Raw genomic sequence first — 72,089 nt, 5'->3', positions numbered from 1 at the left:
CAATGCCCAACGTTTTAACCTGTCATGATTTAATTTTGAAGACATAAGAAATTGTAATGCACGATGATCACTGTATACTTTTACGTGCTTACCAGAAAGAAAGAAACGGAATTTGTTAAATGCCCAAACGATAGCTAAAGCTTCTAATTCAGTAACGGAATAATTTTTTTCAGATTTTGTTAGCACTCGGCTAGCAAAAGCAATGGTTTTCTGAATGGTAGTGCCATTTTCTATGGCTTCTTGAAATAAATGGGCACCAAGACCGACTTTAGAAGAATCCGTGCTAAGGCAGAAATCTTGTGACAGATCTGGATGAGCTAAGATTGGCGCGTGAAGTAACGCTTCTTTCAAAGAATTGAATTCCAACTGTGCTTGTTCGTCCCAGTTCCAAATAGTATTTTTTCCAGTGAGAGAACAAAGTTTTGGTGTAACAAGAATTTGCATATTCAGAAAACGACGGTAAAAATTTACGAGACCTAGAAAACTGCGGACTTGTCTTTTTGTGGATGGCACTGGAATGGCTCTGATTGCTTCTAACTTTTCAGGATCCGGCTGAATCCCTTCAGAAGAAATAATATGTCCCAAAAACTTCACCTTTGTCCTACCGAATTCAGACTTTTCCAAGTTAACTGTAATTCCAGATTCTGCAAAAATACGTAACAAACTGTTGAGGATGCGATTATGTTGTTCCCATGAAGCTTCTGCTATCAGAATATCGTCCACATATAAGGTGATGTGACGTTTTAAGAACTCAGGTAATATGGAATTTAACCCACGAATGAATGCTGCCGAAGAAATGTTCAAACCAAAAGGAGGTTTCCGAAACTGATAACAAACGCCGAAACAAAGGAAAGCTGTGTATTTTCTACATTCTGGATGAAGTTCGATCTGATAAAAGCTGGATCTGAGATCAATGGAAGACAACACTTTTACACCATTAAAATTTTGAAGAAGTTCTTCTAACGTTTGCGGCCTGTCTGTTTCAGGAATAATGATCGTATTGATTTGTCTCGAATCTAAGACAAGCCTGATCGATCCATTTTTCTTCTCAACAACATGTAATGGATTGTTGTATGAGCTTACTGCAGGCTCAATAATGCCCTCATTAAGCATAGATTGTATTTCTGTTCTAACACGGTCCCTATAATGCGCCGGAATTACGTATGGTCTAACACAAAATTTAGTATGCTCACGAACACGAAATTGGTATTGAAATCCCTTGATTGTTCCTGTTTTATGAGTAAAAACTGTGGAATGTGCTTGTAAAATCTCAAAAAGGTCCTGCCTATCAGTGTCATTACAATTCTCAATTGTTTGAATTTTATTCTGAATTAACTTATTAGTGTCAAATGCGCCGTCGATATCATCCCTGTCAGTACTTGCAGAGTGATTGTTAGTGTCTAGTTCCGTAGAAAAGTCCAAACTGTTGTCTAACAGAAGGTAAAGCCGATTAATTTCCTCGTCATGGTTTGAGAGCCAATCTTCAAATTTCAAAGCTATTGACTTACCTTCTTTCTCTAAACTTATTTCAGCATCGTGAAAGTTTAAGATTGCTTTGTATTCATTCAAAAAGTCTACTCCCAATATAATTTCCGTCGACAATAATGGAACAATGAGAAAGTTCATAGAGAAGCTGTGGCTTTGACAAAAGAATTCTAAATTGGTTTGTTGGCGTACATCTACACTTTTTCCAAAGATTGCACCTTGTAATTTAATCTTACGTAACAGAAGTGTGGGGCAATCGTTCGATTTGTTGCATTTGCTAAAGGCTGTTTCATTGATTACTGAAATGGGACTGCCAGAGTCAAGTACTGCCGTAAATTTTACGTCATTTACAGTAATGTGAATCACAGGATATGCAATGTTGTTATGTTTTACGTCGTTTTCCTGGAGTAAGATGTCCCTAATGTCTTCCATTTTTACGTAATTACTAGCTACGGCAGCTGCGTCGTTAGTGTCATAAGAACGTTTTGTGGCTGCCAGTGGTGTGAGTCATTGCCTATTGTCTCTTTGTTGGCGCGCGTCGTTATTGGGATTTGGAGACCTAACTTCTACAAATTCACCTCCTCGAGAGGGCCCTGCTCTGTTTGAATCCCGCCAGTTCTGATGCAATTCAGGTCCGTCGTTACGATCACATCGTCTGTCGTCATGTCGGTAGTTCCTGTAGTTTCTTTCTTGTCGGTTAAGTGGTGGAGAAAATCTCCCTGAATCGTAACTGCGCGCTGAACTGTTGCGTCTGAAGTTATTCTGTCTCCCTTGATAATAATTATTTTGGTTCCCATATTGTCTGTTTCTCTGATTGTCTCTGTGATAGTCGCTACTGCGGAGAGGTGATCTTTCCCTGTAATTATTACTACTTTGCCAACGGTTGTCGTACGGGTGGTGTCTATTTTGGTCACGATTTGCGTTGTAAGAATAGACCAGTCGTGTCCGGTTATTGTTTCTGTCGTCACGGAATTGTGACGGATGTGACCTGTAATTGTTGTGTCCTTGTTTTCGCGTTCCGCGATTATCAGTGTCAATTTCTAGTTCTTGTAACAGTCCCTGAAAAGCTTCAATGTCGTCTTTGCAACGTCCTGCTAAAATAATATGCCGTAAATGTTCAGGTAATTTGATTAAGCAAATGCGGATGAGTTCTGAGGGGCTGTATGGGTTTGAAAGATATTGATTCTTATGCAACATGTCTTCAAAATATTTGACAAGACTGGAAAATTCTGATTGTTCAAAGTGTTTCATCATCATGATGCTATGTTTTACACGGTCTTGTGTGGCTTGAGACCAATATGCTGAGAGGAAGGCATGGTAAAATTCTCCTTCACTGTGGCAGTCGTGAATGACCGATCGCATTCTTACAGCTGGTTCATTCTCTAAGTAGCCACACATAAATTCTAATCTGTGCTCTAATGACCAGTTGGGAGGAAAACAATGAGAGAATTGATGGAGCCATGCTTGTGGATGAATGTCGTTGCCAGAATTCTTAAATGTTTTGAATTTACGTGTAGTAATGAACAGCTTATAGTCAAAATCATCATGTCGGCGAGTCGCATATCGGTCATTGTTAGGTTGTGTCGGCCGTTCCATCTCAAAATTCGGTGCACATTGCCAATTTCTTTCATAACTTCCGAAATGCCCTGTGTTATTATTTTGCGGCTTTTCCGTGTTTCTAAGTCCCTCTTCCCGTGTTGGAGCGCCAGTGTCCTCTGAAATACGTAATTCTTGTATTACCTGTGTCAGCTGATCTTGTACTTCCCGGATTTCTCTTTGGTGTTGTGTATTAATTTGATTCTGATTTTGTTTGAATTTTCTTATTTGTTCATACTCTTCTGTGTCAGTGAAGGCTACGGGTCTTGTGTCATTCAGATCATCATCTACCTTTGTAGATAAGTTAGTGACCTGATCCGAAAGTTCGGCTACTTTCTCCGATAGTGTCCTTATTTCTTCAGTGTGTTTTTCTGAACCAAGTTTCAGAGTATCTACTGTGTCCTTAAAGTTTTCCTGAGTTTTTGCAAGTTGCGTAACCGAATCGGTAGATGCAACTGAGTCAAATTTAGCTTGCAAGGTCTCATGATTTTCATGAACAATAATTTGCAGTTCTTTTATGGCTGCTTCGTGATTCTGTAATGCATTTTCATGCCGCGAAAAAATAGGTTGAAAATGCTCACAAATTTGTGTTTTTACGTCATTACAGACTTTTTGACATTTCGATTCAATGTTATGTAACTCAGTAGTTAAATCTTCGCGTGTTTGTTCAAGTGTGGTGTGAAGATTTTGCTCCATTGCGTCTAACTGTGTTTGTCTCTGGTGTTGTTCCATTGTGTCTAACTTTTTAAGATTTTGTTCCACTGTGTCTAACTTTTTAAGATTTTCTCCCATTTGTCTCTGATTTTGTTCCATTTGTTGCATTAACTGCAATAATAATGTATTAGTGTCTGGAATCTGTTTCTCTACACTTTTCGGCAGTGCATTTGCACCGGCAACATTCACATTTTGACAAGCAGAAAATGTGTCTTGACTTATTTGAGAAAACGGTGATGACCCAAAACCTGAATCTACAGTATTTGCGAAATTGTGTCCTGTCATTTCGGATTCCTGAGGCGAGCTGTTCCCGACCGATCGATCGATAATGCTTCCCTGTTCACTACCTGTTTCACTGTCTACACCACTGTTTGCAGCCCGCTCCATTTCCCTATGCACAATTACCAAATTACTACTTTGAATGTCTGTTACTTCATTACACAGTGGTGCTGCTAAGCTACGCTCGTCGTCACTATTATTTCTCAGTTTACTTTGGAGCCTAGTGCTACGTTTTTCACACACCATTATTGTCACAATATTTCACACGATAACACAGAAAAACACAATTTGAAGATCAAAAATAAGAGAACACATTAACATAGCACTGAATATAATATCTAGTTAATTGCAGCTGCGAAATACTTGGTGCAAATCTACATGCATGCCACAACTGTTTTACTGTACAACAATGAAAAACTACAACTACAAAGGAAATTCTCTCTATAATTACGTGCTAGCAATAAACAATAGCTACACTAATTACACAAACTACAAGAAAAAAATCAGAAGATTCCAGTGAGGTATCCTGGCAGGGTCGCCATATGAAACATCCCCTTAGAAAAATTTATACATGACTGTGCTTAAACTGACACTCAATGTTTTTAGCGCAACGCAATCTGACTATCAAAGATCCCTGCAAAGGAATGGCCCTGAGTAACATTAAACTATACCTTTCACAAATCACTTACCTCACAAAAATCTTCGCTGCTCAAGCTACTGCAATACAGCGAGCGCCACTACTGCCAGCTAAATAAAAGATTCAAACTATGGAAGGCACTAACTACTGATAGGGATAGTTAGCAAATGAAAGATATTAGTAGAGAACAAACAATATATTTACCTTGATATCATCGTATATAAATATAGCAGTTCATGACAAATTACAAATCTCCGCCATCTCTCTCCCCACATCCACCACTGCTGGCGGCTCACCTCCAACTGCACAACGCTACGCGCTGTTCACGTCCAGCTGCCTAACACTACAATGGCGAGAATTACAACAATGCAAAGCAGCCACAGACTGCACACAGCACAGCCAGTGATTTTCATATTGAGCGCTACGTAACGTTGCCAATAAGAAAACATAAACAGCATACTTACATAGAGAAAACATAAACAGCCTACTTACAACACTTATGGTGCCATTGACGCCGTCGGGCAAATCGTTTATGTACAGTGAAAACATTATACGTCCTTCAACAACTTCTCGAAGCACAAGTGGCGTTACATTCGTTTCTGTTGAATGTTCGTCGAACAGTATAGCTTATTGGGTTCCATTAGTCAAAATGTTCATCGAGCCAATCGAGTACCTACTAAGATCTTCCATGCGATTTAATCTTTGTTAGTCGTCGACGATGTACACTGGTGTCCAAAATTAAATCAACAAAGGAAATTTTGCAATGCTGCGTTTATTTCGCCACAAAACGGTATAAACAGGTGATAGTAAAGTAGAAAAAATGTAAAGAATACAGAACATAAACATCTCCAACATGCATAACGGTATACAAAAATTTTCTTCACTTTTTTACCAAATTAACGGATTTGCCCAAACATTCTGACAACTGGTTAATGTGCTCAGTATAGGGTGAGACCACCTCTGGCACCAATACAGACTTGACAACGACGGGACATGCTTTGAATGATGTCGTCAATCTCATGTTGAGGCAATAACGCCCATTCTTCCTGCAGAGCTGCTCACAAGTCTTGGGTAATGGTTGGTTAATGCCAACGTGAAGAAACCCGTCTCCTTAGTGCATCTCAAACATGCTCTATAGAATTCAAATCGGGAGAGCGAGCAGGCCACGCCATGCTTGCAATCTCTTCCGTTTCCAAAAACCATCAGCCACCCGTGCTCTATGAGGTCGAGCATTATCGTCCAACAAAACGATGTCTGGGCTCACAGCACCTCGCAACAACCGCGCATGAGATTCCAAGATCTCGTCACGATACCTGACAGCAGTTAAACCTTGCCGATTCACCCACACAATTTCGTGAATAGGGGTTCGAGTGGTAAACATAAGCCGTTGCCACACTATTTGGGATCCTCCTCGATATCGGTCCCTTTCCGCAATGTTTGGGTCCCGAAATTGTTTCCCGGGTGCCCTCCAGAAACGAATCCATCGAGAATCACTCTCCAGACAAAATCGGGTCTCATCTGCGAAAAGAACATTTCACACCTTTCGACCGTCCAGATGGCTTGCTGGCTCCACTCTAGACGTTCCCTTCTGTGAAGACACGCCAGAGGTAAACAGACAGCAGGTCTCAAACAATAAAGGCCTGTCTGCTGAACCCTTCTAAACGCCGTTTGCCTCGATACAACACGTCCAGTGAATGCTGCTAGTTAACATGCCAGTTGCAGTGCAGTACTAAGGCCGTACCGTCGTGCCCTTTCAGCCAAATAACGGTCCACTCTTTCTGATGTCACACGTGATAGGCTCTGTGCTGGTCTCTAGGATACAGTTTCGGTCTCTATAAACTGTCGCCTCATCCGAGAAACAACAGAACGATTCTCATTAAGCCACCGGGCCACATCAGTCTGCGTCTCACCTGCTTCCATTCTTCCTACGACCTTCCACAGCGGAGAGTCTGTGGGCGTCTTCTCCGTGCCATACTTCACCCTCTGTGACTGTATACACAGCGATTGTGGAAGTGGGACTACCCTGCAAACACTACCCCGCTTGGTAGGTGCCCTGACGTCATTGCTGGCGTGGTTGTCCGTTGACTGGAATGCCATCCTCCGTGCAGAACACGGTCGTGAAGACATCTGTTGACAGTTTGTATGATAATCTTGTGAATCAGATACAGGACGGGAAAATAGCAGTTTGTTGCTTCAATTTTGGACACCAGTGTAGAACAATTTGAAAGGCCTTCTGGAAATGTAGGAAGACAGAACCTGTCTTTTCACCTTGTAAGCTGCCCCTTCCCTTATAAATCCTGAACATATGTGAAAATGTGCGCATGAACTTGTCTTGTTTGCAAACGCCCGCTTATAAGATGAAAGTTTCGAAAACTTTTTATTAAGCGATATCCGGCTATAATTTTAAGAATAAATTCACAAGAGAAAATCTTAGCTTGCGCAATGGTGTGATCTATGGGCATAAATGATCTTTTAAACGACATATAACGATTATATTTTCTATTAGCAAACTCCTGATCCGACTCTAAATGAGTCAAGACGGAAACATGTGCAATGAGCATCCCTACCTCGGATTATTATTTTAACGCTTTCCCACACAATCCTGAAATTATATCATACAAGGATAAACAATGAATGGAACAGGATGTGTCGTCGGCTGCTACGAAGGTCTCGACGAAACTTACTTTGAAAAATCTGAAACATCGTATAGAGTAGCTAGCAAGCAATCGTGCTGTCGAAAAAGTAAGTACTGACAGCGAGAGAATTCGTATGAATAAACACATTTCCTGAAGGTAACCGCTCATGGCAGAATCTCTAGTAGCGTAATTGCAAACCGCACAAACGCATGGTAAGATTCCTAGTATCATTAAGTTTCAATTACCAACTTAACAAATGGCTCTAAGCACTATGGGACTTAACATCTGAAGTCATCAGTCCCCTAGACTTAGAACTACTTAAACCTAACTAACCTAAAGACATCACACACATCCAGGCCCGAGGCAGGATTCGAACCTGAAACCGTAGCAGCAGCGCGGTTCCGGACTGAAGCGCCAAGAACCGCTCTTCCACAGCGGCCGGCTATCAACTTAACAGAGGAAATGTAAATAAATTCAGAGACATCGTGTTCAAATCCATGATTATTTCACCTCATAATGCAACTCATACTACAAGGAACTACACAGTTAATTATACAGGAATCACGTGGTATTCTATGTCACCACATAGAAAGGAATTTACCCACAAATTGTTCAAGAATTGTATGAAAGTTTCCAAAACGGTTGGATGAATACGAATGTGATATGTTTAGTTCTCCTACGATTATTACACTACTGGACATTAAAATTGCTACACCACGAAGATGACGTGCTACAGACGCGAAATTTAACCGACAGGAACAAGATGCTGTGATATGATAATGATTAGGTTTTCAGAGCATTCACACGAGGTCGGCGCCGGTGGCGACATCTACAACGTCCTGACATGAGGAAAGTTTCCAACCACTTTCTCATACACAAACAGCAGTAACCGGCGTTGCCTGGTGAAACGTTGTTGTGATGCCTCGTGTAAGGAGGAGAAATGCGTACCATCACGTTTCCGACTTTGATAAAGGTCGGATTGCAGCCTACCGCGATTGCGTTTTATCGTATCGTGACATTGCTGCTCGCGTTGATCGAGATCCAATGACTGTTAGCAGAATATGAAATCAGTAGGTTCAGGAGGGTAATACGGAACGCCGTGCTGGATCCCAACGACCTCGTATCACTAGCAGTCGAGATGACATCCATCTTATTCGCACGGCTGTAACGAATTGTGCAGCCACATCCCGATCCCTGAGTCAACAGATGGGGACGTTTGCAAGACAACAACCATCTGCACGAACAGTTCGACAACGTTTGCAGCAGCATGGACTATGAGCTCGGAGACCATGGCTGCAGTTATCCTTGACGCTGCATCACAGACAGGAGCGCCTGTGATAGTGTACCCAACGACGAATCTGGGTGTACGAATGGATAAACGTCATTTTTTCGAATGAATCCAGGCTCTGTTTACAAAACATGATGGTCACATCCGTGTTTGGCGACATCACGGTGAACGCACATTGGAAGCGTGTATTCGTCATCGCCATGCTGGCGTATCACCCGGCGTGATGGTATGGTGTGCCATTGGTTACACGTCTCGGTCACCTCTTGTTCGCTTTGACGGCACTTTGAACAGTGGATGTTACATTTCAGATGTTTTATGACCCGTGGCTCTACCCTTCATTCGATCCCTGAGAAATCCTACATTTCAGCAGGATAATGCACGACCGCATGTTCCTGGTCCGGTACGGGACTTTCTGGATACAGAAAATGTTCGACTGCTGCCCTGGCCAGCACATTCTCGAGATCTCTCACCAATTGAAAACGTTTTGTCAATGGTGGCCGAGCAACTGGCTCGTCACAATACGCCAGTCACTACTCTTGATGAACTGTGGTATCGTGTTGAAGCTGCATGGGCAGCTGTACCTGTACACGCCATCCAAGCTCTGTTTGACTGAATGCCCAGGCGTATCAAGGCCGTTATTACGGCCAGAGGTGGTTGTTCTGGATACTGATTTCTCAGGATCTATGCACCCAAATTGCGTGAAAATGTAATCACATATAAGTTCTAGTATAATATATTTGTCCAATGAATACCCGTTTATCATCTGGATTTCTTCTTGGTGTAGGAATTTTAATGGCCAGTAGTGTATATATTATTAAGAAACCATTTTCTGTCTCACGTGCATCGCGGCTACGTAATAGCTCAGATCCTATCAATCGCAATGGCTCATCACATACCTGCAATCGTCGCAATGAATCAATACGCTAAGCTCCGCAGCACAATGCTGAATCTCAGTTGCAGAAAGCAGTTTCATGTCAAGTTTGCACATCTGTCTTTTCGACTAAAAACGTGTCAGCATAGGACTGTACACAGGAGGACCTCGCCTCCAGTGACGAACAGGAAACACAACCAAGCAAGTCTCTCTGTCTCATCCACTTCTCTTTGTCCCATTCGAACTCAGTCCAAGCGTTACTGGCATAGGGCTCCCCCTTGCCAGAGACCCTGCTCATCAAAAAACACCGCATAGACCACCCCTCATGGCTGAGACGTAAGACTGTCCTCACAACAGATATCGATTACTAGGCACAGAATATGTTAGCAGTGTGCTCTTGAATTACACAGGGTGAACCAGCATTCGACCGAGAAAGTTACAGACGTTGTTCGGGGATACGTATTTCGGTATAAGCGACGCACGGTCTATGGCGGCTCGTTACATAATTATTGCTTTTCGTTTCTTTTCTTGTTACAATTAGCTTTGTGTCTGTACTGCACTGAAAGTACACTGAGGTGACGAAAGCCACGGGATAACTCGTAATGTTGTGTCGGACCTACTTTTGCCCGGCGCAATGCAGCAGCTTGACGCGACATGGATTCAACAAGTCGCTGGAAGGACTCTGCAGAAATATTGAGCCGCTTGCCTCTACAGCCGCTCATAATTGCAAAAGTGTTGCACGAACTGATCTCTTGATGACGCCCCACGAATGTTCGATGGTATTCGTCGGGAAATGTGGGTGGCCAAATGATTCGCTCGAACTGTCCAAAATATTTTGCAAACCAATCGCGAACAATTGAAGCCTGTGACGGTACAAAGCCCCGTTATAGATGAATATTTCTAGTATGCAAGGATTGCTTTGTGGAGAGCGAGCGCGGTACATGGTGCGTGATTCGCGGATGTTCGTGGCGCGCCCGCGCGAGATTTGCAACGGTCGGTGGGACGCCTCCGTCGCCACGTGGCCCGCAGCTTGGGGCATTGTTTGGTTTTTCGCGCATTACGCGAAAACTATGAAACTTACGGTGAAACGCGATGCGGCAGTGGCTTGAGGCCAGCAATATGCACCTTCTGAAAGATCGATCTTTATTTCAAGTCGCGAGACGCAAAATCTATAGTAACCTCAAAATCGGTTAATATCACGAATACTGAAAGACTAATAAAAATAGTAAATAACTTACAGGAATGAGCGAGCACTAACTAAAAACGTTTCGTCATAGCGGGTCGAGTGCCGTAGTCATATGTTAAGATTAATAGATAATTAAGCCCGTAAAGAGCAATAAACAAAGATTGAGGGAAAATTGTTTATAAAATTCAATAGAAAATTCATGACGTAAAGATCTGCACTATATAATATTTTGGGTGGTATGACACGTATTTTTATCTAGTTATACTATACACTTAACTTGCGATAGTTTTCCTTGTTTGCATATTATTATCAACATTTACCGCCCATAATTAATTAATTACTATAGATATGAAGATTTTGAGCAGTGCAATGTGTAGATCGCTGTAGATTACGTCTAAAAACGCTGCTATATGCAGTTCTATGTTAAAACTTTGCAGCACAGATGTAAATAAACAAATTTGCGCTAAGTGCCAAAAGTTTGCAAAAACTAAAACTTGATTTACGGGCGATAGAATAATCCTAGAAATTAATGTAAAATAGTAAATGACATGTACTTTTAGCGCGGTTCCGATGGTGTACCGATTTCTGTCGAGGGATGTATGTATAAAAATTTGTAACCTTAACTGGTGACATTGGTACTTGCATAACCAGAGGGTGGACATCCGAGCCTATATAAGCGAGTGGCCATCAAGGCCAGGGGTCAGTCATTGGCCAGTCGTTTTGGAGAGTGGGTGGCCCATGTGCTCGTTTGAGAATTCTTTTTCGCGCCGATTTATTTCGACAAAGAGTATTGTTTAAGAGTGCAAGTGTGCAAGCATATATTTGGTGAACTGGAAGTGCAAAGATTATTTGTGTGTGTAAGTGAACATGTGGCGAACTGTGATTTCGCGCCAAAACTGTAAGAACAAAGAGGACAGTGGGATTTGTGGTTCTGTTCGAACTGATTGAGTAATTTTCGTTTACAGCAGCCTACGTTACTGCTATCGAGGGCTCGGAGTCAAATTATTATTAAAGTAAAACAGTAAACCGTCTCACCAGTGCTAATTTCATTGTGTGAAAGAAAAGGATAATGCCAATAAATAGTGATTGAACTGTGTCGTGAAAAACTGATTTTAGTATAATAATCGCCTAATTCTTGTTCCCTAGCATAAACTGTATTTATTTCTGAGTGAATAATTAATTCAAAAACTATAACAAATGCGCGGGTGTGGAATGGTACTAATGTACCAAATGTGGAAATCATCCCCTGAGACTTACGTGCGAGTAAAAATTTGCAATAACATTTTTAGCCAACATTTGTATATGCACATTCGTGTGAACACTTCAACTGCACCTCTTTATTTACCGCTCCGTCGCAGGCCCGGTGACATGATATAGTTGTTTGGGGACGTGAAGTCCATGAATGTGTGCAAATGGTCTCCAAGTAGCCGAACATAACCATGTCCAGTTAATGATCTGTTGGGCTGGACCAGAGGACCCAGTCCGTTCCATGCAAATACAGCCCACACCATTATGGAGCGACCACCAGCTTCCTCAGTGCCTTGTTGACAACTAGGGTCCATGGTTTCATGGTGCCTGTACCACACTCGAAACCTACCATCAGCTCTTGCCAACTGAAATCGGGTCTCATCGGTCCAGGTCACGGTTTTCCAGTCGTCTAGGCTCCAACTCGTCACAAGCACAGCAGAGGCGCTGCGGCGGCGTCGTACTGTTAGCAAAGACACCCGCGGCGGTCGCCTGCTACCATAATCCATTAATGTCAAATTTCGTACGACCTGATCTCTTGATTACGCCCCGTGAATGTTCGATGAGATTCGTCAATACCAGATGCTTTTAATAGTTTCCACAATGAAACATTGTCTCAAAATATGGTATATAACCCAAAGAGATTCTGGTCGTATGTAAAGTACACCAGTAGAAATAAATAAATAAATAGTCAATAGCGTCACTGCGCGATAGCGATGGAAATGTTACCGATGATGGTGCCACAAAAGTGGAGTTACTAAATACAGTTTTCCGTCATTCCCTCACGAAAGAAGACGAAGTAAATATTCCAGAATTCGAAACCAGAACAGCTGTTAGCATGAGTGACATAAAAATAGATACCTTAGGTGTTGCGAAACAACACAAATCACTTAAGAAAGGCAAGTCTTCCTGTCCAGTTGGTATACCAATCACGTTCCTTTCAGAGTATGCAGGCACAATAGCGCCTTTCTTAGTAATCATATATAACCGCTCACTTGACGAATGGTTTTTTCCTAAAGACTGGAAAGTAGCATAGGTCACACCAATTTTCAAGATAGGAAATAGGAGTAACCCATTGAATTACAGACCCATACCACTGACCTCAATTTGCAGTAGGATTTTGGAGCACATACTGTACACGAACGTTACGAATCACCTTGAAGAAAATTGATTATTGATACATAACCAACACGGATACAGAAAATATCGCTATTGTGCAACACAGCTAGCTCTCTATTCCCATGAAGTAATGAGCGCTGACGACAAGGGATCTCAGATCAATTGTATATTCCAAGATTTAGAGAAGGCTTTTGATACCGTTCCTCACAAGCAACTATTTATCAAATTGCGTGCATATGGAGCATCGTCTCAGTTGTGTGACTGGATTCGTGATTTCCTCTCAGAGAGGTCACAGTTCGTAATGATAGAGGGTAAATCATCGAGTAGAACAGAAGTGGTATGTGGCGTTCCGCAAGGTAGTGTCATAGGGCCTCTGCTGTTCCTGATTTACATTAATGATCTAGATGATAATCTGAGCAGCCCCCTTAGACTGTTTGCAGATGACGCTGTAATTTACCATCTAGTAAAATCATCAGACGATCAATTCCAATTACAGAATGATCTAGAGAGAATTTCTGCATGCTGCGAAAACTGGCAATTGGCACTAAACAAATAAAAGTGCGAGGCCATCCACATGGGTACTAAAAGAAATCTGATAAATTTTGGGTATACGAAAAATCGCACAAATCTAAGGGCTGTCAATTCGACTAAATAGCTAGGAATTAAAATTACGAGCAACTTAAATTGCAAAGACCACATAGATAATATTTTGGGGAAGGCGAAACAAAGACTGCGCTTTGGTGGCAGAACACTTAGAAGATGCGACAATCCTAGTAGAGAGACAGCCTACATTACACTTGTCCGTCCTCTTCTGGAATATTGCTGCGCGGTATGGTATCCTTACCAGGTAGGATTGACGGAGGACATCGAAAAAGTGCAAAGAAGGGCAGCTCGTTTCGTGTTATCGCGCAATAGGGGTGAAAATGTCACAGATATGATACGTGAGATGGGGTGCAGTCACTGAATCAAAGGCGGTTTTCTTTGCGGCGAGATCTATTTACGAATGCGAAAATATTTTGTTGACACCCACCTGCGTAGGGAGAAATGATCAACATAATAAAATAAGAGAGATCAGAGCTCGAACGGAAAGATTTAGGCGTTCCTTTTTCCCACGCGCCATTCGAGAGTGGAATGCTAGAGAAGTAGTATGAAAATGGGTCGATGAAACCTCTGCCAGCCACTTAAGTGTGAATTGCAGAGTAAGCATGTAGATGTACATGTTCATCGCACTGTCGGAACGGATACGTTCACAGAACGTCCCACATTAATTTCTGCGGTTATTTCAAGCAGTGTTGCTTGTCTGTTAGCACTAACAACTCAACTCAAAATCCGCCGCTCTTTGTCGTTAAGTAATGGCCGTCGGCAACTGCGTTGTACGTGGTCAGAGGTGATTCTTGAAACTTGGTGCTCTCGGCACACCGTTTACACTGTGAAACTCGAAATACTGAATCCCCTAACGAGTTCCGAAACGGAAGTCGCATCGGTCTGGCGCCAGCTACCATTCCGCGTCCAAAGTATTAATTCCCGTCATGCGGTCGTAATCACATCGGAAATCTTTTCACACGAATTACCTGAGTACAGATGATAGCAGGTCCGCCAATGCACTGCCCTTTGTACTACCACCAACAGTATAGGTGCAATCAAATCCCGCGACTTTCATCACTCAGCGTAATGCACAACAATGCCAATGTTGACCTATACGCTGTGTGTCCATTAGCTCGCGGTACCTACTGTCGACAACAGTAATGCCCTCTAGCTCGTTGGCGTCAAGTTTGCGTTCAGTATTACTTGATCCTACCTAGCGTTTCGTTTTCCGGCGGTGTTAGTTGCGCGTTAACAGTGATACGCAGCAGTACTATGGATAGATTTACTGATGAGCTGGCCCATATGCACCTCACGTATGGGTTCACTAAATGCAATTGGAAGACCACCACAACGACACTATTCTGAACTGTTCTCCCGCTGACAGCAGCCACATCGCAGTAATGTAGCATTTGTCTGAGGGTTCTGCATTACCTTCTGTTGTGTGTTTTGGTTATTGTGTATTACAGGCTCCTTCACATTTGTCAAGGTATTTTCACAGAAATAAGTGTGACTGCGGTAACAAACCGAATAAATCATAATCACATTATTACAACGTAAATGAGTCAATGGAGACCGTGGGTCCCGTACATCGAAATACTCAGAACTTATCCCTGAACAACCTCTGAAAGCTGGTGAGTGGAATTCTGGTTTACCCTGTAGAACGCGAAAAACAGTAAGCTGACATTGTGACAAACAGCCTTCAACCTATATCTTAAATTTTCAAGATGTCGTGTATAAATAAGGAAAGCTGTGTTTCAAACGAGTGTTTTCTTCTGAATCCGTGCTTATTATCTGAGAGAAGCTAACTTTTCTCCATGAACGCCACAGTGTTTGATCACTCGTCATCAGCGATCTCGTTCAGATTTATAGAATACGTCTACACAGGGCTTGACCAGAAATGAAAGTGACAGAAGTGAGCGCTCCAGATGGCCGAGCGTTCGGTGTTTTTGGTGTGTGTCGTCATTAACTCGCTTTCCCGTAGCGCTCTCGAAGGAAGAGGGAAGAACAACTGTTGATAAACCTCCGCATGAGGTCGAATCTGTAATATTGACGTTCACAGTCTTTTCGTGAGACATACGGCGAAGGAAGAAATGTATTGCCTGACAGCTGTAGCAACACGTGCTCTCGTAATTTTAACAATAAAGCATACCGTGACACATAGCTTTATAAAGTTCCCTTCTTATTAATACAACAGTTATTTTCAAGACTTCTCTGCCATTTCCCATGCAACGTCTTTCCTAACGAGAGTAAATCAAAAGACAGAGAGTAGCAGAAAGGATAGTTCCCAGATTTTATCCATAACGCTGACATTTGTCAGACTACTTAATGATACTATTAGGAAACGACCATGTGTTTAAATCTTTCGACACTGTGGGCATAACATGCTTTAAAATCCTAACATGAATTTTTTTCAGAAGAATGGAACAGTGGTAGGGGCTAACTTTTGGACAGATATGTTACTGTTCCAGGACGATATAGGAAAACGACTGGCAATATTGTCACTGCGACTGATCTTCGAATGTAGTTTGTAGGAAGGTAAACAAACTTTTTATAGCTTTTGTAGATTGAGAGAAAGGTTAAGACACTCTTATAAATTTTGAAGGCAGCAGGCCTAAAATATAGACAGCGAAACGTTATTTACAGCGTGTACGGATACCAACTGCAGTTATAAGTGTCGAAAGACATGGGAGCAAGCAGTAATTTAGAAAAGAGTGAAGCAGGGATTGTAATCACCTACGTAGCATAAGGATTGTTAATCACAATAAAACATTTCATTTGTATTTCACCGGTTTCAGTTTGTTTAAGCATTTACTTGAGAGAAATAAATTTAATTGCAAACTCAAAGACATAATGAAGCAAACCTAAGCGTTGTTGCCTACTGCAGCTAAATATATCTATGTAATTCAGTAAAAACTCTGATAAAATGAACTTTGCAAACATTAATACTTAAAAAGTATTATCAATATTCATAGCATTTATTAAGTTAACTTGATGGTGAAGCCCAATATTTAATATTTTAATTAAATTCCACATAATGGCCGCCTTTGCGCCGTTACGAGATACCAGATGGGCAATCTTCTACAAAATTCACTTTAAATAATTACTTTCACTTAAATATCTCCACAGTGAGAGAAAGGCTTTGAATAAGATCAGGATAAATTACTTTTTACCATACATTGTAACAGAAAGTACGTACATCAAACATTTAGTGCCTCCGAACAGCTAAACGACTTAATTCTTCAGCAGCAGAAACAGAAGTAAGAATAGAACTTTGAACCAAGTCTTTTAACACTAGTGAGATAGGATTTCCATGGTTACAAAGAATAGACATTCTTTGATACGAAATTCATATTTATTAACATTTTAACACAAAAATACCATATTATTGAGTTGTATGTTTCATTATTTTCTGTCATATTATCTACGGTTTTTATCGATAGAAATAGCTTCACTTTTGTACTCTCTTTACATTTCACATTCACACGACTGGTATAGGTCTAGTTTAATTTTTAGTGTTATCCAGGAGACGTCACAGGACGTAGCCTGTCTCCGATGTTTTTCAACACGCATATCGATTGGAGGGCAGCATGGAGGATAAAAATCGTAGAGGGAGACCAAGAGATGAATACACTAAGCAGATTCAGAAGGATGTAGGCTGCGGTAGGTACTGGGAGATGAAGAAACTTGCACAGGGTAGAGTAGAATGGAGAGCTGCATCAAACCAGTCTCAGGACTAAAGACCACAACAACATCGAGTGAGAAGCGAAGGATACTATAGCGATAGTAGGAAAGCTATTTAAAGTTCAAAAAGAAGAAGTAAAAACCCTAAGGTTTGCTGATAAAATTGTAATTCTGTCAGAAGCGGAAAGGGACCTGGACGTTCTGTTCAAGGGAACTGGTAGTATTTTAAAAACAGACTGCAAGGTGAACACTAACAAAATAATTGAATGAACAATAAATAAATCAGGTGAGAACGAGATTTACAGTGCTGGCCATTAACATCGTAACATCATGGAGGCGGCATGAAACAATGGACTGACTTGAACTGTGCTAAAGGCTGGGTATGCAAATGATAATCATTTCAGCGCATAGACGTAGAAATTGTGCCATCTACGTTCTGTATATAAGGAAAGATTACGCAGGTAAGAAGCAGAAACGTATACCATCACCTGACGAAATTCGAAAGCCTCAGGATCGCCACTTATCCACACTGCGTTTTATCGCTCCGCGATAGTACTGATCGCATTTGTCTAGAATCCACGACTGACATGTGAACATGGAGCTGATGGGTTCAGCAGAGACATACTCAACGCCATGTAGAACTCCAAAGGCCCCACGCGGCTAACGCCATTGCGGTTAGCCATGCCGTTACCTCCGATATATTAGTGTGCTTACACACTTACGTATTTCCAGCCTAAGCTATTACAGATAAGAAGACTTCATAGAAATAGAATACACATTAAAGTGATGTGATCCGTATTCAAATAATTTTATTTGTCTGTAGTTACACTGTAAGCTAAAAAAAATGTTGTTGTTGTTGTTGTGGTCTTCAGTCCTGAGACTGGTTTGATGCAGCTCTCCATGCTACCGTATCCTGTGCAAGCTTCTTCACCTCCCAGTGCCTACTGCAACCTAGATCTTTCTGAATCTGCTTAGTGTATTCATCTCTTGGTCTCCCTCTACTATTTTTACCCTCCACGCTGCCCTCCAATACTAAATTGGTGATCCCTTGATGCCTCAGAACATGTCCTACCAACCGATCCCTCCTTCTAGTCAAGTTGTACCACAAACTCCTCTTCTCCCCAATTATATTATATACCTCCTCATTAGTCATATTATCTACCGATTTAATCTTTGGCATTCTTCTGTAGCACCACATTTCGAAACCTTCTATTCTCTTCTTGTCCAAACTATTTGTCGTCCATGTTTCACTTCCATACATGGCTACACTCCATACAAATACTTTCAGAAATACTTCCTTACACTTAAATCTATACTCGATGTTAACAAATTTCTCTTCCTCAGAAACGCTTTCCTTGCGATTGCCAGTCTACATTTTATATCCTCTCTACTTCGACCATCATCAGTTATTTTGCTCCCCAAATAGCAAAACTCCTTTACTACTTTAAGTGTCTCATTTCCGAATCTAATTCCCGCAGCATCACCCGACTTAATTCGACTACATTCCATTATCCTCGTTTTGCTTTTGTTGATGTTCGTCTTATATCCTCCTTTCAAGACACTGTCCACTCCGTTCAATTGCTCTTCCAGATCGTTTGCTGTCCCTGACAGAATTACAATGTCATCGGCAAACCTCAAAGTTTTTATTTCTTATCCATTGATTCTGATACCTACTCCGAATTTTTCTATTGTTTCCTTTACTGCTTGCTCAATATACAGATTGAATAACAACGGGGAGAGGCTACAATCCTGTCTCGCTCCCTTCCCATCCACTGCTTCCCTTTCATGTCCCTCGACTCTTATAACTGCCATCTGGTTTTTGTATAAATTCAAATGGTTCAAATGGCTCTGAGCACTACGGGACTCAACATCTTAGGCCATAAGTCCCCTAGAACTTAGAACTACTTAAACCTAACTAACCTAAGGACATCACACACACCCATGCCCGAGGCAGGATTCGAACCTGCGACCGTAGCAGTCCCGCGGTTCCGGACTGCAGCGCCAGAACCGCTAGACCACCGCGGCCGGCTCTGTATAAATTGTAAATAGCCTTTCACTCTCTGTATTTTACCCCTGCCACCTTCAGAATTTGAAAGAGAATATTCCAGTCAACATTGTCAAAAGCTTTCTCTAAGTCTACAAATGCTAGAAACGTAGGTTTGCCTTTCCTTAATCTATCTTCTAAGATAAGTCGTAGGGTCAGTATTGCCAAAAAAAAAAAAAAAAAAACGACGTAACATGAATGAATGATACGAATGGGACGGAAATCGGTAGATGTGATGCACATGACAGACAAAAAATATTATCACAATTTCAGAAAAATTGAATAATTTGTTCAAGAGAAAGAGCTTCACAAACTGAGGAAGTCAGTAAAGCGTTGGTCCAACATTGGCTCTTATGCAAGCAGTTATTCGGCTTGGCGTTTGTTGATAGAACTGTTGGATGTTGTTCTGAGGGATGTCGTGCCAAATTCTGTCCAATTGGCGCGATAAATCGTCAAAATTCCGTGCCGATTCGTGGCTCCGTCCATATTGTTCCAAACATTCTCCATTGCGGAGAAATCCGGAGACCTTGGTGGCCAATGCATGGCTTGGCAAACACGAAGACAAGCAGTAGAAATTTCAGTAATGTCTTCGCTGGTCATCAGGGCTCAGTTCGAAGCGGTAATCACCAGTGAAAACCGTTCTAATCCAGTCAACGAGATCACAGGTCGGTGAAATCTCTGGAGACGCCCCGAACAGCGGTGGGATACATCGTGACAGCCGCCCGCCATACGGCCCGAGATCCAGGAGTGGTGGTCTGGGGTGCCATTTCTTTTCGTGGCAGGACCGCTTTGCTTGTGATCCGCAGCACCCTCACAGCACAGTGGTACGTTGGCAATATTCTATGCCCCATTTTGTTGTCCTTCATGGCAAGCCATCCCGCAATTACATTTCAACAAGATAATGGCCGTCCGCACACGGCGGATGTTTCTAACGCTTGTCTTCGTGCTTGCCAAACCCTTTCTTGGCCAGTGAGGGAGACAGACCTCTCCCTAACTGAGAAAGAATGGAGCATTATGGACAGGGCGTTCCAACCAGCTCAGGATTTTAGCGACTGATCTCGCTAATTGGAAAAAATTTAGCACGATATCCCTCAGGACAACCAACAACTCCATCAGTCAGTGCCAAACCTAATAACTGCTTGCTAAAGGCAGGTGTGGACCAACACGATATTGACTAGTTCAATTTGTGAAGCTCTTTCTCTTGAATAAATCATCCAATTTTTCTGAATTGTAATTCTTTGTACATGCACATCATGTCTACATGTACATCTATATCCGTACTCCGCAAGCCACCTGACGATGTATGGCGGAGTGTACTTTGAGTACCTCTATCGGTTCTCCCTTCTATTCCAGTCTCGTATTGTTCGTGGAAAGAAAGATTGTCGGGATGCCTCTGCGTGGGCTCCAAACTCTCTGATTTTATCCGCATGGTCTCTTCGCGAGATATACGTAGGAGGGAGCAATATACTGCTTGACTCCTCGGTGAAGGTATGTTCTCGAAACTTTAACAAAAGCCCGTACCGAGCTACTGAGCGTCTCTCCTGCAGAGTCTTCCACTGGAGTTTATCTGTCATCTCCGTAACGCTTTCGCGATTACTAAATGATCCTGTAACGAAACGCGCTGCTCTCCGTTGGATCTTCACTATCTCTTCTATCAACCCTATCTGGTACGGATCCCACACTGTTGAGCAGTATTCAAGCAGTGGGCGAACAAGTGTACTGTAACCTACTTCCTTTGTTTTCTGATTGCATTTCCATAGGATTCTTCCAATGAATCTCAGTCTGACATCTGCTTTACCGACGATTACTTTTATGTGGTTATTCCATTTTAAATCACTCCTAACGCCTACTCCCAGATAATTTATGGAATTAACTGCTTCCAGTTGCTGACTTGCTATATTGTAGCTAAATGATATAGGATCTTTCTTTCTATGTATTCGCAGCACACTACTCTTGTCTACATTGAGATTAAGTTGCCTTTCCCTGCACTATGCGTCAATTCGTTGCAGATCCTACTGCATTTCAGTACAATTTTCCATTGTTACAACCTCTCGATATACCACAGCATCATCCGCAAAAAGCCTCCGTTAACTTCCGGTGTCATCCACAAGGTCATTTATGTATATTGTGAATAGCAACGGTCCTACGACACTCCCCTGCGGCACACCTGAAATCACTCCTACTTCGGAAGACTTCTCTCCATTGAGAATGACATGCTACGTTCTGTTATCTAGGAACTCTTCAATCCAATCAAACAACTGGTCTGACAGTCCATATGCTCTTACTTTGTTCATTAAACGACCGTGGGGAACTGCATCGAACGCCTTGCGGAAGTCAAGAAACACAGCATCTACCTGGGAACCCTTGTCTATGGCCCTCTGAGTCTCGTGGACGAATGGCGCGAGCTGGGTTTCACACGATCGTCTCTTTAGATACCCATGCTGATTCCTACAGAGTAGATTTCTAGTCTCCAGAAAAGTCATTATACTCGAACATAATACGTGTTCCAAAATTCTACAACTGATTGACGTTAGAGATATAGGTCTATAATTCGGCACAACTCTTCGACGTCCCTTCTTGATAACGGGGATGACCTGTGCCCTTTTCGAATCCTTTGGAACGCTACGCTCTTCTAGAGACCTACGGTACACCGCTGCAAGAAGATTTTGTCATCTGTGCGACAATCTAGATAATAGCCACCGATTTCCGTCTCTTTATTTCAGTTTCACGTCAAGCGTGCGAGCGACGTAATATTCAGATGTCAGCATCTTGGCTACAGCAACCATATATCCTGTGTCAGCCACCGCCACAACGATTGCCAGAACATAATGACATTCTTTGTTGCATAGCTATGACTCCATTGTGTTGATTAAAATTCCATTTCAGATAAATTTGTAATTGACTAATATGTGTCATACGCTGCGTAATGTTCAAATTTTCCATCCCTTTGTCAGTCTTACTCAGAAATTGATGTAGTGATTTGTTACGTCCAAAATTTGTCCCTATATTCTTGAGTTTAATAAACGATGTCACATTGAGGATATTTACTTGCAAGAAACTTTACATCGTAATTAAGAATTTAATTGGTTTACTGAGAAATTGTATTGATATTGTGGCAGTTCGTGCGTAAAACTTTAAAGAAACAATAGGATGGTCTTAAATTTCATTCAAAGGAAGACGTACACTGATCAGCCAGAACATTGTAACCACCTACCCAATTGCTGGTCGTCCACCTTTGGCACAGGAAACAGCGGCCACGCATTGTGGCATGGAAGCAATGAGGCCTTCATAGCTGGCTGGAGGGAGTTGGCACCACATCCGCGCACTCAAGTTACATGGTTCCTGTCATTTCCGAGGAGGGGTGCGATGAACTCTGACGCCACGTTCAATCACTTCCCAGATATGTTAGATCGGGTTCAAATCTGACGAGCTGGGGGACCAGCACATCAACTGGAAATCGCCACAGTGTTCCTCGAAGCATTCCATCACACTCGTGGCCTTGTGACATGGCGCATTACCTTGCTGATGAATGCCACTACCGTTGGGAAACATGAAGGGGTGAACGTGGTCTGCAGCCAGTGTACGATACTCTTTGTGTGTCATGGTACCTTGCACGAGCTCCACTGGACCCATGGATGTTCACGTGAATGTCCCGAAGAACGCAATGGAGCCGCCGGCGGCAGTACAGGTGTCAAGGAGTTGTTCACCTGGAAGTCGACGGAATCATGCGCCCTCCATTCGGCATGATGAAGAAGGTATCGTTATGCATCAGACTAGACAACGCTCTGCCAGTGAACCAACGTCCATTGCTGATGTCAGGTGCCCATTACAGTCGCAGTTGCCTGGCACATGCATGTGTCGTCGGCTGCAGACGCCCGTCGTTAGGAGTGTTCCGTGCACTGTGTGTCCAGATACACTTCGTACGATGCCCAGCTGTCAATGCCGTCACAGTTCGCCGCCTGTCCTTCTTTACCAGTCTTGCACAGCATATGATGTCCGACTTCTGTAACAAGGGATGGCCGCCCAATCCCACAATGTCTGGATGTGGTTTCACATCGGTTTCACCATGTGCTGAAGACACTCACCACAGCACTTCTCCAACACAAGACAAGTCGTGCAGTATCCGAAATGCACGTGCCAACCCTCCGGGCCATTGCAATATGCCCTCGGTCAAGATCAGATAGATTGCGCGCATTTCCCATTCTATGCACGGACAGCACGCTCATTGATACTGCACATACCGTGTGTGTTGAAAGTTAATACAATTAATATAGTATGAGTGTAGTTAATTATTAAAAGTTTCGTTAGCTATCAGTGTTAACTATCTTATGTTGTTGTTGTGGTCTTCAGTCTACAGACTGGTTTGATGGAGCTCTCCATGCTAATCCATCCTGTGCAAGGTTCTTCATCTCCCAGTACCTCCTGCAACCTACATCCTTCTTAATCCGTTTAGTGTTTCCATCTCTTGGTCTCCCTCTACGATTTTTACCCTCCACGCTGCCCTCCAATACTAAATTGGTGATCCCTCGATGCCTCAGAATATGCCCTACCAACCGATCCCTTCTTCTAGTCAAGTTGTGCCACAAATTTCTCTTCCCTGCAATTCTATTCAATACCTCCTCATTAGTTATGTGATCTACCCACCTAATCTTTAGCATTCTTCTGTAGCAACACATTTCGAAAGCTTCTATTCTCCTCTTATCCAAACTATTTAGCGTTCATGCTTCACTTACATACATGGCTACACTCCATACGATTACTTTCAGAAACGACATCCTGACACTTAGATCTATACTCGATGTTAACAAATTTCTCTTCTTCAGAAACGCTTTCCTTGCCATTGCCAGTCTACATTTCATATCCTCTCTACTTCGACCATCATCAGTTATCTTGCTCCCCAAATAGCAAAACTCATTTACTACTTTAAGCGTCTCATTTCCAAATCTAATTCCCGCAGCATCACCAGATTTAATTCGACTACAGTCCATTATTCTCGTTTTGCTTTTGTTGATGCTCATCTTATATCCTACTTTCAAGATAATGTCCATTCCGTTCAGCTGCTCTTCCAGGTCCTTTGCTGTCTCTGACAGAATTACAATGCCATCGGCAAACCTCAAAGTTTTTATTTCTTCTCCGTGGATTTTAATTCCAACACCGTTTTTTTTCTTTTGTTTCCTTTACTGCTTGCTGAATATACAGATTGAGTAGCATCGCATATAGGCTACAACCCTGTCTCACTCCCTTCCCAACCGCTGCTTCCCTTTCATGTCCCTCGACTCTTGTACTGTCATCTGGTTTCTGTACAAATTGTAAATAGCCTTTCGCTCCCTGTATTTTAGCCATGCCACCTTCACAATTTGAAAGAGAGTATTCCAGTCAACATTGTCTTAAGCTTTCTCTAAGTCTACAAATGCTGGAAACGTAGGTTTGCCTTTCCTTAATCTATTTTCTAAGATAAGTCGTAGGGTCAGTATTGCCTCACGTGTTCCAGCATTTCTACGGAATCCAAACTGATCTTCCCTGAGGTCGGCTTCTACTAGTTTTTCTATTCGTCTGTAAAGAATTCGTGTTAGTATTTTGCAGCCATGGTTTATTAAACTGATAGTGCGGTAATTTTCACATCTGTTAACACCTACTTTCTTTGGGATTGGAGTTATTATATTCTTCCTGAAGTCTGAGGGTATTTCGCCTGTCTCACATATCTTGCTCAACAGATGGTAGAGTTTTGTTAGGCCTGGCTCTCCCAAGGCTGTCAGTAGTTCTATTGGAACGTTGTCCACTCCTGGGGCATTGTTTCGACTTAGGTCTTTCAGTGCTCCGTCATATCTCCTATTGCATCTTCATCTACATTCTCTTCTATTTCTATAATATTGTCCTCAAGAACATCGCCCTTGTATAGACCCTCTATATACTCCTTCCACCTTTCTGCTTTCCCTTCTTTGCTTAGAACTGGGCTTCCATCTGAGCTCTTGACATTCATACAAGTGGTTCTCTTTTCTCCAAAGATCTCTAGATCTCTATAATTTTCCTGTAGGCAGTATCTATCTTACCCCTAGTGATATGTGCCTCTACATCCTTACATTTGTCCTCAAGCCACCCCTGTTTAGCCATTTTGCACTTCCTGTCGACCTCATTTTTGAGACGTTTGTATTCCTTTTTGCCTACTTCATTTACTGCATTTTTATATTTTCTCCTTTCATCAATTAAATTTAATATCTCTTCTGTTACCCAAGGATTTCTATTAGCCCTCGTCTTCTTACCTAGTTGATCCTCTGCTACCTTCACTATTTCGTCTCTCAAAGCTACCCATTCTTCTTCTACTGTATTTCTTTCCCCCATTACTGTCAATCGTTCCCTAATGCTCTCCCTGAAGCTCTGTACAGCCTCTGGTTCTTTCAGTTTATCCAGGTCCCATCTGCTTAAATTTCCACCTTTTCGCAGTTTCTTCAATTTTAATCTACAGTTCATAACTAATAGATTGTGGTCAGAGTCTACATCTGCCCCTAGAAATGTCTTACAATTTAAAACCTGGTTCCTGAATCTCTGTCTTACCATTATATAATCTATCTGATACCTTCTAGTATCTCCAGGCTTCTTCCACGTATAGAACCTTCTTTCATGATTCTATAACCAAGTGCTAGCTATGATAAAATTATGCTCTGTGCAAAATTCTACCAGGCGGCTTCCTCTATCATTTCTTCCCCCCAGTCCATATTCACCTACTACGTTTCCTTCTCTCCCTTTTCCTATTATCGAATTCCAGACACCCATGACAAATTTTCACCTCCCTTCACTATCTGAATAATTTCTTTTATCTCATCATACATTTCATCAATCTCTTCGTCATCTGCGGAGCTAGTTGGCATATAAACTTGTACTACTGTGGTAGGCGTGGGCTTAGTATCTATCTTGGCCACAATAATGCGTTCACTATGCTGTTTGTGGTAGCTTACTCGCATTCCTATTTTCCTATTCATTATTAAACCTACTCCTGCATTACCCCTATTTGATTTTGTATTTATAACCCTGTATTCACCTGACCAGAATTCTTGTTCCTCCTGCCACCGAAATTCACTAATTCCCAGTATATCTAACTTTAACCTATCCATTTTCCTTTTTAAATTTCCTAACCTACCTGCCCGATTAAGGGATCTGACATTCCACGCTCCGATACGTAGAACGCCAGTTTTCTTTCTCCTGATAACGACGTCCTCGTGAGTAGTCCCTGCCTGGAGATCCGAATAGGCGACTATTTTACCTCCGGAATATTTTACCCAAGAGGACGCCATCATCATTTAACCATACAGTAAAGCTGCATGCCCTCGGGAAAAATTACGACTGTAGTTTCCCCTTACTTACAGCCATTCGCAGTACCAGCACAGCAACGCCGTTTTGGTTAGTGTTACAAGGCCAGATCAGTCAATCATCCAGACTGTTGCCCCTGCAACTACTGAAAAGGCTGCTGCCCCTCTACAGGAACCACACGTTTGTCTGGCCTCTCAACACATACCCCTCCGTTGACGTAAACTTCGAACAAGTTCGTAAACTTAGAGGATAAGAATTTAACTGCGAGAATGTGTTGCAGCACCTGACTGCGAGAAAGTTATCTGAGAGTGCCTATCTGGTTCACTGTCTGTTTCAACATTCGTAATGGCAAGAATACCGTCTGAATTCAACACAGTGAATTGTTAAACTTTTAAACTGATAAACTGGCCCTGGAAGATGACAGTGTTCCTTTTATTATTGTTTAATTTTGGCTTACCTGCCGCACAATGGAAACATTGTGACACTGGGCTTTTATCGGATATATTATAACATCAAATGTAATTAGTTTTCTGATTAGAAAATTTCTATAATCAAAAATTATCTCTTTCTTTGCTTCATTAACATTGATACACAATAAATTACAGTTCTATAAAAATGAGACCTTTTCAGAAATGCAAATCGTAAAAATGATATTAATATTCTACAGTTTTTCCTACCCCCAAATTCCAATTAATTATTGTGTATGGCTGTTTATCTTTCCCTATAATCGAGTCTCTGGGCGTCTGAACCAGGAATGCGTAACCACAAGTTTCCGCAATAAAGTACAAAACTAAATCCTTTTTTATTACTCTCCAAACTAATCGAAGTAATCTTCTCAAAATGCTCCAATGTCTTTCTCCGTCTCAAATAAGTAATCAATAAATCAACATGTTCCAGTTCCTCAGAATATACCTGCAACCGTACCACTCGGCCTATGCCGTACTGCTACTCAAAGACCCACCACTGCCGACTACTGTGTCTCCTCATCTCACCATTAACAGTGCTTGTGATCTCCGGCGCATCTTGCAAAGCAGAGATGGTCCAAGCAAGCCTACAGGCGACACAGCATCTCTGATGACAATATGTGCATTTAATTTCAAACACTACAAAGGCAGTTATGTGTTCATGACATCCAAATATTAGAGAAATGTCCATAAAGTTATCTATAGCCCCCTATCAGTGTGACTCTCTCGCCAGATGACGCTGCTATCGCCTGGACAGGTTTACATTGACAGCAGGTCGGTGGTCATAATGGTCTGGCTGATCAGTGTACCATAAACAGCTTATGAACGACTGACAGAGACTTTCTGCAAAATTTAAAAAACTTTTTGATAGTAAGTTTTTTCAATTATCAAGGAGTAATAGGGAATCGTTAGTGCTACATATAGAACCGATAAGTGAGTCTTCTTCACTTCTTACGACTACAACGAACCTACAAAATAGTTGACTACTATGTTATTATTATGTGCAAAAAGAAAATTGTGGCCTACATTCTGGTGGTACCAGTCCCACCTGGATATCTGCCCCCCCTAAATTCTATGTCCCTCCAGATCCTTGAGCGTCATGCACTCCTCCTCGCCTTCCATATACGCCTCCCATCCCCCACACGGATCCTCTATGACCTCATTCCTTTCCCCCATCTGCTCCTATTCCTCGAACATATCCGCATCCTCTACACCTCCTGCCGCCTTGATCCCCCTCATCCCCTGGTTACTCCTCTTCTCTCCCATCCCCGCCCCCTGCCAGGTCTTCCCTGTTGTGTCCCCCTACCCTCCATCTCTACACCCTTCATCTCCTATCCCAAGGTGGCTTCCATCAACTCCCCCTCCCGGATGATGCCCTCTCTCCCTCCATTTATCCCTCCGATCAACTCTGATCCTCACCCCCCCCCTCCTTTCCTCCGTCCTCTTCCCAGGTTCCCTCTCCCCCCTTCCATCCTCTTTTTTCCCCACCTGCCCTCTCTCTGCCCCCTTCTCTCCCCAGAGTCCTTTTGCATTTCCCTCCTCTGCCTTTTCCCATTCCCTCTCACGTCTGCCCTGCCCTCCCCCCCCCCCTTATGAGTCCTCCACCTCCTTTGGTTCCCCCCCACTTTCGTTTTTCCTCTCCTACCTCCTTGTTTTCCCCCTCATCTGTCCAGGTTCCCCCCCCCCCCCCCATCTGCCCTTGGCAATGATGTGTCTTCTTTGTGCCGACATTTTAGTGCAGTGTTTACAGTGAGTGTTCAGTGTTATGTGTCTTATCCGGAGTGTTGCGAACGGAAATCATACTGTCGCTGGGTGTGATTTTTATATCTCTTGTGAACAGAAACCAGACTGTCGCCTTTTTTTTTAATTGTCTGTCTACTATTTTACCTGTCTACTTCCTGTGTATTTTATTAGCATTGCCAATCCTTTGTTTGATGTTTTAACTTTCCACAATTTTCCACCGTTTTTGCAATTTAAGTCACCGTTTTATCGCCTGCTTTTATTGTTTCTTATCTTCTTCTTCTGTTTTAAAAAGTCTGTAGGCTGAAGAGCAGCGTACTAAGCTGTTGCCAGCCCGCCCCCTTAGGGGGGAATCGAAATTCAATAAAGGAAAAAAAAATCTGGTTGTAGCTACTACAGCTACCGAAGTTAGAACAAAAGAACAAAATATTCGGGCAGCTAGAGCAGCACCGCACCGTTTGGACTGTACAGCGAGGTCATGTATCTTTGCAACCGTACTCGGGCTCGTTCACTACCTGTTTTTCACGTGCCTCATCTGCAAGGGGGGTTGGTAGTGAACGGTTGCATTTGCGCCCCTAATACTGAGTCATATCATGGCTAGCCTTTGAACAGCAGTGAACTGAATACACAATTGTCCATACCACTAGTAACTAGTTACCAGCCGTGCACAGGCAAGGTGACGACTCCAGCGAGCGACCAAATGGTGTAAATTGCCCTGAAGATGACCCCATCGCGGGTTGAAACTGGTTGGTGGCAAAATAAATAATGCGATTGTGACTGTTATTTTGAATAATTGAATATAAGTAAACCAATCGCTGTTATCTCCACACAACTATGTTTTCTAAAAAATAAATGAATGGTGTCTCCATAATAAAATAACGTCTTACTTTGCAGCTGTTCTAAATAACTTTATAACTTAATTCTACTATGAAACATTTTGGCTGAAGTACACCAGCCCAACATATTATTTCTGCTGCTGTGCTTTAAATTTAAATTATGAACTACTTGGAAGAGCTCCATATTATCCCCCGTTACCTTACATCCTTAGTGAGGAATGGGCTTATTTGTAGTAAGACAAGTATCCATACGGACAGTGCGACGACGGTTGGAGTACCACGTACTGCCATCACGGAGATCATTGTTACGGTTTCCCTCGACGCGGCAGCAGAGCAAGAGAGGCGCGCCGACAATGATCCACCCAACGACAACACCGAACACAGATGTGTCAGCACGGCGTCCCTTCAGGCGAGTTGCGTTTCTGTACACAGCGTCACGTCGGCTGTCTCCGTGAGTGGAGTCTCTGAGGAGAACGAAAAGTTGCCAGCTCGTGTTGTCATTGTCATACGGACCCACTACCTGATAAGGGACAGAGAGCGTAATAGGAAGCACAAGATGATCATGTGTGACATTACTTTTCAACCAGTTCATGCAAGACCATATGTAGTTCGTGTTGTTCTGACCTACCTCTATACAGAGGATTCTCCACTGTTGTTCTGGTCAGCGCGTTCCCCAGATGTCTAAACCACTGGAATCAGTTGGTCGAGGGTTGCCTAGAGACTGGCACGCTGCCATTTATAAACCTGAGACTTTTCACAGGTGTCACGCATGCACGCGAACGTTTCAAAAAATGGTTCAAATGGCTCTGAGCACTATGGGACTTAACTTCTGAGGTCATCAGTCCCCTAGAACTTAGAACTACTTAAACCTAACTAACCTAAGGACATCACACACTTCCATGCCCGAGGCAGGATTCCAACCCGCGACCGTAGCGGTCGCGCGGTTCCAGACTGAAGCGCCTAGAACCGCTCGGCGACTCCGGCTGGTGGTGAACGTTTCGTCCAGCGCTTACAAAGAAAGTGTTCTTAAATAATCAGCTGATACAAAATCCAATCATAGAATTGTACAAAATGGGAATTTACGAATCCAATGACGGCAGTCACGCGTAGGTTTCGTCCATATTTAATGAGTTGGATTATTTAATATGCTAATTTCATCCTTGAAAGCAAAGTTACTCGAGACTATTAAGTATCGGATAATAAATTCAGAATAATTCTGATACTAGGCAACATTATTTAAAAAACACAAGGAGACGTGGACCGTTGAAGGAAAAACTGCCGTTTAGTTCGCATTGTCTTCGTGGCAACGTTGGCGGGGAGGGAGACCTTTTTTATCGGCGTACTCGATTGGCGCCACTTCAGGATGGACAACCTAACAGCCCGGAAGTCGCCCACTGCCCCAGCTTAGAAAGCAGCAGGAGAGATCTGCGCAGCCTCCTCCGTAAGGGGGCTATCTTTTACTGGCGGAGGCTCACCACCTGGACACCAGATTATTCATGTTCTCCTGTCCATCCTGACGCAGGCTCTGGTCGATACCTTTCGGTTTTCGATCGTTAGTGAAAACTGGCGCAGAAGTATGCCATCGTCTTAGCTAGAAGTGTGAACTCCATCACCTTGGTGTCATAGAGTAATTACGTCTGGGATCCGATCGCGTCGTGAGAGCATGAAGTCGGCTACCGTAATCGCCGGAACTATGCCCTCATGTAGTCTTCTCTGTGAGCCGACCACATACCACAAACGCCACGCACCATGTCAAATTAAAGGAGGACTTCGAAGCAGTCCAGGTATATTATGTTACCAGTAGTTTCGGACAACACGCAAGTATTACAGAGATGCTCCGGGTCTCAAATGGTAATCTCCAGATGTAACGCATTTTCGAAGCACACTGTTGAGAAAATTTAGAGAATCGATATTTGAAGATGACTGCAGAACGATTCTACTGTAGCCAACATACACTTCGCAGAAGGACCACGAAGATAAGGGAAATTAGGGCTCGTACGGAAACGTATACAGGGTGGTCCACTGATCGTGACAGAGGCCAAATATCTCACAAAATAAGCGTCATTCGACAAAACTACAAAGAACGAAACTTGTCTAGCTTGAAGGGGGAAACCAGATGGCGCTATGATTGGCACGCTACATGGCGCTGCCATAGGTCAAACGGATATACACTGCGTTTTTTAAAATAGGAACCCTCATTTTTGATTACATATTCGTGTAGTACGTAAAGAAATATGAATGTTTTAGTTGGACCACTTTTTTCGCTTTCTGATAGATGGCGCTGTAATAGTCACAAACATATGGCTCATAATTTTAGACGAACAGTTGGTAACAGGTAGGTTTCTTAAATTAAAATACAGAACGTAGGTACGTTTGACCATTTTATTTCGGTTGTTCCAATGTGATACATGTACCTTTGTAAACTTATCATGTCTGAGAGCGCATGCTGTTACAGCGTGATTACCTGTAAATACCACATTAACGCAATAAATGCTCAAAATGATGTCCGTCAACCTCAATGCATTTGGCAATACGTGTAACGACATTCCTCTCAACAGCGGGTAGTTCGCCTTCCGTAATGTTCGCTAATGCATTGACAATGCGCTGACGCATGTTGTCAGGCGTTGTCGTTGCATCACGATAGCAAATATCCTTCAACTTTCCCCACAGAAAGAAATCCGGGAACGTCAGATCCGGTGAACGTGCGGGGCATGGTATGGTGCTTCGACGACCAATCCACCTGTCATGAAATATGCTATTCAATACCGCTTCAACCGTACGCGAGCTATGTGTCGGACATCCATCATGTTGGAAGTACGCCGCCATTCTATCATGCAGTGAAACATCTTGTAGTAACATCGGTAGAACATTTCGTAGGAAATCAGCATGCATTGCACCATTTAGACTGCCATCGATAAACTGGGGGCCAATTATCCTTCCTCCCATAATGCCGCAACATACATTAACTCGCCAAGGTCGTTGATGTTCCACTTGTCGCAGCCATCGTGGATTTTCCGTTGCCCAATAGTGCATATTATGCCGGGTTACGTTACCGCCGTTGGTGAATGACGCTTCGTCGAAGACCGCTACGATCGCAAGTTCGAATCCTGCCTCGGGCATGGATGGTTGTGATGTCCTTAGGTTAGTTAGGTTTAACTAGTTCTAAGTTCTAGGGGACTAATGATCTCAGCAGTTGGGTCCCGTAGTGCTCAGAGCCATTTGAACCAACGCTTCGTCGCTAGATAGAACGCGTACAAAATATCTGTCATCGTCCCGTAATTTCTCTTGTGCCCAGTGGTAGAACTGTAGACGACGTTCAGAGTCGTCGCCATGAAATTCCTGGTGCACAGAAATATGGTACGGGTGCAATCGATGTTGATGTAGCATTCTCAACACCGACGTTTTTGAGATTCCCGATTCCCCCCGATTTGTTTGCTACTGATGTGCGGGTTAGCCGCGACAGCAGCTAAAACACGTACTTGGGCATCATCATTTGTTGCAGGTTATGGCTGACGTTTCACATGTGGCTGAACACTTCCTGTTTTCTTAAATAACGTAACTATCCGGCGAACGGTCCGGAGACTCGGATGAGGACTTCCAGGATACCGAGCAGCATACATAGCACACGCCCGTTGGGCATTTTGATCATAATAGCCATACATCAACACGATATCGACCTTTTCCGCAATTGGTAAACGGTCCCTTTTAACACGAGTAATGCATCACGAAGAAAATATCGTCCGCACTGGCGGAATGTTACGTGATACCACGTACTTATACGTTTGTGATTGTTACAGCCCCAGCTATCACAAAGCGAAAAAAGTGGTCCAACTAAAACATTCATATTTCTTTACGTACTACACGAATATGTAATAAAAATGGGGGTTCGTATTAAAAAAAAAACCGCAGTTGACATCCGTTTGACCTATGGCAGCGCCATCTAGCGGGCCAAGCATAGCGCCATCTGGTTTCGCCCTTCAAGCTAGACGAGTTTCGTTGTTTTTAGTTTTTTCGTTTGGCTCTTATTTCGTGAGATATTTGGCCCGGTCACAATCAATGGACCACGCTGTACATAGTCGTTTTTCCCTCGTTCTATTTGTGAGTCGACCAGGAATGGAAATTACGAGTAGTGATACAGGATACCCTGCGGCACGCAGCGCACGGTGGCTTGCAGACAATGTATGTAGATTTGGGTGTAGATGTACGGGACAGCCTAGCGTGGAGAGCTTCACGAAACAAGTGTTACGTACTGAAGACAACAACAAGAGACAGAAGCCATTCTCCCGGCGGCGGCCCGGAGAGAGCGGTCGCTGCCCACAGAGCTGCAGGGCGGGCGCGGTGCGTGGTACAGCGTGCGGCGTGCTGCGTGCGGCGTGCGGCGTCCACTTCCTTGTGCTCACGCACTCCGGTCACGCGTGCTGCGCGTGCTGGCATGGCGGCGGCAGCGCTAACTGTCAACGTCCTGCGCTGCGTCCAGCCGTCCAGGCGTCCAGTTAGCCCGCCGCGGGCCCCGCCTCTTCTCCCGCGTCCACCGTGACTCACTTCTGAGCCCTCTCCCGTGCTTCACTCCTTTCTGAAGTCTACATCTCCACTGACTCATCCAGACATCAAGACCGTATGTTGGTCCATTTGGAACGCAATGTTGTTGTTATTGTGGTCTTCAGTCCTGAGACTGGTTTGATGCAGCTCTCCATACTACTCTATCCTGTTCAAGCTTCTTCATCTCCCAGTAACTACTGCAAACTACATCCTTCTCAATCTGCTTAGTATATTCATCTCTTGGTCTCCCTCTACTATTTTTACCCTCCACGCTGCCCTCCAATACCAAATTGGTGATCCCTTGACGCCTCAGAACATGTCCTACCAGCCGTTCCCTTCTTCTGGTCAAGTTGTGCCACAAATTTCTCTTCTCCCCAGTCCTATTCAATACCTCCTCATTAGTTATGTGATCTACCCATCTAATCTTCAGCATTCTTCTGCAGCACCACATTTCGAAAGCTTCTATTCTCTTCTCGTCCAAACTAGTTATCGTCCATGTTTCACTTCCATACATGGCTACACTCCATACAAATACTTTCAGAAACGACTTCCTGACACTTAAATCTATACTCGATGTTAACAAATTTCTCTTCTTCAGAAACGCTTTCCTTGCCATTGCCAGTCTACATTTTATATCCTCTCTACTTCGACCATCATCAGTTATTTTGCTCCCCAAATAGCAAAACTCCTTTACTACTTTAAGTGTCTCATTTCCTAATCTAATTCCCTCAGCATCACCCGACTTAATTCGACTACATTCCATTATCCATTAACGCAATATAGCAGCGATTCTTCGAGGCACGGATTCCGCAAGTCCACGGTAGTTTTCGAGAGGTACAAGATGTCTTCACAATTTTTTTTAATGTAGTTATTCGTCAAGTCCCGTAGGACCAAATTGAGGAGCAAATCTCCAAGGTCACGGAACGTGTCAGTACTTGAAATACACCATAAACATAATAACAGATAAAAATAAATGTTCATGAACCTTAGAAAAGTCAGTCCATAAGTTTACGTAAACGCTATCACCAATACAATAAAAATCAGCTTAATTTTTCAAGGAACTCCTCGACAGAATAGAATGAGGAAACTCTTCAGTTTCGATTTGAAAGCGCGTGCACTACTGCTAAGATTTTTGAATTCGAGTGGCAGCTTACTGAAAATGGATGCAGCAGTATACAGCACACCTTTTTGCACAAGAGTTAAGGAAGTGCAGGTTTGATTTCTGCCGAGTATTAACCGAGTGAAAGTTGCTTATTCTTAGGAATAAAATAATATTGGTAACAAGAAAAGACAATAGGGAATATACGTATTGAGAAGCCAATGTCAAAATACCCAGTCTCGTGAACAGGAGTCGACAAGAGGTTCGTGAACTTACACCACTTGTTGCACGAACCTCCTGTATCTGAGCCAAAAAATCCTTTTAGAATGAGAAGAGTTACCACAAAATATAATACCATACGACATAAGCGAATGAAAATAAGCAAAGTAGACTAATTTTCGTGTCGAACGATCACTCACTTCTGATACCGTTCGAATAGCAAAAATGGCAGTATTAAGTCTTTGAACAAAATCCTGAACGTGGGCTTTCCACGACAGCTTACTATCTATCTGAACACCTAGAAATCTGAACTGTTCAGTTTCACTAATCATATGCCCGTTCTGTGAAATTAAAATGTCAGGTATTGTTGAATTGTGTGTTAGAAACTGTAAAAACTGAGTCTTACTGTGATTTGGCGTTAGTTTATTTTCCACAACCCATGAACTGAGGTCATGTACTGCACTATTTGAAACCGAGCCAATGTTGCACACAACATCCTTTACTACCAAGATCAAGCAATTCCCCGATGGTTTGTGGGTGCGTAGTTGGCGTCCGATAGCGATCCACATGTGTTCCGCCGGCTTCAGATCAAGTGAATTTCTTGGACCAAACTCACCGTGAGTTGACTATCCTGTTCCTAACCTGCTGTAGCACATTGTGACACAGACAGTTACCCTGCTGGGAGATGCCACCACCGCCAAGGAAGACATCGAGCACGAACAGACGCAACTGATCCAGAATAAAGTCCACAGCTGCCGTAGTGCCTTCCATTACTACGACGGCGCCTAGGCAAGCCGAGATGAATGTCCCCCCTACGTAATGCTGTCCTCCAGCCTGCATCCGTGAAGAGTTGAATATTTGGTGCAGCTGGTCTTCTGGATGACAGCGTATTTAAACATGAATATCGACCTTGTATAACAAGAAACGTGATCCATCCGACCAGGTAACACAATTCCGTTGAAATACGGTCCAGTCTCGATGATCTCGTGTCCACCGCTATTGCAACTGACGATGTCGACAAGTTAGTTAGTTAAACAGTAATATCAGAAATTGAGTCCGCCTTGATGCAAAACACGTTGTTATTCGCTTATTTCTTTATTATCCCAAACTAGTTTCGGCGACAAATATCACCACTATCACTGGGGTTTTTTAATCTAAAACACGCAGAAAATGGTAAGGTCGTACAAACACAGTAAAACATTATTACATTTTTACAATTCGTCTTTTGAAATATAGTTTTCTATTGGTACTTTCATACAACCTTATTTATTGTACGTTACAGCATGTTTTAAGCAATTATTGGCGCTGTTTGCGACGTATTTTCTGTGTATTTTTTTCTGTTGCCGTCTTTTTATTTAGCGAACATCATGTCATCTGCAATCATGTGAGCGGCTGTTAGTAAACAAATACTAAAAGGTGAACTTCGTATGTCAGCAGTATATATTTGGGATTGTGGTAGTTATTTGGTGTGTACTGAGCTATTGCTTAGCTATTCGTGTACTCACGTTCGTTGGATGGTATGTGGCTGCTTTTATATACAGAAAAACAAAACTTTTGCACTTTGTTTCTGATCCAGAATATTCTGCCATCTTGCAGTTCGCGTGTGTCGCGAGATGCGTATCGCATGTGGCGAGAAAGGCTATGAAAAACTGTAGCGCGAATTACGACGACTTCTGTTCATTGTTTATGTCTCTGTGTGTGATGGGGAAGTGGTTCTTTTGTGTGTGTGTGTGCTTTGTGTTCTGTGTCCTTGGTCAGTTCTCTTAGAGCGGTAAAGAGTGTGTTGTAGTAAAGTGTTTGTTTTCATTTATTACATTTTCCCCTTAGACTATAGCCTTCTGTGTGCAGTAATTCTCTTCTATTGTTAGTTGTTGGTATAGACAGTTGCTGTTTCTCAGAATGCGTAGATCGTTTTCGATATTAGTAGGGTTATGGTTTTTGTTCATTAGATGTTCTGCAAAAGTTGAATGTGTGCTGTCACATCTTAGAGCTCTCATGTGCTCTGTGTACCTCGTTCATGAATTTCTGCTTGTTTGTCCTATGTAGTGGGCCGGACATGAATTGCAAGTGAGTTGATACATTCCAGCGTTGCTGAATTTGTCTGAGGTTTTCCTGACTGGCCTTAGTCTTTTCTGAACTGTATTGTTTGTTCTGAATGTTACTGGGATCCCTTGCTTTTTCAAGATGTTTCCTGTTTTATGTGATATTTTGTTATTGTATGTTAGTGTGTATCATCTCTCTCTTTTTTTCTGAACTGGTGTGGTCTGCTGTGTTGTCTGTGTGTACTGCATGTTTCCGTTTTACCTTGTTGTTGAGTTTGTTTATAACGTCTGTTTTCTAATCGTTTTCAACAGCAATTTGTTTGATTATATTTAGTTCCTGTGTGTAGTTTTCTGGTTTAAGAGGTGTTCTGTTTATCCTGTGGAGCATGTGTGTGAAACTGGCATATTTATGCACTGTCGGGTGGTTGGATGAGCTGTGGGTAACAGTGCTTGTGAATGTGGGTTTTCTGTAGATGGAGAATTCATGTTGGTGGTTCTTTCTTGTGATTGTAAGATCCAGGAACTTTAGTTTCTTGTTGTTTTACTGTGTTTGTACAACTATGCCATTTTCTGCATGTTTTAGATTTAAAAAAACCACTGATGTTGTTGATATTTGTCGCCGAAACTAGTTTGGGATAATAAAGAAATAGTCGGTCGGGGTGGCCGAGCGGTTCTAGGCGCTACAGTCTGGAACCGCGCGGACGCTACAGTCGCAGATTCGAATTCTGCCTCCGGCATGGATGTGTGTGATGTCTTTAGGTTAGTTATGTTTAAGTAATTCTAAGTTCTAGGGGACTGATAACCTCAGAAGTTAAGTCCCATAGTGTTCAGAGCAATTTGAATTTTTTTAATAAAAATATTAACGAATAACAAGGTGTTTTGCAACAAGGCGGACTCAATTTCTGATATTACTGCTTTTCTATGCAAACACGGACCAAATTGAAGAGTTCCAAGACAATATTATTGTTATTTTTATTGGTGCACTTTCAACTCCTCTCTGAGCCACTGGCAGCTTCAACAGTGGGAAATAAATGTCATTTTCCCCTCTACTATTGTAGGTATGCACATCGCTGATGTTCTCAAATTGTGATGACGAATTTCATCAGCGAAAATATGTACTGTGAAAGTGCAGTTAAAATGCCTCGTTTCTTGAAGAGGTATCTACATGACGTCCATTGGTGAACTCCACATATTATTCTTATTGCTCGCTTTTGTGCGATCAATACTTTCTTTCTGAGTGACAAGTTACCCCCAGAAAATTATTCCGTACGACATAACTGAGTAGAAATATGCAAAGTATGTGAGGAGGTAAACGCAAAAATTTCGAGCGTTCTACCCTACTTAATGACTCCTGCTCAGGAGATACATCAGTCGTTGGTGTAATTCTATTTCTTGTACAGAGCTGAACGTAGTATGTTTTTTCTTTTTTTCAATATTTAGAAAGAGTCAAATTTCAGAGAACCACTTAATAAATCTTTCGAAAATATCATTTACTGACTCTTCTGTTGCTTTCACTCTAATGGGACTTATAACACTAGTATCGCCTGCAAAAAGTACCAATTTTTCTTCTTGAATGTTAAGTGGAAGGCTATTCACATCTATAAGGAATAGGAGTGGACGCAAAATTGAACCCTTTGTGGTTTTACCCCAGTCACTAAAGTAGTCTACCTTTCGACATTGTCTGAATTATTCAGAACAATCTTTTGCATAATGTTTCTCAAGTATGATTCAATCCAGCTGCGTTAACGCCATCGATAAAAATTGAGTTTTTCCAAGAGAATATCATGATCTACACTATGGAAGGCCTTGGAGAGATTACAAAAAATACCAAACGGCGATCTATTGTTATTTAAGGCTTCTAATATTTTATGAGTGAATGTGTAAATAGCATTCTCAGTCGAGCAACCTTTCTGGAATTCAAACTGTGATATGTTAAGTAAATTGTTTCCACTCAAGTGTAGGACTACTCTTGAATACATTACATGGGGTCAAGTAAAGTAACTCCAAGATCCAACAGTGTCTTCCGAAACATTTGTGCCTGTACTCTGTCATCAGGTCTGCTACAGACCGCCAGCTGTGCCTTCACTGAGATGCTCGTTCTCAAGCGCCGAGCCATAAATAAATCTGCTTTTTATCACCATCGCTTGTCAGTGGATTTCTCCATTTTCGACCAGCATCGTCGCTAGAAAGATTCCTCACTCGCCTCTGCTCTGTCCTGAAACTGACGAAATGAAGTATTTACCTTCAACGTAACGTGGCACGTACGACCCTTTGCTGTCCAATTACACTAGGGCTATAAAATTCTGAAAACAATTTTAGCAGTGAAATATATAGGAGTAATTAGCCATAGCGAACTAAAATGGGAGAACCACATATTATTAGTTGTGGGAAAAGCAGATTCCAGACTGAGATTCCTTGGAGCAATCTAAAGTACAGTAATCCTCTCAGAAAAGAAGTGACTAATGAAATACAGATTAGACCGATTCCAGAGTACTGAACGCCATTTTGCGGCTCTCACCAGATACTATTAACAGAACCACTGGACAACATCCAGCGAAGAGCGGCTCGTTACATCAGCGCATGGTTTTTTAAGTACGGAAGCGTTATGGAGATTTCATGTTTAGTGGCAGACGTTACAAGAGAGGCGTTGTGTACCACGAAGAGTTCTACTGTCAAAATTCCGAGAGTACAAGTTTCAATGCATTACAACCTAGCACATATGTTTCGCGAAATGACCACGACGTGAAAATCAGAGAAATTAGAGCTCATACGATGACTTACCGACAATAGTTCTTCGCACTTACCATTCTCTAATGGAATAGGAAAATGGGAGAAGTGATACTGGTGCGCAAGTACCCTCGACTATTTACCGTAAGACTGCTGCGTAGTGTGCTTCTGAAACAACTGCTATCTTGTAGGGTAGTTTTTCTTTGGTGGGAACGGATTTCTTGTTATAGACTGTTTAGGCTTTACGCAATTTTTCTGCTGAGGTTTTACTGGCCACTCAGAATGAATCCCAGTTCCACGTACTTGATGTCCGCATAGGCCTCCTGTGTTCTCTCACAGGAGATTTGGAATACAGTTTTGCTGCCGATCTCTTGAAGCTTCTCTAGGGCGTTCTAGCTTCGCTGGTAGTCCGAGTAATTATTGCTAAATCATCAACAGAGGCAACACGTATTTATTTCTGCTACATTTTTGCGATCTTATCTGCTACCTGGTTGAAAAGGAGTGGAGCTAAGACATCATCTTACCATAGGCCTATATTTATTTCAAAAGATTTTGAGATGTCACCCGTCAATTTTTGTGTTTGTTAAGCTTTGTCAGTGTAAGTTTGTAAGTTAGTTATTCTGCGTATTCATTTAATGTATTAAATAGATGCTGCAGTCTGTCGAGCTGTAATCCATAGCCGGCCGAGGTGGCCGAGCGGTACTAGGCGCTACAGTCCGGAACTGCGCGATCGCTACAGTCGCAGGTTCGAATATGCCTCGGGCATGGATGTGTGTGATGTCCTTAGGTTAGTTAGGTTTAAGTAGTTCTAAGTTCTAGGGAACTGATGACCTGAGATGTTAAGTCCCATAGTGCTCAGAGCCATTTGAATTTGTAATCCATACATATTATAAAAATGCAAGTGTGCATATGTGTGTGTGTGCGTATGAACTTTCCACATGTCCTCATAAACCATTGGACGTATTTCAACTACAATATGTGATCTCAAGTAGTCGGACACCTGGCTGAAAATGACTTGCAAGTTCGTGGCGCCCTCTATCGGTAATGCTGGATTTCAGTATGGTGTTGGCCCACCCTTAGCCTTGATGACAGCTTCCACAGTCACAGGCAAACGTTCAGTCAGGTGCTGGAAGGTTTCTTGGCGAATGGTAGCCCATTCTTCATGGAGTGCTGCACTGAGGAGAGGTATCGATGTCGGTCGGTGAGGCCTGGCACCATGACGGCGTGCTAAAACATCCCAAAGGTGTTCTATGGGATTCAGGTCAGGACTCTGTGCAGGTCAGTCCATTGAAGGGATGGGTAACCACTCCGCCACAGGCCGTGCATTATGAACAGGTGCTCGATCGTGTTGATAGGTACAATCGCCATCCCCGATTTGCTCTTCAACAGTGGGAAGCAAGAAGGTGCTTAAAACATCAATGTAGGACTCTGCTGTGATACTGCCACGCAAAACAACAAGGGGTGCAAGCACCCTCCATGAAAAACACGACAACACCATAACACCACCGCCTCCGATTTTTACTATTGGCACTACACACTCATCGGATCGCCACATTGTGTACCGTGATTCGTCACTCCACGTACCGTTTTTCCACTGTTCAATCGTCCAATGTTTACGCTCCTTACCCCAAGCGAGGCGTCGTTTGACATTTACCGGCGTGATGTGTGGCTTATGGGCAGCCGCTCTGCCATGAAATCCAAGGTTTCTCACCTCCCGCCTAACTGTCATGGTACATGCAGTGAATCCTGATGCAGTTTGGAATTCCTGAGTGATGGTCTGGATAGACGTCTGCCTATTACACATTAAGACCCTCTTCAACTGTCGGCGGTCTCTGTCAGTCAACAGACGAGGTCGGCCTGTACGCTTTTGTGCTGTACGTGTCTATAGGTGTTCCACTTCACTATCACATCGAAAACAGTGGACCTAGGGACGTTTAGGAGTGTGGAAATCTCGCGTACAGATGTATGACATAAGTGACACCCAATCACCTGACCACGTTCGAAGTCCGTGAGTTCCGCGGAGTGCCCCATTCTGCTCTCTCACGATGTCTAATGACTACTGAGGTCGCTGATACGGAGTACCTGGCAGTAGGTGGCAGCTCAATGCACCTAATATGAAAAACGTATGTTTTCGGGGGTGTCCGGATCCTTTTGATCACATAGTGTATAACTGATACATTTATCTCTTACCGTCAGGCAACAATCGCTGTCGTGGTAAGAATCACCTTCCTACCATAATTCATAAACAATGAGATAAGTGAAAAAGTGCTGTATCATGCACGACGTTTAAAATCATTACTTCTGTGCTGCTAACTATATCGCAGCCTATTTTGTAGACAGTATTCACATTTGCCGCTGAATGTATCCACAAAATTACATCGTTGTATGACACATAAGTCAGGGTATATGACGTCAGATACACTGAGATGCATGAAAAACTGCCACATTCTGCAGCACGTTTAAGTTTATTACTTCTTTGCTACGAAATCTATTCGGAACATATTTCTCTGACAGTATCCGCATATGCAGCTGAATGTGCCTACACAAATACATCACTGAACGACACATTGCTCAAGAGATATGACGTCTTAAACACTGAGAAGTGTGGAAAAATGCCGCATCATACTTCAGTACGTTTATTCTTTGCTACTAAGACACTCCTACAGTCGAGTCAGCTTAAGAAAACCTCTGACGCCTGGCAGCACTTTCGATAGTTTTCAACTGCGTAGCGCAAACCGCTATAGGCGAAAACATAGTCGTCTGAGGGACTATGAAGAGACGTTTACAAAATCGCGTTGTAGGCACGCGAAGCAGCTGCGTCCAGCTTACAGAAACTGTTCCATAATTTCAAAGGTGTTTTCGCAAACACGTGGAAATGAAGTTTTTTCGTTATTATACTACAAACACAGCTCATTTTTTTGGTTTCCGTTTCTAATATAAAACTGACAAAATGAATATCCGAACAATGCCATGGTTGTCAACTAGTCTGAATAAGAGTAGAGATAACTGCGTCCACACAATTCTGAAAAATTTAATGAACTCACCGCCATTTGACTTTATTGTTGTTTAAGTAATTACGACCCAGGTTTCGGCCTTTTATGCCATTTTCAAGAGATTGAGTTTGTCATTAACAAATATTTCAAGACATCAAACTCAAAACTGGCCATTAATTATGAAAAATATTCGCTCCCCACAAAATGCCAGATGTAAAATCATCATCTTGTGAAAATAGCGCTATGTAATAGTGGGAGCACGTCATATTTAATAAAAACAGGTTTATTTTGGTAGAAGTAAGTAAAAATGTTTTCATTAAATATAAAGTGCTCCCACTATTATTTACCGATCTTTTTACAAGATGATGATTTTACATCTGGCATTCCGTAGGGAGCGAATATTTTTCTTAATTTATGGCCAGTTTTGAATTTGATGTCTTGCAATAAATGTTAATGACGTTAACTCAATCATTTGAAAATGGAATAACAGACCGAAAGCTGGGTCGTAATTAAATAAACAACAATATAGTCAAATTGCGGTGCGTTCCTTTAAAAATTATTGTATGACTGTTGCTCAGTAACATCAAAAACTGTTTTCTGAAATACACAGATCAAAAAAAGTTTTGCATCACCTCGGTTCCGAGAGTTCCGGAACCTGTACAGAAAATTGGTATAGAGATCAACATAAACATCACTACCGCCCTTTTTATTGCTCTTGAAAACCACATATTGCATGTTATACCACCATACAGCGAGACCTTCAGAGGTGGTGGTCCAGATTGCTGTACAAACGGTTCAAATGGCTCTGAGCACTATGGGACTTAACATCTGAGGTCATCAATCCCCTAGAACTTAGAACTACTTAAACCTAAATAACCTAAGGAGATCACACACATCCATGCCCGAGGCAGGATTCGAACCTGCGACCGTAGCGGTCGCGCGGTTCCAGACTGTAGCACCTAGAACCGCTCGGCCACTCCGGCCGGCAGATTGCTTTACACACCGGTACCTCTGATACCCAGTAGCACGTCCTCTTGTATTGATGCATGCCTGTATTCGTCGTGGCATACTATCCACAATTTCATCAAGGCACTGTTGGTCCTGGGACCGATGACCGTAGCAGTCTGGTCCCTTTAATCCCACAAACCAACCAACCAACCACTGTTGGTCCTGGCGGCCGAAGTGGCCGTGCGGTTAAAGGCGCTGCAGTCTGGAACCGCAAGACCGCTACGGTCGCAGGTTCGAATCCTGCCTCGGGCATGGATGTTTGTGATGTCCTTAGGTTAGTTAGGTTTTACTAGTTCTAAGTTCTAGGGGACTAATGACCTCAGCAGTTGAGTCCCATAGTGCTCAGAGCCATTTGAACTGTTGGTCCTGATTGTCCCACTCCTCAACGGCGATTCGGCTTAGATCCCTCAGAGTGGTTGGGGGTCACATCGGCCATAAACAGCCCTTTTCAGTCTATCCCAGGCATGTTCGATAGGATTCATGTCTGGAGAACGTGCTAGCCACACTAGTCGAGCGCTGTCGTTATCGTGAACGAAATCATTCACAAGATGTGCACGATGTGGACGCGAATCGTCGTCCATGAAGACGAATGCCTCGCCAATATGCTGCCGATATAGTTGCACTATCAGTCGGAGGATGGCATTCACGTATCGTATAGCCGTTTTAGCGCTTTCCACGACCACCATCGGCGTACGTCGGCCCCACATAATGCCACCCGAAAACAGCACGGAACCTCCACCTTGCTGCATTCGCTGAACACTGTGTCTAAGACGTTCAGACTGACTGGGTTGCTTCCAAACACGTCTCCGACGATTCTCTGGTTGAAGGCATATGCGACACTCATCGGTGAAGAGAACGTGATGCCAATCCTGAGCGGTCCATTCGGCATGTTGTTGGGCACATCTGTACCGCACGGCATGGTGTCGTGGTTGCGAAGATGGACCTCGCCTTGGACGTCGGGAGTGAAGTTGCGCATCATGCAGCCTATTGCGCGCAGACTGAGTCGTAACACGACGGCCTGTGGCTTCACGAAAAGCATTATTCAATATGGTGGAGTTGCTGTCAGGGTTCGTCCGAGCCATAATCCGTAGGTAGCGGTCATCCACTGCAGTAGTAGCCCTTGGGCGGCATGTCGTCGACAGTTCCTGTTTCTCTGTATCTCCTCCATGTCCGAACAACATCGGTTTGGTTCACTCTGAAAAGCCTGGACACTTCCCTTGTTGAGAGACCTTCCTGGAAAAAGTAACAATGCGGATGCGATCGAACCCCTGTATTGACCGTCTAGGCATGGTTGAATTACAGACAACACGAGCCGTGTTCCTCCTTCCTGGTGGAATGACTTGAACTGATCGGCTATCGGACCCCCTCCGACTAATAGGTGCTGCTCATGCATGGTGGGTTTTAGTGACATCTCTGAACAGTCAAAGGGACTGTGTCTGTGATACAATATCCACACTCAACGTCTATCTTAAGCAATTCTGGGAACTGGGGTGATGCAAAACTTTTTTTGATGTGTATATTTGTTTTAGAGCCTTTTCTGTTTCAGCTTCAGAAGCTGAAAAGTTATGTATTTATGCTTGTAGAGTGATGCTCTATGACAAAATCGATACGAAGCACTATAATCTATCGTCCCGAGTATTACATTATATTATTGTGTTCTTTGTTTTCTCGTAAGAGATAGTTCCCAGCATCCCATTACTGACGTAAGTAACCAACTTCTCTACGCTCCATCTGAAGATGAACCTGAAGAGCCTCGAAAACTTGTTTATGGAATCTCATCACAGCTATATTTTTTTTATTTTTAGTAAACTTTGAGTTACGTGTTTTCTACAGTATTCATAATTTATAAGCTTGATCTTAGGTGTAGTTTCTTTTACCCAGAAACCTGACACCTGACGTTATCGTCTAGCAGTGCTCCAGTATCATCTATTAACTCCAGACCTGTCTGGCGTATGTTCGGTGTCCTGAAAGCCACCTGCTATTCGCCCAGCTTCCAATCTGTCTGTCGTTTTGAGCTGGTAAGGAGAGTGCGTGAAAATGTTTAGATGGCAACTGGTGGAAGATAAAAGTAATCTGTTTACTGACTACAGTTCTTCGAGAGGAAAATGAAACGATACAAGAGTAATGGTGCGAAGAAGGAACTTCTCGGCGAAGTTGCGTGCAGCATATCGCAAATTGTTGACAGGCAGAGAATGCGACCCTGTTCGATGCAGCGCTCGCATGTGGCTCTCGAGGTTCAAATCGATAACTCTCGACCACGGAATGAAACCGGACTCCATAACGTCCTTCTGCCGCTTCGACACGGTGTCCCTAATTCAGTATCCAAACAAACGTGAAACTTGTTCCAAGTACCCGCCAGTGTGCATCACACGTTTTTAATCACGATATTTCCATTCTCGCACCAGGTTTTGCTGCTCATTTGCTTGAAATTCTGCTCGCAGACATCGATTGCTAAGGAAATAAATAGTTTATAAATTCGAGTCGTGAAAGTTGTGTTCGGGTTGTTTGTAAACATTAGTTGCGCTTCAGTAAGGGTCGTAATAGGCCCCTCCAACTATATTCAGCGACCGACCCACAGTCCACGAAAGCGTCCCCTATCACTTCCACAGGATAAATGTCGGCCTGTTCCAATTTGGTGCGACGCAGCATCATCAGAAAGTGAGGCAATTTTGCGCAAGATGCTATGATACTCTTGGCTGACGTCCAGTTTGGCTTTAGGAAAGTTGAAGCAACCAGAGGCAGTTATGACGTTGCGCTTAATAATGAAAGCATGCCTTAAGAGAAATCAAGACATCTCTTAAGATTTCTGCATTATGGGACGTGGCAGTTTTGTTTCTAATATTCACTATAGAGAGCGAATTTTCGGAGTACATGTACGGAAGAGACACTTTGGAATCCAAAGTTTGTGCTGCTGCCACGTAATTAGTCAGCGCTTGGTAGCACTCATTTCTCATTGGTAGACTCGGATTTGTCGTCTCGCCCGAGATGATGTGGAGGCTTGATTTCGGAATGCAGTTGCCGCAGCGTGGAACACATTAAACGACGTAATATCTGGCTATGCAATCGCGTACGCTAATATTTTTGGAGGATACGGAATGTTTTGTTTAGGGAGGGGTTTCAGTTTAAGGTTTTTCAACATTGTATCTCGTCTTTTGACTATTAGAACATTTAAGCCTTTCATAATATGGATGTACACAAAACAGCAAATCACTCTTTATTGTTTTCCTTTTAAAGTACTGAATGTAAGAGGAAGTTTTGTAAAAAAAATTCATTTCTTTCTGTTTTACATCCAAATTACATTAATTGTTACAACAATGATCGTCACTGTAGACATGTTCATGTTTTCTAATTCTGTTCGTGTTAGTCGTTCATGGGTAACACAAACTAAATTACAATAGTTTTTATGTTATTTGTTACTCAGCCATCACATCTAGCTTGTCTATTCAAAAGTTTTTAAGTACGATTAAGTATCTGGACACTCACTGCGGTTCGCGTAATCCGATTACTAATGAATGGTTTGATGGTGTTTGGTTCACGCGCCCTCCACCGCGCGAGTTTTATGTAATAATCAAAACCAGCCTGATTTCTTCCTCCTCATTTTGTTGCAGATGATTGTAACCAAGGTAGTCACGCACTGCAGAACAGAGCTGTCTCCGTTTCTAAACAGGTAAACCATATCATTCTTAACACCAGGTTCAGACATTGTTTGGTGCGCTTAAGGAGCAGTGAGTGTTTACTCATTTCACACAAATTCAGATTACCTCCAGCTACAATATATGTTTATCAGTTTGCCTCACAAGGGCTGAGTGCACGCCGTTTGTCAACAGCGTTCGGCAGACCGGATGGTCACCCATCCTAGTGCCAATCCAGTCCGACAGTGCTTAACTTCTGTGATCTGATGGGAACCATTGTTACCACTGCGCAAGGCCGTTGGCTGCATATTCTATAAATATTCTGTACTAGAAATTCAAATCTAAAGATTACGGATAAACTGCAGTAGTTTAAAAGAAAAACGCTTTTTTATGCCACACATTAATTCTTTATTTTGTCTTATAAAAAGTTAAAGTGCAGCATGCAAAAGGCGTATTTCTTTCAAACTACTGCAGTTTATATAAAACCGCTGGGGAAATGGCCACCACAAGAGGCTTAATACGGATAAAGTTTATACGGGGATGCAGCAGTCACATCTAGGAGGTCAAATCTGCAGGCTTCACGGAGACAGCAGAAAAACGTACACAACTATACACAGTCGAACTCGATGTATGGAAGGTCGGTATATTCCCATCTGATGGTTTCATACAGGCAGCTAAAAGTATAAAAGTTACAATCTAGGTACAATTTATCGGTGTAGAAAAACCTTCATTAATGCCAAACGGTGCAAGGTGTTCGCAATTCTCAGAAAAGTAGTAGTAAGGTACAGGGAAAGACGGGTAATATACAACGTGTGTAAGAACCAGAAAGGAGCAGTAAGAAGGGAAACCAAGAACGAAGTATTCAAATTAAAAAGTGTATAAGACAGGGATGTAAACTTTCTTCCCCTACTGATCAAACTGTGCTCTTAAGAAGCAGTGACAGGTGAAAAAGACTGGTTCAAGAGTAGGATTAAAATGCATGGCGAAAGAATATCAACGATAAGATTCTCTGATAACATTGCTAACCACAGTTAAAGTGAGGAAACGCTGATCAGCATACTGACTGAAATGAACAGTCTTCCGAGTGCAGAATATGGGTTAAGAATAAACCAGAGAAAGACGAAAGCAAACGAGGAGTAGCAGAGATGAGGCTAATGATAAACTTAACATCAAAATTGAAGACTAGACGCCGAGGGAGTAGACGAAATGGAGGTATTCTGCTACTTTGGAAGCGAAATAACGTATGACAGACGAAGCAAAGACATAAAAAGCAAACTAGCATGAGCAAAAAGATATTCCTGACCAAAGACGTCTACTAGTCATATATCTCGAGGAAGAAATTTCAGAGACTTTGCAGTTGGACACAGTATTGCATAGTAGTGAATCAGTGATCGTGGGAAAACCGGAAAAGGAGTGAATCGAAGCGTTTGAGACGTGGTGCTATTGAAGGATGCTGCAAATTAGGTGGATTGAGAAAATAAGGAAAAAAGAGGCTCTCCGCAGAATCGTCAGAGGGAAAAACATAAGCAAAACATTGACAATAACAAGGGAGAGGAAGATAGGACATGTGTTGAGACGTCATGGAATACCTTCCATTGCACTAGACAGAGCTGCAGACGGTAAATACTGTAGGGTGAGACAGGAAAAACACGTATATCAGACTTTAATAAACGCTATGGAATTTGCAGCAGAAGTCAGCATTCCCAATAAAAAAGAGTTCATTATTATCATGAAACCTTGACCACCTTAGTGGAATCCCAAACGCTCCAGAGAAATTGCAAAACGGCAGCTTCCTTTGACAATTTATCAACAAAGTTCATTGACTGACTTGTTGGAAGTGAGAAAAGTAAATTCGAGTGTTAACAAATTTCTCAAGAAAGGTAAAAAAGGAAAATTGGATTAAATTTTGTTTTTCGTCCAATAAAGCAACCAATATGACAAGCTTTTAGAAACAGCCCATTGCCATCTGCTCTTTTCACTACAGTGCCTGAATAGACGGATTTATCGATACGCTCGCTCCTTCGACGTACCCATTAGAAAATCGCTCATTTCCAGTTGAAGACGACTATCATCATGTACCGCTTCGTCGCTTCTATGAAGAAAAACTAAATGATGCCATGAAATAATCGAGTGACATCTGCTCTGGTACTGATTTCATTCATTATTTTGTGCTTCAGAATCTGCCTACGAAAAGCGAAAGATTTGATCTTGTTTATCTTTAATCAGTATTGAACGAAACAAGACCTAATGGAAGCATGGTTGACGCAAGTTATAATACCATATCCTAAAAATGGCTCTAAGCACTATGGGACTTAACATCTGAGGTCATCAGTCCTCTAGACTTAGAACTACTTAAGCCTAACTAACCTAAGGACATGACACACATCCATGCCCGAGGCAGGATTCGAATCTGCGGCCGTAGCAGCAGCGCGGTTCCGGACTGAAGCGCCTAGAACCGCTCGGCCACAGCGGCCGGCACCATATCTTAAAAGAGGGAATGATCCAAATATCGAGTTCTTGTCTTTGGAAGAAAAAGCGCTCGGGTGAACGGTAAAAAGGAAAATGAAATCGTGGGTTGAAAATGATAATTTGATGCGTCTGAGTCAATACGGATTCAGAAAAAGCAAAGATACAACGCATAATCTTTATTCGTTAGCTATGGGCATCACCTCAGCCGTCCAAGCGAAAAAACGGTCTTCACCGCTTTTCTTGACGCTAAGGGGGCTAAGGTCACGTTCAGATACCGGTTCCCTTGGACAAGCTGACGAAATTCGGAATTCCTTCAAGGTTGATATATGACATCAGTACTCAGGTCGCGCAAAGAAGACCCTTTGTCAGATTAAAAGCAAAAGTGATTGAACTTTTTCTTATCGTCCAGAGCTTGATCCAGAGTGACATTTCAAGTCCCCTCTTGTTCAAATGGTTCAAATGGCTCTGAGCACTATGGGACTCAACTGCTGCGGTCATAAGTCCCCTAGAACTTAGAACTGCTTAAACCTAACTAACCTAAGGACAGCACACAACACCCAGCCATCGGTAGAGAAAATCCCTGACCCCGCCGGGAATCGAACCCGGGAACCCGGGCGTGGGAAGCGAGAACGCTACCGCACGACCACGAGATGCGGGCTCCCTCTTGTTCACTTTGTACAGAATGAGTAATCTCTCTTCACAAAAATATTAAATTATGTAGACGATATATGTGTTCATGTAACTTCAGACTCGTGTCTTCAGTTCAAAAAGATATTACTCACTACCATAAAATGGATGTCTACCAGTGGGTTGGAGATTTCGACTGAGAAATCGGTGGTCGTACGCTTTTACAAATCGAACACTGCTCGCACTGACCATCACACCACATGTTGAAAGTACACTTTCCAGATAAAATCTCATGCTCGACTCCTCGGAATGTTATTTGACTCAACGTTAAACTGTGAGCCTAGTAATACGTGCGAAGAAGGATTAAATGTGATTCGCTCATTCACCCATTAGTGGTAGGGAGTGCATCAGAGTATTCGACTCATATTGTACCGAGGAGCATTCGATCTAGACTGGACTAGGGTTGTACACTAGATCACAACATGCCTAAGATTTTTCTCATCAAATTAGACCCTACAACACATGACTATTCGTGTCTGTCTTGGAACCACGCATTCGACGCTTACAAACGCCCTTTTGGCGAAATCAAGATGGATGACCTTGAGCGTTCGACATCAAATACTGCCGGATAAATGTATGTGAAATCCTAAGGGACCAAACTGCTGAGATCAGCGGTCCCTAGACACTACTTAAACTTACTTACGCTAAGAACAACACACACACACACACACACACACACACACACACACACACACACACACACACACACATGCCCGAGGGAGGACTGGAACCTCCGGCGGGAGAGGCCGCGCAATCTTCACATGGCGCCGTAAACCGCGCCGCCATTCCGCGCGGCACTGCCGGATAAATTTTTCATTCAAGGCGTAACATTCATGGATAGTCCTGGTGATAAAGGTAGATACTGCATTTACCAATTACGAACTGCCTCCAACAGAAGAAATAAAATTTCGACCATTTCCAGCAGCTTTCGTATTTGGTTTCCTATTTTACGTTCTATTAGATACTCTACGCATTTGCCTTTATTTGAATATGGTCTTGACACAATCAGCTGGCACATTTCAGTCCATTAGTTTAATACGAAAAGCTTGGAAATGTGAATATAAATTGCAGAACTAATAGTGTCGTAGAGCCAAGTAGCCTGATCATATCTACAGCGTGAGTCACTAACTATTGCCACCTAGAATAACTCCGAAAGTATGATAGTAGGTGAAAAGTTTGTGGAACAAATCTTGCATGGGACAACGGGGGCCATAATATGACGGTTTTTTGTTGCTAGGTGGGGTCGCTTCAGAGATATGTAGGTCAACTTTGTTTTTTTAAATGGGATGCTATAGTTTAGTACTTATGTTCTGATAGCAGCTATCGAGACGAATCCAATGATGTGTAACAGTAAGGTGTTTGAAGTCAACGAAGGCGAAAAAGGTGCATGAATGCCAATTTACAGAAGGTGTTCGAAGTTATGACCATTGGTATCAATGCAGTGCTGCAATTTTCTTATCGTGGATTGAGTGGTATTCCTTATCACTTCATCACTTATCGAAACATATGCTCTGACTATTCTCTCTTGTATATCGTGAAAATAGTAAATATTCGCCGAATAGGGCGTATCCATCTAACGTGCCATTGACATGTAAACACCATTCGACGGTTTCGCAATACAACACTAACAGGTACGGTAAGATTAGTATTGTGGAGGTGGTGGTGGTGGTTAGTGTTTAACGTCCCGTCGACAACGAGGTCATTAGAGACGGAGTATTGTGGAATCAAGCGAATGTGAATGATGAATTCCTTCGAAGAACAAGTCGATATGCTTCTGATTTACGGAGAATTCCAACGAAATTCAGTGAGAGCTAGAGACTTACACTCTGAAAGATATCCCCAACGTATTCGCCCTACACACCGTACATTTAACTATGTGTGTGATAAATTGAGAAGAGCTGGATCTTTAACGCATCGGAAACATACACGGCAAAGGAAAGTTACTAACGAGGAAACGGAAAATGGTACTCTTGCCACTTTGGTTCGAGATCCTTGTGTTAGTTTGCGTCAAATCGCAAGGGAATCTTGCGTGAACCAGAGTAGTGTTGTTCGTGTTCTGCATCGCTATAAATATCATCCTTACCATATCAGTCGCCACCAAGAATTAACTGGTACGTATTGTATGCGCCGCATTGTATTCTGTCGATGGGCTCAACTTCAGATTCAGAGGGATGACACAATTAGTTATTTGATTTTATTTACTGACGAGGCTACATTCACGAACGATGGAAATGTTAATTTGCAGTGGTGGCCGAGCGGTTCTAGGCGCTGCAGTCCGGAACCACGCTGCTGCTACGGTCGCAGGTTCGAATCCTGCCTCGGGCATGGATGTGTGTGATGTCCTTAGGTTTAAGTAGTTCTAAGTCTAGGGGACTGATGACCTCAGATGTTAAGTCCCGTAGTTCTTAGAGCCATTTGTACCATTTTTTGTTGATTTGCATAACATGCATTACTGGGCAACTGAAAATCCATGCTGGCTGCGGAAATATGCACACCAAAAATCGTGGTCAGTGAATGTATGGTGTGGGATTCTGGAGGACAGAATTATAGCCCCTACTTCTTCGAAGGAAATCTTAATGGTGTGAAGTACACCACATTCCTGCAAGAAACATTAGAGCTGTTATTGGAAGAAATACCTTTAGGAACAAGGGGTGTCCGGCATATTTTTCGCTGATGACTAAAATGAGTTGCAGGGGCAATTCCCAAATCACACGGAGGGCATGTGTCGTGGCCGGCTCGTTCGCCAGACTTGACGCCTCTGGATTGTTTGTTGTGAGGATTCGTAAAAGAGATTGTTTATAAAGACCTTCCAACTACACCTGTAGATATGCGAGAGAGAGTTGTCAGAGCATGTGCTTCGATAAGTGACGAAGTGATAAGGAATACCACTCTATCCATGATATGAAGATTGCAGCACTGCATTGATACCAATGGTCATCACTTCGAACACCCTTTGTAAATGAACGTTCATGCCACCTTTTTCACCTTCATTGACCTACAAAGACCTTACTGTTACACATCACTGGATTCGTCTCGATAGTCGCTGTCAGAAAATAAGTACCAAACTACAGCAAACCACTTTAAAAAAACAAAGGTGATTTTCATATCTCTGAAGCGACTGCACCTAGCAACAAAAAACCAACGTCATGTTATGACCCTCGGTGTCCCATGCAACTTTTCTTCGGAGTTATTCTTCGTAGGAATAGCTAGTGACTCACCCTGTGTATATACACAGATGGATCCAAAAGTATCCAAGAGGAGAATGCTGGATGCGCTTTTCTGTGTCCTCAGGTCTATGTCAGTAAAGGCTTCAAACTACCTAAAAGCGCTTCAGTTTCTGCGGCGGAGACTAGGAATTTTGGAAGTACTTAATATATCTTAATGGATTAACTGTGACCGATTCCCAAAGTGTCATTATACATATTAAACACTGGAGATGGAATAAAACAACCAACTGCTGTTGTGGTGCACGAATATGCTCACAGCAAACGGAGGCGCCAGACAGACTAGTCTGCTGTGGGGGCATTCCCACTCTAGCATCCGTCTTAATGAGGAAGCTGTTTTAGCGAAGAAAGCTGCATCTGTAGCAACTGTTTTGATCTGAAGTCGCAGCATACAGAATACTTACGTGAGGTCACAAGCCACGGAGAACATCGATGGTAAGGGATGTGGAACATTTCTCAACAAACGGTAGGTTGATATTGTGTGATACTACAACCTCAAATTCCTACAAGGCAGTGCTTTAGAGAGGGTACATTCGGACCAATCAAATATTTGCACCATCATTCCACTCCGCTTTAGCCGCTCCTCTTTTCCTTTACACGTGCATAGCTTCAACATTTTGCTGTTCACCTGCATGTCAGTGTGATTCTAAGTTAAAAGCTGACTGAAACTACATCTTGTTTTCGTGCCCCAAACTAGGCTTTGAAAGGTCGAAATTTTTGAAGACACTGACGAGTATGGGGTACCATCTCCTTCAATCAGCTGCTTCTATTTTGTTTGCTTAAGATATAAAGTGACTATTAATTTCTTTAAGAGTAAGAGAAAAATCTGTAGAGTAGTAGACCTATTCATATTTTTATTTTTATGTATCACTATGATTAAATTTAAGAAATAATGTTAACTGATAACACAAAATTTACTCGTTTGCTTCTAACACTATTTATTAAAAATTTACTGTGGCCAAAATTTGTAACAACTTTAGTTTTTTAAATCTTTAAATACGCGTTCGTGTATTTTATCCTCACTTTTAAGTATGAAATGTAAACCAGTGTTTCAGATGTCTAAACACAGTAAAAAAGAAAGCGTACCGAAGGTCTGTTTGGTTGTCATGCTGATCAAGGTAAAATACGCTGTCTCCTAAGATATAAAGTGACTATTAATTTCTTTAAGAGTAAGAGAAAAATCTGTAGAGTAGTAGACCTATTCATATTTTTATTTTTATGTATCACTATGATTAAATTTAAGAAATAATGTTAACTGATAACACAAAATTTACTCGTTTGCTTCTAACACTATTTATTAAAAATTTACTGTGGCCAAAATTTGTAACAACTTTAGTTTTTTAAATCTTTAAATACGCGTTCGTGTATTTTATCCTCACTTTTAAGTATGAAATGTAAACCAGTGTTTCAGATGTCTAAACACAGTAAAAAAGAAAGCGTACCGAAGGTCTGTTTGGTTGTCATGCTGATCAAGGTAAAATACGCTGTCTCCTAAAGTTCGACGTCCTAACAGGCGAAATTTGTCATTTTAAATTCTTGTAACTAGGAGATTTGGAAAACTTTTCTGGATTTAAAACGTTAAATATTTTGTGCAGGAACTGAATGCTGCTAATTTCACAGTAAGAATGACGACCAAGCTCTATGATACTGAAATGCGGAAGCTTCGTTTGCTTTGTTTAGTTTCGCTCTGTTCCGGCGTAACCACAAGCGCCGACATGAAGACGAAGAACGCAAGAGCATAGAAGGCTGTGAGACGACGTCAGCCAATAGCTCGCTGACTAGGACCGCACCACGACAGGAGCAGCCTCTACAAGAAGAGGAAACAAGGGCCTCTTCTTCCAGCCTGGTCCGCACGCTAGCAGAACAGTTATTAGTGATCCATATAGATTGCTTAAATGGACAATGTATATAGTGAAGGACACAGACTTGTTTACATGTCGCCCATCGCTTGCGGCAACCCGTTGAAAATACAAAGTTATCTGCTTATTCGTAAAAAACACTATTAATGTGATTTGCTTATTTGTAAAAAAAATTATTATTGTGATTTGCTTGAATTGTTGCATAGTTGTCAGAGATGGGAGCATCGTTTATGCACCCTATAGGAGACGGGTAGGCGGAACCCCACACACTCTGTCATCTCTTATGGTGTTATATTGTGGGGAAACTCTGTATATGCACCAGGAATTTTCTTAGACCGCAGAAAAGTGGTGGGAAATTCTGCGTTGGTTCGGGGAATTGGTGTAGATTTTTGTTAACGTGTCTGTGAATTCTACTTGTACCATCTCTGTACATATACGCCATCCTGGGATTTGGTGTTGAAAACGTTAACACGTTGAGAGAACACTTGACGGAAAAACGATATGCACTCGAACATTTTCTTATCCACTCTACAGAAAGAGGTGCATTATTCATCAGGTATCATTTTTAATAGGCTTTCAGCACAACTGAAAAACTTAAGTGTTAAACTCCTAATACTAAAATCTAAGTTGAAAGATTTCCTTGCCACACTCTTTCTACTGCGTACAGGACTTCATCACAATAGTTAAGAATTTTTTCGTATATTTTTTTCGTGTTTTATAAATTATGTAATTCTTTTATTTACAAAATTACTAATCAGTATTCCCAATTATGATCTGGATTATATACCCATATTATTGAAATCGATTTTCATCAGTATTTTGGACCATATAATGCATTTCAACATTAATAAATACCTTGAGGAAAACGATTTACTAATACATAACCAACACGGATTCAGAAAATATTGTTCTGGTGGAACACAACTGGTTCTTTATTCATATGAAGTGATAAGTGCTATCGACAGGGGATCTCAAGTTGATTCAACATATCTAGTTTTCCGGAAAGCTTTTGATGCCGTTCCTCACAAGCAGCCTCTAATTAAATTGCGCGCCTATGGGGTATCGCCGGCCGGTGTGGCCGTGCGGTTCTAGGCGCTTCAGTCTGGAACCGCGTGACCGCTACGGTCGCAGGTTCGAATCCTGCCTCGGGCATGGATGTTTGTGATGTCCTTAGGTTAGTTAGGTTTAAGTAGTTCTAAGTTCTAGGGGACTGATGACCACCGATATTAAGTCTCATAGTGCTCAGAGCCATTTGAACCATTTATGGGGTATCGTCTCGGTTGTGCGTTTGGACTCGTGATTTCCAGTCTGAATGGATGCAGTTCGTAGTAATGGACGGGAAGTGATCTAGTGAAACTGAAACGTCCCCTTTGAACAATTTATACAAGACTGTGCTTATACTGACACACAATGTTTTTAGCGCAATGCAATCTGACTTTCAAAATTCCCTACTAAAGAATGGCCCTGACTAACATTAAACTATACCTTTCACAAATCACTTACCTCACAAAAATCTTCGCTGCTCAAGCTACTGCAATACAGCGAGCGCTACTACTGCCAGCTAAATAAAAGATTCAAACTATGGAAGGCACTAACTACTGATAGGGATAGTTAGCAAATGAAAGATATTAGTAGAGAACAAACAATGTATTTACCTTGATATCATCATATATAAATATAGCAGTTCATGACAAATTACAAATCTCCGCCATCTCTCTCCCCACATCCACCACTGCTGGCGGCTCACCTCCAACTGCGCAACGCTATGCGCTGTTCACATCCAGCTGCCCCTCTACAATGGCAGACAACAATGCAAACTAGCCACAGACTGCACACAGCACAGCCAGTGATTTCATTTTCATACAGAGAGCGCTACGTGGCGGCGGCGTTACCAATATAAGAACCTAAACAGCCTACTTAGACAAAGAAAACATAAACAGCCTACTTACATAGCCCCCATGCTCCCCAAAAAAAATTTTTTACAAATGGTATTGGGCACTGGCCAATACAGATTTGACAAAAATTTTTCACAATTACAGTAACAAAGATATAAAATGCACACACTTATTGATACAATGTTGGTCAAAAGCTAAAATTTTCTCACAGTCCATAAAGATAGTCCTGATCATTCATCATAATAGTAATTACAGTTTCTCATTAGTAAAAGAAATTGCACACAGAAGTAGTGGATTTCCGTGCAGTCTTGAAGAAGTAGCGTTGTCCTTCCAACGGAAAGACAGTGCTGACTCTTAACAGGCAGACAAGTAATGGGCCACAACAGAGCAAACCCACAGCAGAGTCAGTCGAAGTTTGGAAGAATATTGGTAGGTAGGTCATCACAGAGTAGAACCACTGTAGTCCTTGTAGAGATTACGGTATTGGTGGGCCATCAAAGATGCAGACCCACTGTAGTCCTTGTAGAAATAATGGTACTGGTGAGTCAGCAAAGGTGTAGACCCACTGTAGTCCTAGTAGAGATGGCCAGCAGCCATCTGCTGCGACTGTGCAGGTGCACAATCACCATCGAAGAGTCTTGCGGATAATATAGCAAGTCCATAACCACCACTTGTGCACTCACAAAGTTTTTGGATTTGTCCTCAGAACCAGCAATGCTGTTATCCAGTCCCTTGCTGAATTATTAACACACGTGCAAACACTAACAGTCCCTACTTCTCACATATTGTCCATATACTATGACCAACAGAAATATGTGCAGTGAAATGAATGCTTACAAGTTACTTAATTTGATGAACTGGTGTCAATTACAATTTTATAACGTAAGAATACGATTACAAAGGTACAAAATACCTCATTAAAGAACATAACAATAGAGATAACATTTGTAGTACAGGCTTTACAAAAGAATAGAAATAGGCATATACATCAGTGTTACAGGAATTATGACATGAGTACATACATAGAAGATCGGAATAACTTGCGAAACATCAACTTCACACATGAGCATTTAAACAGAATAAATAATGTCTAACATCTTTACAAAGTAAATAACATATTATTAATGCCAATTATATTTGAGGATAACAGTATTCCTCATCATAGTGAATGTAGCTTAATATTAAAAGAAGAAAAAATTCTATGAAACTACACAGAGACAGGAAGAAAACAAATACACAAGGGTACACCAACATATAGTGGGATAATACAAAAGGAAATTACAGGGTTTGTTGTACTGCAGTATTTTGCAAACAAAACTTTCTTTACTTCTTGGAGATCTCCCTTCATTCAACATTATTCCCAAAAAGTCCTATCTATACCTGCTTTCTGTATTCTATTCATATTTTTTTCAATATAATTATTTCTCAGTGCACAATACTCATTCCAAGTCTGTTTCATATAACTTCGCAACGCATTCTTTACCTACTCTCCATAGTCAGTTTCTTATATAGTCTACCCCTCTTAAGCTAACTTAAATCTACTGAGCTCAGATGCTAAACTAAGGGACGAGGCAATGCAGCAGCACATAAAACAATTAATATAAACAGCAATGAAAAAAAAATGGAAAATCGCAAAGCAAGCTACTGTAAATCTAAATTACCAAGCAATTCAACATTACAACTAATATGAGGCAATGCGCAGCAAACAAAAAAATAAATCTGGCTTAGCAGAGTAACACAAATTAAAGTTCAGTAGCACTATGCCTGGCAAACAGCAGCTTATATCTAAACATGACATAGCTCAAGCAGAAAAAATATTACAGTAAAGATAACAATGCAGATAAGGGAAATGTATATTCACATCTTAATGTTTATGTAATTAAAGTGGTGCACCACAAATTATTCTACAAAAGAAATTACCAAGTACTTGAAAAGAAAATTATAGATGCAGTTACTGGTATTAGTCCCTTCTTATTGTTCTCTCCATTCCAAGAGCTCCTTTTTCGAAGAATGTGGATCAGAAAATAATTATTTAATAAATCTGTTGACAGAAAGTGTTCACATTAGCAAAAGCATTTAATTTTATTTTATGAAACCAATGCTGCAACACAGCTGGAAAACAGATGTCAAATGAAATAAGCAATTACGCAAACCAAAGCATACAAATATCATTCAATAGTCATGTGGCATTTCGTAAGTCAGTAGCTCTCAATTCTCGTAGAAAGACACTTGTCATTATCAGGTTTGCAGATGTAAGAATATTTCCCATCAATTCATAAGCATTTAAGTAAATATCATAAATTACGAGCTCCACAGTATGCTTTCGACAAGGAAATGTCAATAGCGAGTATAATGGCCCCTCCCCTTTTTTTTTTTACCTGTGCCGCTGAAAGGCTAATGGCTTTTTTTTTCGGGCGGCTGTCGCCCAGGTGGGTGCCCGCGACGCATTACGTGCAGGTGGTCACTTAACTTTCTTACGGAAATATTTACGACAGCAGTTTCCGCTACAGTGACAGTCTCATATAAAATGTTTCACAGGTCAAGAATTTGCGTTGCAAATGTGTAGAAACAAAATGCTATTGATATAACAGTGTCCAAAAAATTTTCGCCAGCATTGTGATACATTCACACATGATTCACACATGTACACACATTTCATAATTCTAAAGTATGATTCTTGGTTTCCAACATCCTTTTCCATAAGTCAGAGTCCCTAATCACTATTCATCACTCCTTACCTTATTACACATATATATATTCGTCGACACATCAATCTTGCGACGACACTTCAATATTTCATCATAATAAATACATAGCATAACCAAATTCCTCATATAGCACCAGCTTATTAATCATAAACATACCTCAGCAGCATAATACACATCGTCGTCGTAAAAAATAGCATCATAACACCTCAGTCAAATCTCAAAAACGTCGTAGCTTTCTGCAATAATGTCAAAACCTAAAAAAATTCTCTGCTCATGTCAAAAGTGTCATCTGCCTCAAACGTACTTTAAAAATCATGATCCCATACCAAATACATCATTCAAAGCTCTCATAGTATCACAATGGGTCCGAAAAAATATGAACAGTTCACACAGTACAGACAAAATACAATTTCATAAGTGTGAAGTTATCCAACTGTGTAACTGCGTAAACATCTGTCACTGATGTAATAAAAAAATGTTTATCTCTCAGTTAAATGATCAGATAGCTGTGTAATTCTGTGTTAGAGAAATATGGTACCGATGTGTAAAGTTGTATAAGCAAATACCATATTAGCTAGGGTTCCTTGTGGTTGCCACACACATGGTACACAAAGTAGGCGTATACCCCCCTGAGGATTAATGTAATTATACCCTCAGGTGTTACAGATTACAGCAATGAAATGAAATGTATCACTGAAAACCTTTGTATCATTGTACTTCAAATATCTTTAAAAATAAATGTTTTAAGTACAAAATTAATCACTCAAATGCGTGTCCTGTAGCGCTAAATGTGCGTCTTGCTGTAAGATAATTCTGTGGAAGTGTCGTACTTATCGTCCTCCGAAAGCTAAGTTCTGCAGAAGTCAATGTACTTACCTCATGATAAACAAAAGTGAAATGCTTTATGTATAGATATCTTAGTTATTACGCTTATTGCCATGATGAAGAAAGTACTGTGCTGTAACGTATTGTTGTGCTACGGAAAAGGCAATCTCATTGTAGCTATACCACAAAAGTTACTACTAAAACATGTTTTACTTTGCAGAATAAAACAGAAAAACTGTGCAGAAATAAAACAGAAACACTACAAAAGCAACATTGTAAATTGTCACTCATTAGAAGCGTCGTGATAAAACCGTGTAGTTGTCACTTAAACTAACCACTGTGTCGTCTGGTATCTCACAGAAAGTACATTAAACCCAGAATGTATTTTCAAGTAAACCAAAATGTTGCATTAAAATCTCATTAGCAGTACCAGTATGTGTCCTAAGTATGTAAGCCTGATAGTCGTTACGTAATCGTGCAACTAACAAGCAAGAATGTACAAATACAACACTGTGTCGTCTGTTCACTATAACAATGCATTCGTAATTTCTGTTTAAAAATGTTCCCTAGGTTCTAGACTGGATATTTAACTTCAAACATTGTTGCATGTTAACAGTTTCTTAAGTCTGACAAAGCATACTAGAAATGTGAAGTGAAAAGTTTTATGGCAAAGACAAAGTTAAAAAGCAGATTATCTTTCAATAAATGGTTTTACATGTGAAATGTGGTGTAAACCTTTACTCTTCTTAGTACGCAGAGTTTCAACTTCAACGCAATTATCATGTGGTATACGTCGGATTCTGTATGGTCCATTGTAAACTAGAAAGAATTTGTGACTCAAGTGTTTCTTCTTATGTGACAATGAATGAGCTTTAATGAGAACTTTCTGACCAATATACAATTTCTTTGCATTTGCTTTACCGTGTAGTTTTCTCCTTTTGTCTGCTGCAGATTTTATATTTTTAAGAGCCAAATCAATTATGTCTTTGTGTCAAAGTTTACGTGTATTCGGGAAAGGTACAAGCTCTCTGATTCTGTTCGGTGGTTCTTCATTCTTCAGTACAAGAGTAGGTGGTAAAGCAGTGGAATCATGAGGCATTTCATTCAGCACGTTTTGAAATAAGTGTAAATATCTGTCCCAATGCTGATGCTTTCTGTGACAATAAAGCCTGCAAAGCTTATTGATTTCTTTCATAATCCGTTCGGAGGGGTTACAATGTGGTGAGTACAATGAAATAAAAACAGGTTTGATTTTACGGTTGCGAAGCATGCGTGACCAAACAGCAGATCTAAATTGCGGTCCGTTATCTGAAATGACTTTAGCAACGTGGCCAACTTCACGTAAGAAATTTTTTACAAAGGCGTTGGATACAGACCGTCCAGTGGCTTTACGTAACGGTGTGAAAGAAACAAATTTTGAAGTAAGTTCAACAGCGACTAGAACGTACGAAAATCCATTAGATGTTCTGACAAGCGGTCCCAAGAGATCAACAGCAGCAAATTCTTTTAATTTAGAAGGAATGATAGGAAACAACGGAGCACGATGTGAGACAGTAGATGGTTTCGCCTTTTGACAAAGTTTACAAATAGACAAGACTCTTCGAATTCTCTTTTCCATATTGTTAAAATAACAAGTCGTTCGAAGAATATGATAACATTTTCGTGGACCAAAATGTGCGTAGCTGAAATGAATGTACCAAATGAGCTTATTAACAAAATCGTCAGGAATGCAAAGTACCCATAGCTTGTCATCAACAGTGCAGCGTTTGAACAGTATGTTGTTTCTAACCAGATAATAATGCCGAATCTGTGTGTGTGTCTTTTCATGCCATTTGCTCTTGATGTCTTTCCAAATCGGATCTTTATCTTGTTCATGAGCAATGTCCTTTAAAGATGTGGTGATGAAGTTTTCAAAGGCGACTTTCTGAATGTAAAGAATACTGAAATTTTTCTCGAGGTTGCCTTCTGTGGTACTTTTCTCAAGCCCAGCCGGTGCGCGTGACAGTGCGTCCGCAACAATGTTCTCCTTGCCGGGAATGTAGACTATTGTGAAGCGGAATTCTTGCAGAAACAATGCCCAACGTTTTAACCTGTCATGATTTAATTTTGAAGACATAAGAAATTGTAATGCACGATGATCACTGTATACTTTTACGTGCTTACCAGAAAGAAAGAAACGGAATTTGTTAAATGCCCAAACGATAGCTAAAGCTTCTAATTCAGTAACGGAATAATTTTTTTTAAGATTTTGTTAGCACTCGGCTAGCAAAAGCAATGGTTTTCTGAATGGTAGTGCCATTTTCTATGGCTTCTTGAAATAAATGGGCACCAAGACCGACTTTAGAAGAATCCGTGCTAAGGCAGAAATCTTGTGACAGATCTGGATGAGCTAAGATTGGCGCGTGAAGTAACGCTTCTTTCAAAGAATTGAATTCCAACTGTGCTTGTTCGTCCCAGTTCCAAATAGTATTTTTTCCAGTGACAGAATAAAGTTTTGGTGTAACAAGAATTTGCATATTCAGAAAACGACGGTAAAAATTTACGAGACCTAGAGAACTGCGGACTTGTCTTTTTGTGGATGGCACTGGAATGGCTCTGATTGCTTCTAACTTTTCAGGATCCGGCTGAATCCCTTCAGAAGAAATAATATGTCCCAAAAACTTCACCTTTGTCCTACCGAATTCAGACTTTTCCAAGTTAACTGTAATTCCAGATTCTGCAAAAATACGTAACAAACTGTTGAGGATGCGATTATGTTGTTCCCATGAAGCTTCTGCTATCAGAATATCGTCCACATATAAGGTGATGTGACGTTTTAAGAACTCAGGTAATATGGAATTTAACCCACGAATGAATGCTGCCGAAGAAATGTTCAAACCAAAAGGAAGTTTCCGAAACTGATAACAAACGCCGAAACAAAGGAAAGCTGTGTATTTTCTACATTCTGGATGAAGTTCGATCTGATAAAAGCTGGATCTGAGATCAATGGAAGACAACACTTTTACACCATTAAAATTTTGAAGAAGTTCTTCTAACGTTTGCGGCCTGTCTGTTTCAGAAATAATGATCGTATTGATTTGTCTCGAATCTAAGACAAGCCTGATCGATCCATTTTTCTTCTCAACAACATGTAATGGATTGTTGTATGAGCTTACTGCAGGCTCAATAATGCCCTCATTAAGCATAGATTGTATTTCTGTTCTAACACGGTCCCTATAATGCGCCGGAATTACGTATGGTCTAACACAAAATTTAGTATGCTCACGAACACGAAATTGGTATTGAAATCCCTTGATTGTTCCTGTTTTATGAGTAAAAACTGTGGAATGTGCTTGTAAAATCTCAAAAAGGTCCTGCCTATCAGTGTCATTACAATTCTCAATTGTTTGAATTTTATTCTGAATTAACTTATTAGTGTCAAATGCAACGTCGATATCATCCCTGTCAGTACTTGCAGAGTGGTTGTTAGTGTCTAGTTCCGTAGAAAAGTCCAAACTGTTGTCTAACAGAAGGTAAAGCCGATTAATTTCCTCGTCATGGTTTGAGAGCCAATCTTCAAATTTCAAAGCTATTGACTTACCTTCTTTCTCTAAACTTATTTCAGCATCGTGAAAGTTTAAGATTGCTTTGTATTCATTCAAAAAGTCTACTCCCAATATAATTTCCGTCGACAATAATGGAACAATGAGAAAGTTCATAGAGAAGCTGTGGCTTTGACAAAAGAATTCTAAATTGGTTTGTTGGCGTACATCTACACTTTTTCCAAAGATTGCACCTTGTAATTTAATCTTACGTAACGGAAGTGTGGGACAATCGTTCGATTTGTTGCATTTGCTAAAAGCTGTTTCACTAATTACTGAAATGGGACTGCCAGAGTCAAGTACTGCAGTAAATTTTACGTCATTTACTGTAATGTGAATCACAGGATATGCAATGTTGTTATGTTTTACGTCGTGTTCCTGGAGTAAGATGTCCCTAATGTCTTCCATTTTTACGTAATTACTAGCTACGGCAGCTGTGTCGTCAGTTTCATAAGTACGTTTTGTGGCTGCCAGCGGTGTGAGTCATTGCCTATTGTCTCTTTGTTGGCGCGCGTCGTTATTGGGATTTGGAGACCTAACTTCTACAAATTCACCTCCTCGAGAGGGCCCTGCTCTGTTTGAATCCCGCCAGTTCTGATGCAGTTCAGGTCTGTCGTTACGATCACATCGTCTGTCGTCATGTCGGTAGTTCCTGTAGTTTCTTTCTTGTCGGTTAAGTGGTGGAGAATTTCTCCCTGAATCGTAACTGCGCGCTGAACTGTTGCGTCTGAAGTTATTCTGTCTCCCTTGATAATAATTATTTTGGTTCCCATATTGTCTGTTTCTCTGATTGTCTCTGTGATAGTCACTACTGCGGAGAGGTGATCTTTCCCTGTAATTATTACTACTCTGCCAACGGTTGTCGTACGGGTGGTGTCTATTTTGGTCACGATTTGCGTTGTAAGAATAGACCAGTCGTGTCCGGTTATTGTTTCTGTCGTCACGGAATTGTGACGGATGTGACCTGTAATTGTTGTGTCCTTGTTTTAGCGTTCCGCGATTATCAGTGTCAATTTCTAGTTCTTGTAACAGTCCCTGAAAAGCTTCAATGTCGTCTTTGCAACGTCCTGCTAAAATAATATGCCGTAAATGTTCAGGTAATTTGATTAAGCAAATGCGGATGAGTTCTGAGGGGCTGTATGGGTTTGACAGGTACTGATTCTTGTGCAACATGTCTTCAAAATATTTCACAAGACTGGAGAATTCAGATTGTTCGAAATGTTTCATCATTATGATACCATGTTTTACTCGGTCTTGTGTGGCTTGAGACCAATATGCTGAGAGGAAGGCATGGTAAAATTCTCCTTCACTGTGGCAATCGTGAATGACCGATCGCATTCTTACAGCTGGTTCATTCTCTAAGTAGCCACACATAAATTCTAATCTGTGTTCCAACGACCAGTTGGGAGGAAAACAATGAGAGAATTGATGGAGCCATGCTTGTGGATGAATGTCGTTGCCAGAATTCTTAAATGTTTTGAATTTACGTGTAGTAATGAACAGCTTATACTCAAAATCATCATGTCGGCGAGTCGCATATCGGTCATTGTTAGGTTGTGTCGGCCGTTCCATCTCAAAATTCGGTGCACATTGCCAATTTCTTTCATAACTTCCGAAATGCCCTGTGTTATTATTTTGCGGCTTTTCCGTGTTTCTAAGTCCCTGTTCCCGTGTTGGAGCGCCAGTGTCCTCTGAAATACGTAATTCTTGTATTACCTGTGTCAGCTGATCTTGTACTTCCCGGATTTCTCTTTGGTGTTGTGTATTAATTTGATTCTGATTTTGTTTGAATTTTCTTATTTGTTCATACTCTTCTGTGTCAGTGAAGGCTACAGGTCTTGTGTCATTCAGATCATCATCTACCTTTGTAGATAAGTTAGTGACCTGATCCGAAAGTTCGGCTACTTTCTCCGATAGTGTCCTTATTTCTTCAGTGTGTTTTTCTGAACCAAGTTTCAGAGTATCTACTGTGTCCTTAAAGTTTTCCTGAGTTTTTGCAAGTTGCGTAACCGAATCGGTAGATGCAACTGAGTCAAATTTAGCTTGCAAGGTCTCATGATTTTCATGAACAATAATTTGCAGTTCTTTTATGGCTGCTTCGTGATTCTGTAATGCATTTTCATGCCGCGAAAAAATAGGTTGAAAATGCTCACAAATTTGTGTTTTTACGTCATTACAGACTTTTTGACATTTCGATTCAATGTTATGTAACTCAGTAGTTAAATCTTCACGTGTTTGTTCAAGTGTTTGTTCCAATGAGTCTAACTTTTTAAGATTTTGTTCCACTGTGTCTAACTTTTGAAGCTTTTGCTGTGTTTGTCTCTGATTTTGTTCCATTGTGTCTAACTTTTGAAGCTTTTGCTGTGTTTGTCTCTGATTTTGTTCCATTGTGTCTAACTGTTGCTGTGTTTGTCTCTGATGTTGTTCCATTGTGTCTAACTTTTCAAGCTTTTGTCCCATTTGTTGCATTAACTGTAATAACAATGCACTGGTGTCTGAAACATGTTCCTCAGTGCTTTTCGGCAGTGAAGTTGCACTGGCAACATTCACATTTTGACAAGTGGAAAATATGTCTTGACTCATTTGAGAAAACGGTGGGAACCCAAAACCTGAGTCTACAGTATTTGCAATATTGTGTTCTGTCATTCCCGATTCCTGAGGCGAGCTGTTGCCGACCAATCGATCGATAACGCTTCCCTGTTCACTACCTGTTTCACTGTCTACACCATTGTTTGCCGCCCGCTCCATTTCCCTATGCGCAATTACCAAATTACTACTTTGAACATTAGTTAATTCATTACTCTGCGGCGCTAACACACTGCTTTCGTCTTCACTGTCATTTCTCAGTTTACTTTGGAGCCTAGTATTACGTTTTTCACACGCCATTATTGTCACAGTATTTCACACGATAACACAGAAAAGCGCAATTTGAAGAGCAAAATAAAATAACATAGCAATGGAAATAATGTCTACTTAATTGCCAGCGCAGCTGCGAAATACTTGGTGCAAATCTACATGCATGCCACAACTGTTTTACTGTACAACAATGAAAAACTACATCTACAAAGGAAATTCTCTCTATAATTACGCGCTAGCAATAAACAATAGCTACACTAATTACACAAACTACAAGAAAAAATCAGAAGATTCCAGTGAGGTATCCTAGGCTAAGGGTCGACATATGAAACGTCCCCTTTGAACAATTTATACAAGACTGTGCTTATACTGACACACAATGTTTTTAGCGCAACGCAATCTGACTTTCAAAATTCCCTACTAAAGAATGGCCCTGACTAACATTAAACTATACCTTTCACAAATCACTTACCTCACAAAAATCTTCGCTGCTCAAGCTACTGCAATACAGCGAGCGCCACTACTGCCAGCTAAATAAAAGATTCAAACTATGGAAGGCACTAACTACTGATAGGGATAGTTAGCAAATGAAAGATATTAGTAGAGAACAAACAATGTATTTACCTTGATATCATCATATATAAATATAGCAGTTCATGACAAATTACAAATCTCCGCCATCTCTCTCCCCACATCCACCACTGCTGGCGGCTCACCTCCAACTGCGCAACGCGCAACGCTACGCGCTGTTCACATTCAGCTGCCCCTCTACAATGGCAGACAACAATGCAAACTAGCCACAGACTGCACACAGCACAGCCAGTGATTTCATTTTCATACAGAGAGCGCTACGTGGCGGCGGCGTTACCAATATAAGAACCAAAACAGCCTACTTACATAAAGAAAACATAAACAGCCTACTTACAAAACGGAAGGGATGTTCTACGGGCCCGTGGTGTCTGTAGCCGATTTAGAAGACGATCTGAGCACCCCTCTTAGACTGTTTGCTGTTGATGCCGTCTTTTACCGACTAGTAAAGTCTTCAAAAGACCAAAACGAATTGCAAAATGATTTGGAGAAAACATCTGCGTGGTGTGAAAAATGAAAATTGATTTTAAACCATTAGAAGTGCGAAGTCTTTCACATGTGTACCAAAACAATTACGTAAAATGAAATGATCGTATGGCATTGTTGGCGGGCAGACCCAATCGGGAGAGTTCGGCCGCCGTATAGCAAGTCCTTTTTAGGTGACGGCACATCGGCGGCTTGCGAGTCAATGATGATGAAGAAAACACAACACCCAGCCCCATATCGGGACTCGAACCTGGCCCCTCTGCGTGGTAGGCAGTAACGCTACCGCTACGCTACGGAGGCGGACAACAATTACATAAACTTTCGGTTACACGATAAAGCACACAAATTTAACAGTCGTCCTTCAACTAAAGACCTAGTATTATAATTACGAATAACTTAAATTGGAACCATAAAATACAAAGTTTAGTGGTGAAAGCGAAATAAAGACAGCTTTATTGGCAGAACACTTAACGATGCAACAGGACTACTACAGCATGGGCAGCACTTTCCGTCGAGTTCTGGAGTACTGCCGCGCGGTGTGGGACCCTTACCAGATAGAACTGACGGAGGAGATAGAACAAGTTCAAAGAAAGTCAGCTGGTTTTGTAGGAGGAGGAGATTAGTGTTTAACGTCCCGTCGACAACGAGGTCATTAGAGACGGAGCGCAAGCTCGGGTGAGGAAAGGATGGGGGAGGAAATCGGCCGTGCCCTTTCACAGGAACCATCCCGGAATTTGCCTGAAGCGATTTACGGAAATCACGGAAAACCTAAATCAGGATGGCCGGAGACGGGATTGAACCGTCGTCCTCCCGAATGCGAGTCCAGTGTGCTAACCACTGCGCCATCTCGCTCGGTGGCTGGTTTTGTACTATCGCGAAAGTGGAGAGAATGTCAGGGACATGATTCGCGATTTGGTGTGGCAGTCACTAAAACAAAGGCGTTCTCTGATGCAGCGAAATATTTCAATCGTGAAATCATTCAATAGCCATCTTTCTACTCTGAATGCAAAATACTTTATTGGATCACACCTCCGTGGAGGGGAATGACCATCGAAATAGACTACTGGCCATTAAAATTGCTGCACCAAGAAGAAATACAGATGATCAACGGGTATTCATTGGACAAATATATTATATTTGAACTGGCATATGATTACATTTTCACGCAATTTGGGTGCACAGATCCTGAGAAATCAGTACCCAGAACAACCACCTCTGGCCGTAATAATGGCTCTGATACGCCTGGGCATTGAGTCAAACAGAGCCTCGATGGCGTGTACTGGTACAGCTGCCCATGCAGCTTCAACACGATACCACAGATTATCAAGAGTAGTGACTGGCGTATTGTGACGAGCCAGTTGCTCGGCCAACATTGACCAGACGTTTTCAATTGGTGAGAGAACTGGAGAATGTGCTGACCGGGGCAGCAGCCGAACATTTTATTTATCCAGAAAGGCCCGTACAGGCCCTGCAACATGCGGTCGTGCATTATCGTGCTGAAATGTACGGTTTCGCAGGGATCGAATGAAGGGTAGAGCCACAGGCGTAAGACATCTGAAATGTAACGTCCACTGTTCAAAGTGCCGTCAATGCAAACAAGAGGTGACCGAGACCTGTAACCAATGGCACCCCATACCATCACGCCGGGTGCTACGCCACTATGGCGATGACGAATACATGCATCCAATATGCGTTCACCGCGATGTCGCCAAACACGGATGCGACCATCATGATGCTGTAAACAGGACCTGGATTCATCCGAAAAAATTACTTTTTGTCATTCGTGCACCCAGGTTCGTCGTTGAGTACACCATCGCAGGCGTTCCTATCAAGTATGCAGCGTCAAGGGTAACCGCAGCCATGGTCTCTGAGCTGATAGTCCATGCTGCTGCAAACGTCGTCGAACTGTTCGTGCAGATGGTTGTTGTCTTGCAAACGTCACCATCTGTTGACTCAGGGATCGAGGCGTGGCTGCACGATCCGTTACAGTCATGCGGATAAGATGCCTGTCATCTCGACTGCTACTGATACGAGGCCGTTGGGATCCAGCACGGCGTTCCGTATTACCCTCCTGAGCCCACCGATTCCATATTTTGCTAACAGTCATTGGATCTCGACGAACGCGAGCAGCAATGTTGCGGTACAATAAACCGCAATCGCGATAGGCTACAATCAGACCTTTATCAAAGTCGGAAACGTGATGGTACGCATTTCTCCTCCTTACACGAGGCATCACAACAACGTTTCACCAGGCAACGCCGGTCAACTGCTGTTTGTGTATGAGAAATCGGTTGGAAACTTTCCTCATGTCAGCACGTTGTAGGTGTCGCCGCCGGCGCCTACCTTGTGTGAATGCTCTGAAAAGCTAATCATTTGCATATCACAGCATCTTCTTCCTGTCGGGTAAATATCGCGTCTGTAGCACGTCATCTTCGTGGTGTAGCAATTTTAGTGGCCAGTAGTGTACAGCAATAGAACTCAGAACTCTAACGAAAGGGTTTGGGAATTCATTTTTCCATGTGCTGTTGGGAAATGAAAGGGTCGACAAATAGTCTGAAAGTGGTTCTACAAACCCAGCATTTAAGTGCGAATTGCGGAGTAGCCGTGCAGTTGTAGATATAAATGCCCTGACACGTTCCACGCGCACGTAAATTTAGCTCGCATGGTCGCTTGGAACCTGATAAAGAAATAAACGTTCGGCACCAACACTGAAGGCAAAATCTGGACGGCCAGAAGTTCAGAGTAACTGTATCGTGTGACCGCTGAGGTCACGGAGAAGAGATCGGCGAGGACGGCGCCTGGGGGCCGCTACCTTGTCGACACGTTGGGCACGTCCGGCTCCCGGCCGGCTGTCGCCCCGCTGTACCCATCTGCGAGTCGCTCTGCGCGGAATGTGCGATCGCATCCGCGCGCGCGCTTTCCCCGTCAGTCTCCCGACGTA

Source organism: Schistocerca piceifrons, chromosome 6, assembly GCF_021461385.2.
Source record: "Schistocerca piceifrons isolate TAMUIC-IGC-003096 chromosome 6, iqSchPice1.1, whole genome shotgun sequence".
NCBI lineage: Eukaryota > Metazoa > Arthropoda > Insecta > Orthoptera > Acrididae > Schistocerca > Schistocerca piceifrons.
Note: the sequence above shows the minus strand (reverse complement) of the source record.